Source organism: Triturus cristatus, chromosome 1_2, assembly GCF_964204655.1.
Source record: "Triturus cristatus chromosome 1_2, aTriCri1.1, whole genome shotgun sequence".
Taxonomy (NCBI): Eukaryota; Metazoa; Chordata; class Amphibia; order Caudata; family Salamandridae; genus Triturus; species Triturus cristatus.
The window spans coordinates 510,534,875-510,606,963 of NC_140580.1; positions in this window are offsets into that span (position 1 = coordinate 510,534,875).

A 72,089-nucleotide genomic window follows, 5' to 3' on the forward strand; every position below is an offset into this window, starting at 1 on the left:
TCATCATGACATGCCTGGATCTGCTGTCTGTGACGTGCAAAGATCCAAAGAGCTGAATCTGCTCCCACTTGTACCAAGGACTAATAAGAGGATTTGTCGTAGTAGATATATTTCGTGAACAACTGTTCATCCATTTTATAAGTTGTACTTCATTTTGCAGTTATGTTATCACATTGGTTTTTGCTCTTTATCTGTGGAGAGACTGAGATGTGTACGTGCTGTTGATGAAGTTCAAGAACCAGGTGAAGGATGTTTTTAGCTTGTGTTTTTTTTTGGCATGTGCTTGTGTGCGGTTTCGGTGCACTCTGGGTGCACCTCTTATATTAGCCTCCTGATTATCGTATGACCACAGTGATTTATTGTTTGGCAACTTTCTTCAGTGTAATGTTCTCCTATATGGCTCGAAATGTATAAAAGACTGCTGAATGTAAACTCCAGCAGAACAGTGCAGTTGGTCGCTGGCTGTTCTGTCTTGAGCTAAAGCAAATAAACATTGCTTCCTGACTGCTTACAACTGTGTTTGTCCGTGCTTTATTTAGAATGAGAGGTTTGCTTAAACAAATGTTGCTGAAATCCGGGATTCACCATGTTGGAGCCCAGTTGGAGCAACTGCCATGGTTCGAGGGCCAGGAGATCCTGATGAATCAGAGGCGTATGCCTGCAGAGGTAAGCCCGGTTTCCTACAATCACAGTCCATGGAGTCTCCTGGGACACCCCAGGTCTCCTCACAGGTCTCAAACAGCAGGTGCAGTTTTTCATTTGTTCTTTTAAAAGTCCAGAGAGTGTTCTGGAGATGGTGCATTTGGGGACCACATTTATACTTGGTACGAGCTAATAGGTAGAGGTGACTCCTGACTCCTCTCTAAGCAATGGGGTAAAGGTTCCCAGGGGCAATCCTATCCAATCTTGCAGCTGTTCCTGTTTGCCCAATAGCAAACAATCCCACAATGCTCATAACTCCCAAATCCAAAATAGAGAAACACTTATTTTCTTAAGCAGAGCTCTCCTCTCACTAGGTTTGGTGCCAGCCTGACTAGGGGATAAAGGCTGGTCTTCTCTAGATGTCACCTTGCATTTGCTTGTGACAGGGCAGGCCTCTTTGAAGTTAATTAAAGTACTGAGACACCCCAGTTGGTCTTCTGCTAAGGGAAGAAAAAGCCCTACCACATCCAGGCCATTGCCCATTCTCTGGTAGCAGTTTTCAAGCCTCCATAGGGTTAAGTAACTGCTGGACAGCTGTTGTAGTGCCTCCAGGATCTTCAGTCAGGAACAAGGTAACATTCTAAAAGTTACTTCTAAATATTTATTAAAAATCCCACTTCAACATCTTTAACAGTTTTCATGGGCCAGAGCACATACACTAGACAATGGACAGCAATGCCCAGTGTACAGAGCCACAAAACCAGTTATAAATATCTGCAGAAAATGGGGTTAACAATGCAGAAAGGGGCATTTCCACAGAAGTGCTATCATATACCTGCCATTTAAATCTGTATGCTTCTTCATCTGTATCCAGACCTTGTAACTATGGCTGGATTAGTGTGAAGTCTAGTGAGGGATGGGAGAGAACTGGCTCTACCCTAATGCAGACAGGACCTATGTTCTCCTGGGAGTGAGTCTTGAAGTTTAACCTTTTTGAGTGGTTAACAATTAGACACACCCCTGGCGCCACTAATAGTGGTGAGTAATCTATTTGTCATTTTAGATTAGGGTTAACATTAATTTATCTTTAAAGATGAACTATATATGGGACAAGGACAATGTATAATAGCATTTGTATTTTTTATATGGAACTGCTATGTCACCCATACCATTTTATTGTGTGTATCTCCTAGAATATAAATCAAGTGCAGGATTATGATTTTGGAGCTTTCTGTTTTTTCAGCCAATGCCATTTTGTAAGTAGGAAAGAAGTAAGGATTTTGTAAGTGGACTTCTTTCTTTATTACAGGTACTGGTATGCAGATTCATTACCAGGTCTCCTCACTATAGAATGGTCCCAAAGACATTACCATCTCACTGTATTTAAAAGGAAGACTTACATACTGGAGTAGAGTTCTTCCGACTCCCAGCAGTGGTCCCACAATGCAACGAACCTACAGGAAAAAAAAGGAAAAGAAGAGTATTAAAAGAGAAGAGGTACTGGCTTAAGGAGGCATCTTTGTCTCCGGAAGAACTTAACCCAAATAGTCCCGTCAAGGAGAAAAATTCAATGTAGAAGGAGGAAAAAAGAAACAAATAACAGGTTGCCGTAAAACAACCTACTTTCCCAAGGACCGTGGCATTTTGATATACATTTTGGAGCTACCCAACTAGAAGATCCCCTTTACAGTTTGCCTGGGATCAGACTTGAGGGAATGATGGGACTCTGTCACAGGTAGATCCAAAATTTGCGATAAATAAGGGGATACTTTATGGAGTAGCAAAACCAGTCCAAGTGTCTCAACATTTGGTTTCCCAACCATTTTCGGATCAAGTACTGTTTTATGACCATGATCATTCTCACTTACTTACAAGTTGCTTTGGTTTACAAAAAAGTTCTTATGGTATTCTAGACTATTTTTACTGTCCAGGTGCTTTTGTTCAGATATAAACGTATTGCTGGTAAAAGCTCTGTGTTTCAGACATAAAATAACCATAAAGCTCTCAATGTTCCACTGGAGAAAATACCCATCAAAGTAATCCCTTTTAACTTTTTAGGATTAGATATTGTAGGACCTCTAATTCCTACTTCGTGAGGGTATAAGTACATAGAACAAATGTTAAACTATGCAACCCATTACCCCGAAGCAATACCTTTATGAAAAGTGAATATTAAGGCCATAGCTACTGCTATTATTGAGATTTTCTTGCATTGGCTTCCATAAGGAAGTTGTGACAGACCAAGGAACCCTCTTTTTCTCACAACTTTTGAAACAAGCATGTGCACAGTTGAGAATCAAACAATTTCCCATGTCCGCCTACCATCCCAAAACCAATAGTTTGGTCTAGTGGTATAATGGGACCCTTAAACTCACGAAAATAATGTTAAGTCAAGAAAGAGGGTATGGGATAAATTGTTACCCTTAGCCCTGTTTATTATTCCTAATCAAACCCAAGCTAGCTTATACTGTGCTGTTCTCCTGTTCCAATTAATGTTTGGAAGGAAGCCACAAACCTTATTAGAAATATCTAAAGACTAATGGGGGAGATAATCTTACTAGAATACATCACAGAGTTAAAAAAGGGACTAGGAAAAGTCAGTGATATGGCAGTTTAGATAAGGCAAAGCAACAACAACAGGCTTAATATAATAAAAAACTGAATGGTGACAGTTACTACCACTAGACCAGGTTTTGATCTCCACCAGTGACCACAAATGTTGTCAGAATGTCAAGGTCCATATCATGAGGTAGAAAGAGTGGGAAGAGTCACTTGCAAAGTACAAATGACTGAAAAAAGTCCAAAAAAGTAGTCTCTCCACCGAAGCCTGGAAGCGAAGAGAAAGTGGATTAGCGAAATCAGCCACATACCAGAAAAGAAGGCACTGTCCTATAAAAAAACACAACCAGTAAAAGCATCACGTGTACATCGAACTAGTCACACTTTGTGTAAAAGGAAATGTTTCCGAAGACATGAAAATAATTACTCCTACCCTTTTCCCATTTGTTCTGTGGTCACTAAAACCGAACCCACAACATTCACCGAGGGCGCAGTTTGTTAGTCATAAATTAGAGAAGAGGAAAGCGATCTCGTTTCATATGAATTGTCCAAGAATGTCAATGAATGAATCAAGAGCACCTCGCTTTGTGCAGCAGTGACCTCGTACGGTTTCCCAGCGCTTGAACTTGTAAGCAGCTAAGAGAATTGTTGGCACTGTCTCCGAAGTTGATGTCAGTGCAGAATGAAAAATGTCCTAGCTATCGTAACGGAAAGTTCAATTCTATTAAGGATGTGGGGTGAGGATTATGCTCATCTTTCTTAAATTTTAATGATAGCAGCCATTTTAGAAACACCTTAACAAAATTACAATACCCATGATGCCTTGGTAATTTCAACAAACAAAAAACAATAGAGTTCAACATGGTGAAAGTCTCTTCCTTTAGCCAACCAGATATAGTCCATCAACGCTGTCCACCCATCCTCTTTCGTCATGCGTAGTCAGCCAAATCCATACTTTTAAGCATCCTGTTTATTCGTATCCATTCCTGAAACAAAGAGGGCAAATTAGAACCCTGCCATGGTTAAGGTTTAAAACCTGTAAATGAAAAGCAAAGAGCTACAACCATTGCATAGGAAAACGCATCTTTAATAGTGCAAATAAGCAACCAAGGCCAATCGAAACAAGTTACTTACTGAAGTAGGGAGGGATCCAACCACATGAATTGTGGTAACTCCAAAGGGTGGGATAATCCTCGCCTCTGTGTCCTTAATAGAATTGAAACTTTCCATTATGATAGCTAGGAAATTTTTCATTCTATGTCAGGACCAGAGGCAAGGATTATGCTAGTTCAAAGCTTAATTACCACCAGTTGGGCCATATGCAGCACTGGCTTGAAGTAAAACCTCTTAAAGGTCGAGTCCGAGGGCCAGTCTGCCGCAGTCAAAATATCTTCAAGTCGGGCCCCTAATGCGAAAGCTTTGGAAGCCATCATCCCATGCATGGAGTGGGCTCTGAACAAACGCAGATCAATACCTGCTTCCTGCATCACCCACCGTACCCAGTGGGCAATCTTGGGGGAGGACACTGTCCTGTGAGTTTTCCTCAGGGTAATCAGAAGGTGACACTCCCCAGGAGGATGAAACTCTTCTGACATCTACTCATAAGCCTTAAGGCATGCCACGACACACAGTTTTTGCGATTCTGGGAAAGCTGGGTATGAGATCCCCCTCGTGCCACACTTGGTCCGTCTTCAGACTTGAAAGGTTACTTCTGAAGGGGTAGAGATCCCAATGGTGACATCCAAGGCCCGGGCATCTGAAACTTGTCTACAAGACACCAGACAAAGAAGCATAGCTAGTTTTGCAAAAGCGCTTTCTTGGAAAGAAACCTATTCGGTTGCCATGAAAGAAACAGAATCAAGACCAGGTTCATCTTCCAGAGAGCGGAACATCTGGGTTTCGGAGGAAGGGAGAGATGAAATCCCCACAAAAGAGGACATACCAATGGGTGCTCCCCCACCGGAGAGCCTTCCACCACAGCATGACCTGCCAAAATTGCAGAGCGGAAGGTATTTATCAATCTATATGCCAACCCTTCCACCGCCAACGCGGCTAGGAAATTCATGACATGTATCACATCTGCTGCCATGGGATCGAGGTCCCGTCGCAGACACCAATGGGACCATCTCTGCCAAGTAAATTTCTAGTGCTTTGCAGTGCTGTCTGCCCAGGCTTTGGACATTAAGTTTTCAGCAGCCTTCCGAAAGGCCGGGACCGCCCATTGTCCCCGGTAATCCGCTACGACATGAGAACAAGAGACCCTTGCAGAATAAGGGTATTTGGTCACTGAGCTGGGTTGAGAAGCAGCTCTGGAAACAGGGGGAGAGGATTGGAAAATCCCAATGAAGTTCCAGAAGAACTGGAAACCAGACTTGAGAACTCCGAATTGGCGTGACTAGAACCTCATCCGATTTCTGCAGGTGGACTTGCGCCGAGGCTCTCGTAATCATGGCGAATAGGGGAAAGGCATAACCCTTCTCCTCTCTCCAGTCCTGGAGAAACGCATCTGTGGCTGCTGCCAGAGGATCTGGCCTCCAACTGAAAAATCTGGGAAGCTGATGATCCAGGTGGGAGGCAAAAAATTATCCCCCGTGAAAGGACCCCATTTGGCTTGGATGTCTGAGAATACCAGAAACCGGTCCTAGGAAGCTTGTTTCCGGTCCAGGGAAGACATGGCTTGGCAGTTCGGGCTGGACTGTTCCCATGAGGCACAGGGTCAGACTGATTTGCATATGGCCATGTCAGATCTGGGGTGGCAGAGTGGGCTAAAGAACGGTGATGGATTAAACCCAGATCAGTTGACTGGGGGTGAGTGCTTGCAATGTTCAACACTCCGTCCATCATTCCCTTTGGTTTTTGCTTTGTTCGCCATAAGTTGGCAGGGTATGCTCAGACGTGAGTCCCTTGCTCACTTTGCCACTGGATTCAAGCAAGCCTGGCTGAAGACGGCTGAAATGCCAGAAACCGGTCCTAGGAAGCTTGTTTCCGGTCCAGGGAAGACATGGCTTGGCAGTTCGGGCTGGACTGTTCCCATGAGGCACAGGGTCAGACTGATTTGCATATGGCCATGTCAGATCTGGGGTGGCAGAGTGGGCTAAAGAACGGTGATGGATTAAACCCAGATCAGTTGACTGGGGGTGAGTGCTTGCAATGTTCAACACTCCGTCCATCATTTCCTTTGTTTTTTGCTTTGTTCGCCATAAGTTGGCAGGGTATGCTCAGACGTGAGTCCCTTGCTCACTTTGCCACTGGATTCAAACAAGCCTGGCTGAAGACGGCTGAAATGCCAGAAACCGGTCCTAGGAAGCTTGTTTCCGGTCCAGGGAAGACATGGCTTGGCAGTTCGGGCTGGACTGTTCCCATGAGGCACAGGGTCAGACTGATTTGCATATGGCCATGTCAGATCTGGGGTGGCAGAGTGGGCTAAAGAACGGTGATGGATTAAACCCAGATCAGTTGACTGGGGGTGAGTGCTTGCAATGTTCAACACTCCGTCCATCATTTCCTTTGTTTTTTGCTTTGTTCGCCATAAGTTGGCAGGGTATGCTCAGACGTGAGTCCCTTGCTCACTTTGCCACTGGATTCAAACAAGCCTGGCTGAAGACGGCTGAAATGCCAGAAACCAGTCCTAGGAAGCTTGTTTCCGGTCCAGGGAAGACATTGCTTGGCAGTTCGGGCTGGACTGTTCCCATGAGGCACAGGGTCAGACTGATTTGCATATAGCCATGTCAGATCTGGGGTGGCAGAGTGGGCTAAAGAACGGTGATGGATTAAACCCAGATCAGTTGACTGGGGGTGAGTGCTTGCAATGTTCAACACTCCGTCCATCATTTCCTTTGGTTTTTGCTTTGTTCGCCATAAGTTGGCAGGGTATGCTCAGACGTGAGTCCCTTGCTCACTTTGCCACTGGATTCAAGCAAGCCTGGCTGAAGATGGCTGAAATGCCAGAAACCGGTCCTAGGAAGCTTGTTTCCGGTCCAGGGAAGACATGGCTTGGCAGTTCGGGCTGGACTGTTCCCATGAGGCACAGGGTCAGACTGATTTGCATATGGCCATGTCAGATCTGGGGTGGCAGAGTGGGCTAAAGAACGGTGATGGATTAAACCCAGATCAGTTGACTGGGGGTGAGTGCGTGCAATGTTCAACACTCTGTCCATCATTTCCTTTGGTTTTTGCTTTGGTCGCCATAAGTTGGCAGGGTATGCTCAGACGTGAGTCCCTTGCTCACTTTGCCACTGGATTCAAGCAAGCCTGGCTGAAGACGGCTGAAATGCCAGAAACCGGTCCTAGGAAGCTTGTTTCCGGTCCAGGGAAGACATGGCTTGGCAGTTCGGGCTGGACTGTTCCCATGAGGCACAGGGTCAGACTGATTTGCATATGGCCATGTCAGATCTGGGGTGGCAGAGTGGGCTAAAGAACGGTGATGGATTAAACCCAGATCAGTTGACTGGGGGTGAGTGCTTGCAATGTTCAACACTCCGTCCATCATTTCCTTTGGTTTTTGCGCTGTCTGAGAATACACCACCTTCGAGTTTCAACAAGCTACCATCCCGGAAATTGCAGGACTGAAAGTCCGCTATCTGACTGTTCTGACCCGGGAGGTACTTTGTTGTGAGTGAGATCTGGCACTCCAGACAGTACTGCCAAAGATTGGAGGCAAGGTCAGAAAGGGCATTCGACCGAGTGCCTCCCAGACGATTGATGTAGCGGACACATTCTCTATCTTGAGAAGAACGCAAGACTGTACAGTGTCCTTGGTCCAACACCGAGTTGCAAAAGAGCCCGCCAGAAGCTCCAGACAATTGATATGTAAACGTTGTTCGTGTTGTGACCACAGTCCTCCTTTAGTGAAATCGCCACATCTAGCTCCCCAACCCAACATGCTGGGGTCGTACTCTATAACGATGTCCGGGGCGGAGCCAAAAATCACTCGGCTGTCCACCAATTGATGTCCTCCATGGCGTCTCTGGAGAGGGTCACCTGCCGGGAGTACAAGAGACCCTTGTGCAAATGCTCCCCCTTTCAAGCGTGGGAGGGCGCGGTAATGAAGGTGCCCCAGGAAGATGGCTTGAATGGAGGAGGAAAGGAGACCTACCAGGCGGGCCACCTGTCTCAAGGAGATTTGCGGCCTGGCCAAAGCCTGTCTCAACTTGTGTCGAATCTTCGTGACCTTCCATGACTGGAGGCTGAGAGTAGAAGTGATGGAGTTGATTGAGAAACGCAGAAAAATCACCCACTGAGAGGGAACCAGAGGGACTTGGATTTGTTGATTCCGAAGCCCAGCTGTTGTAAGAGGTCGACCATGCACTGAAGCTGCACCGTCAGGTGGTTGGGAAATTGTGCCATGATGAGGATGTCATCTAGGTAGACGATGAGTCTCATCCCTTGAGACCTTAGGTGCTCCACGACCGGCTTAAGGACCTTCATGAAACACCAGGGGGCAGACAAGAGGCAAAAGGGGATGGTGGAGAATTCGTAAATCTCGCTTCTCCAATGGAACTGCAGAAACCTCCAGTCAGGAGACTAAATTGATATCGATAGGTAAGCGTCTTTGAGATCCAAACGCACCATCCAGTCCCGGGGGTGGAGGATATCCCGCAACAGGTGGATCCCCTCCATCTTGAAGTGACAGTAGACGATCCACTCGTTGAATTCGCGCAGATTGATGACTGGTCGGCGACCCCCATTTGTCTTGTCCACCAAAAAAAGTTGCTGATAAACCCCCTGGAATGTGGGGTGGTAGGGGATATAGCGCCCTTTGATAGAAGGGATTGGACCTTGGGATCCACCAGACCTGCGTCCTCCATGGAAAAATGTATGGGTCAGGGAGGAGTGTCCTGAACCGTGGTGCCAAAGAACTCTATCTGGAATTTTATCTTGGATCGTCTGAAGAACCCAGGCGTCCCCCGTGATGGAAGTCCAAGCCTGGAAAAAATTCACCAGCCGGCCCCCTATTTTTACACGGCAAGTAGTAAGGACACTCACTGGTATTATTGGAAACGCCTGCTCCTCTGGCTCCTCTGCCTTTGCCCCGTCTTCTTCTGGTCAGATAGAAGTTACCAAAATGGGCCTGTTCTTGGTACTGGCCTTGGTGGGAGCCTTGACCTCTGGAGGGATATTCGTTGTTGGACTGGCCAGTTGAGCGGCCCCTGCCTCGACCGGCCCCCCGAAAACCCAGTGAGTGAAAAACCTTTTTGTTGGAGGACTGCACCGTATCAAGGAAGGTGAAGGTGTTCATGAAATGCCCCAGCTCCTTGATAAACGGCTCTCCAAAAAGATGTCTTGCGCGATAGGCCCTGCCTCCGAATTGTCCAGGTCTCCCAGCTTGGGGTTGGCCTTAATAAGGAAAGAGCGACATTGCTCCGTAGATAAAGCGCAATTCGCGTTTCCCAGGAACACGATCACCCGCTGTGCTCAGGTGTAGAGTGTGTCAGGAGAGATCAGGGAACCTGATGCTTTGGCTTCTTCTGCCATGTCTAGAATTTTAGAGGGCCCAGGATGTCCAGGAGCTTGTTGTGGCAAGCCCACCAGGATCTGTCTATCCCCGTTTTGGGATATTTAATCATTTGTTGCAAAAAAGTGGCCATCCGAGTATCTAGCTCTAGTGTCATCCCCACTTTTCCATCAAGGGAGGGCCGGGGGCACTCCGCTCGCAAGCAGTTCCAAGAATCCTTCTCCAGAGGCTTCAGAATGCAGCCTGCCACGTACTGTGTGATTAGGCCAGGGGATGAGAGGAGGGGCGCCAGGGGTGGGACGGACCTGCGTCGTCATCCTTGTCCCTATGCTCATCATCTGCAGGGGGTGGGAACAAGAATGCCTGTTTCAACCTAGCAAAGGCATCGATATCCACCCCTGCTTTGCGAGGATGCTTGGGTGGTTGGGGTGCCGAATCCTGGGATAGGGTGGGCCCCCCAGTCAAGAGAGGAGACAAGGAATACGCCACATTAAGGTCACAGGCCTGGGCTATTTGGCTATACCGCATCATAAAAATCATCATCCCAGGGAAGCCCTGCCAAGGGGTTCTCCTGCTGCTGGAAGTTATCAAAGGGTTCCATGCTCAGGAGTGCCCCTTGGTGTCACTGCAGCGCAAAGGGGAACAAACAATATACAGCACTCGAGCAGAGTGGTAGCTATGGGGGGCTGGGTGTCAGCCTAAACTTGAAAGTGAGAGACTCACCGTGTGGGGTCCAAGCCCCATGGACCGGTCACCCCAGTTGCAAGAAACTGTTTGAGGGGGAGAAGTGTCTGGGAGGGTCCCTGTAGGACAGCGTCCTAAAATAATACAGACTCCCATGGAAGCGTAGGCAAATTAGCTGTAATACACACCCAGACAGGGCGTAATCACGAAGCTGCCTAATGGCAGTACATACCCTTCCAACGAAGGGCGTTACTCTTCAGATAACCAAAGGTTCCCAACCGCAGTGCGCTGCTCAGGAACTGAGGAATGCACAGAATGTGCAGAATCCCAAGAGCTCATGATGGCCGGAGGTGCCAGTCTAAACGCCCTCAAGCAGTGGGAGGCATGCACCGCAGAGCCGCACCACAGAAAAGCAGACTAAACCAATCAGCGTCAGTGCAGGAGTATAACGAGGCAACAAATAAAACAATATCAAAGAAACAAACTGGTTCCCAGAAGCGCGGAAGCAACTAGAAATAAATGAGCAATATACTGCGACTAGAAATAAATTAGCAATACACTTAGTGCTACACTAGAAAGGCAGTGCAGCAATACTGATTTGTACACGGCATGAATAAAATACATCAGAACAACACAATGACTATGAAATAGATTCAGCACTTATCTCTGGCTGCGTAGCAGCGAAGAAAGAGGATGGGTGGACAGCATTGATGGACTATATCTGGTTCTGCAGGCTCCTGATTGGCTCAAGGAAGACACTGTCACCATGCTGAACTCTATTGTTTTTTGTTTGTTGAAATTCCCAAGGCATCATGGGAATTGTGGTTTTGTTAAGGTGTTTCTTAAAATGGCTGCTATCAGTGAAGAAAGATTAGCATAATCCTCATCTCCAGTCCTGACATAGAATTGATGCTCCTGCTGTGTCACCATTATAGCTGCTAAATATTTGGGTTTGGTGCAGCTGGTATGTTTTATTACAAGTGTTTGCCCATCAGATGTTTGATAACTCATTCAGTATTTGAACATTTCAGCAGTGTGCAAAAGAGAAGATGACTCAGTATGAAGGCCATTTTCTCTCCGTGAAAGATACGGGACTGACAAATACATCGGTTTCAATTCAACTTTATTTTAGATTGTACATGAACACCATTAGACCGTGAGTTGCCCAAAAAACACAAACATCTTTGAAAGATGCTGTGTCAGACATGCACAAAAAGACATAAGCCCCTTCTAAATTAACACCCTTAAAGCTTCAGGACAAGGCTACTTTTCAAAATATAGTGATACCGAGTCACAAACAGTCTCTTATAGTACCCCTCCCGTTTTCCACCATAGTGGCAGCACTGGGCAGGATCTACTCAAAATAATTTCTCCAGAACAGCCTTTAGATATCTCCAGTCTACCTTATCAAAGGCTTTTTCTGCTTCTAATGTGATGGCTACTGTGGGTGATATAATAAAATGTGTATTGTCACTAGAGAGCCTGTGTTTCAGGAAGCCCACCTGTGATGGATTTATTAGTTTAGAGATGTATTGTTGCACCCTTTTGGAGAGGATTGCGGCATAGATCTTGCAATCGAGATTTATTAACGATATCGGGCTGTAGTTTTTAGGTAAGAGAGGATCTTTACCTTCTTTGGGCAGAACAGTTATGATTGCTTCAGCTGGAGTGCCCGTTACCCGTCTAGTTTCTGAGAAGTGATCAAAGAGTTTCATTAGTGGTGGAACTAGGAACGAGGAAAAGGTTTTAAAAAAATTGGCATTAAACCCATTGGGTCCTGGGGCTTTTCCAGATTTCAGTTTATTGATCGCCATCATGATTTCGCTATCTGTGATCGGACCATTAATTGAGGTTTTTTCTAGTTCCGTGAGGCTAGAAAGAGTGATAGCACTTACATAATCATGGCACTTCAAGTGATTTACATTAGCATTTTCCTCCTTTAAATTCTTGTAAAAATCTTTGAAGATATCAGCTATCTTATTAGGATTAGTGTTCATGTTCCCATCTTAGGATGCTAGGGATTTGCCTGCCCTGTTTGGTTCGCATAATTTGATGCTGTTTTGTTTATTGACCCCTATCCCCGCCTGGTTACTTATGATTTTGTTATATTCATATTTCTTATTAAGGATTTTGTTGAGAGTGTTATTGTCTTTATTAGTATTATGCACTTTTTCTAAGTCAGCAATTTGGCTTCTTTGTTAGCTTTTGATCTAAAACTGATCCCATCTTGTAAGGTCCGATGTCACACCAGCTTTGTTTTCATCAAGAAAGTTATGAATTGTCTCTCTAATTGCTTGAATCCTACTTTGATCTGATAATATCTCATCATTAACCCCTTCGCTGCCAGGACTTTTCCCCCTCCTGTGCCAGGCCTTTTTTTGGCTATTCGGGATAGTGCGCGCTTAGGCCCCTGTAACTTTTTGACCGCATTAGGTAGCCACGCCAAATTTGCGTCCTTTTCTTCCAACATCATGGGGATTCTAAAGGTACTCGGGGTTTGTGGATTCCCCTGGAGGGGTCACAGAAAAGAGCCAAAATACAGCAAAACTTTGGTTTTTTTTGGAAAAATTAGAAAAACAGGCTGCAAATGAAAGCATCTGGGTTTTTCCCTGCAAATGTTATCAAAAAAGGGTTTGTGGGGTTGAAATCACCATTGTCCCAGCTTTTCGGGGATACTTGACTTTTGTCAGAAACCCAACATTTTTTACACAGTTTTGGCATTTTTCTGGGACATAGCCTATTTTTGCAATTTTTTGTGCTTTTGACCTCCTTCCAGTTAGTGGCAGAAATGGGTACAAAAGCAATAGTGGATCCTGGAAAGCTATACATTTTCGAAAAGAAGACAACATTCTGAATTCAGCAAGGGGTCATTTGTGTAGATCCATCAAGGTTTTTTTATAGAAACAAACCGTTAAATGTAGGATAAATTGAAATTTAGTTGAAAAAAACAGCCTTTTGTGTCAACGTTTTCACCTGTAACTTCTTCTAATTATGACAGCTCTTTGAAAGCAATATACCGTTGCATCCGCTGGACATTACTGGTTGTGGGGATATATAGGACTTGTAGGTTCACCAAGAACCCGATGAACCCAGAGCCAAAAACTGAGTAGTAACTTGCAATGGTTTTTTATTATGTACCGGGTATATAGTAATTATTCTGTAAAAAAGTGTACATGGAAAAATCGGTATGAAAGACACCTATGTATTTCTGAAATGGGAACAAAATATAGAGTTTAGAAACAGTAGATATTTGCGCATTTCTGAAATTGGGAATACTCATACTAGCATGAGAATTATCAGTCATTTTTTAGAATGACTTCTTTTTTACACAATATCTTTCATTTGGAAAGCAGAAATGCATGGAAAGTCAATAGATAATAACAGTTCCTTTACAAATCTGAATTACCCTAAGTCTCCCGATAAAAGGTACCTCACTTGTGTGGGTAGGCATAGTGCCCACGACAGGAAACGGCACAAAACGCAACGTGGTCACACCACATTTTCACAATGCAAAATTACCCTTTTTTTGCAAAGTGCCTAGCTCTAGTTTTTGAACCCTAGCTCTGCGGGCACCTTGGGAAACCTAGCAAACCTATACATTTTTGAAAACTAGACACCCAGGGGAATCCAGGATGGGGTGACTTGACTGCCTCCCACCAGGGTCTGTTACCCAGAATCCCTTGCAAACCTAAAAAATTGTCCAAAAAAACACATTTTCCCCACATTTCTGTTGTGGAAAGTTCCCGAATCTGCGTGGATCCACAAATTTCCACCCACCCCGCGTTCCCCAAAGTCTTACGAGAAAAACGGTACCTCACTTGTGTGGGTCGGCCTAGTGCCCGTGACAGGAAACGGCGCAAAACGCAACCTGGTCACACCTCAATTTCGCAGTGAAAAATGACCCTTTTTTGGAAAAATGACTAGCTGTAGTTTTTGAACCCTAGCTCTGCGGGCACCTTGGGAAACCTAGAAAACCTATACATTTTTGAAAACTAGACACCCAGGGGAATCCAGGATGGGGTGACTTGACTGGCTTCCACCAGGGTCTGTTACCCAGAATCCCTTGCAAACCTAAAAAATTGTCAAAAAAAACAAATTTTCCACACATTTCTGTCGTGGAAAGTTCCGGAATCTGCGTGGATCGACAAATTTCCACCCACCCCGCGTTCCCTAAAGTCTTACGAGAAAAACGGTACCTCACTTGTGTGGGTCGGCCTAGTGCCCGCGACAGGAAACGGCGCAAAACATAGTGAGGTGACATCAAAATTGCCTATCTCAAAACCACCTGGTTTTGCAAGGGGGGTCTCTTGGGTTTTTGGCCCGGTGCACGGCGGCCATCTAGGGAAACCTACCAAACCCATACATTTCTGAAAACAAGACACCCGGGGGCTTCCAGGGAGGTATGGCTTGCGTGGATCCCCCAATGTTTCCTTACCCAGAATCCCCCGCAAACCTCAAATTTACCTGAAAAAAGCACTTTTTTCACACTTTTTTTGTGTGGGAAAGTTGTGGCATCACCGGGCTCACTCAAATTTCCCACCTCCCAGCGTTCCCCTGGGTCTCCCAGTAAAAATGGTGCCTCACTTGTGTGGGAGGCCCAAGTACCCGCGACAGGCAAGGGCCCAAAACGTAGTGATGCGACATCAACATTGCCTATCTCAAAACCACCTGGTTTTGCAAGGGGGGTCTCTTGGGTTTTTGGCCCGGGGGCACGGCGGCCATCTAGGGAAACCTGCCAAACCCATACATTTCTGAAAACTAGACACCCTGGGGCTTCCAGGGAGGTATAGCTTGCGTGGATCCCCCAACGTTTCCTTACCCAGAATCCCCCGCAAACCTCAACTTTAGCTGAAAAAATCACTTTTTTCACACTTTTTTGTGTGGGAAAGTTGTGGCATCACCGGGCTCACTCAAATTTCACACCTCCCAGCGTTCCCCTGGGTCTCCCTGTAAAAATGGTGCTTCACTTGTGTGGGAGGCTCAAGTACCCGCGACAGGCAAGGGCCCAAAACGTAGTGATGCGACATCAACATTGCCTATCTTAAAACCACCTGGTTTTGCAAGGGGGGTCTCTTGGGTTTTTGGCCCGGGGCACGGCGGCCATCTAGGGAAACCTACCAAACCCATACATTTCTGAAAACTAGACACCTGGGGGCTTCCAGGGAGGTATGGCTTGCGCGGATCCCCCAACGTTTCCTTACCCAGAATCCCCTGCAAACCTCAATTTTAGCTGAAAAAATCACTTTTTTCACACTTTTTTGTGTGGGAAAGTTGTGGCATCACCGGGCTCACTCAAATTTCCCACCTCCCAGCGTTCCCCTGGGTCTCCCGGTAAAAATGGTGCCTCACTTGTGTGGGAGGCCCAAGTACCCGCGACAGGCAAGGGCCCAAAACGTAGTGATGCGACATCAACATTGCCTATCTCAAAACCACCTGGTTTTGCAAGGGGGGTCTCTTGGGTTTTTGGCCCGGGGCACGGCGGCCATCTAGGGAAACCTACCAAACCCATACATTTCTGAAAACTAGACACCCGGGGGCTTCCAGGGAGGTATGGCTTGCGCGGATCCCCCAACGTTTCCTTACCCAGAATCCCCTGCAAACCACAATTTTAGCTGAAAAAGTCACCTTTTTCACACTTTTTTGTGTGGGAAAGTTGTGGCATCACCGGGCTCACTCAAATTTCTCACCTCCCAGCGTTCCCATGGGTCTCCTGGTAAAAATGGTGCCTCACTTGTGTGGGAGGCCCAAGTACCCGCGACAGGCAAGGGCCCAAAACGTAGTGATGTGACATCAACATTGCCTATCTCAAAACCACCTGGTTTTGCAAGGGGGGTCTCTTGGGTTTTTGGCCCGGGGCACGGCGGCCATCTAGGGAAACCTACCAAACCCATACATTTCTGAAAACTAGACACCTGGGGGCTTCCAGGGAGGTATGGCTTGCGTGGATCCCCCAACGTTTCCTTACCCAGCATCCCCTGCAAACCTCAATTTTAGCTGAAAAAATCACTTTTTTCACACTGTTTTGTGTGGGAAAGTTGTGGCATCACCGGGCTCACTCAAATTTCACACCTCCCAGCATTCCCCTGGGTCTCCCGGTAAAAATGGTGCCTCACTTGTGTGGGAGGCCCAAGTACCCGCGACAGGCAAGGGCCCAAAACGTAGTGATGCGACATCAACATTGCCTATCTCAAAACCACCTGGTTTTGCAAGGGGGTCTCTTGGGTTTTTGGCCCGGGGCACGGCGGCCATCTAGGGAAACCTACCAAACCCATACATTTCTGAAAACTAGACACCTGGGGGCTTCCAGGGAGGTATGGCTTGTGTGGATCCCCCAACGTTTCCTTACCCAGAATCCCCTGCAAACCTCAATTTTAGCTGAAAAAATCACTTTTTCACACTTTTTTGTGTGGGAAAGTTGTGGCATCACCGGGCTCACTCAAATTTCACACCTCCCAGCATTCCCCTGGGTCTCCCGGTAAAAATGGTGCCTCACTTGTGTGGGAGGCCCAAGTACCCGCGACAGGCAAGGGCCCAAAACGTAGTGATGCGACATTAACATTTCCTATCTCAAAACCACCTGGTTTTGCAAGGGGGGTCTCTTGGGTTTTTGGCCCGGGGCACGGCGGCCATCTAGGGAAACCTACAAAACCCATACATTTCTGAAAACTAGACACCCGGGGGCTTCCAGGGAGGTATGGCTTGCGTGGATCCCCCAATGTTTCCTTACCCAGAATCCCCTGCAAACCTCAATTTTAGCTGAAAAAATCACTTTTTTCACACTTTTTTGTGTGGCAAAGTTGTGGCATCACCGGGCTCACTCAAATTTCACACCTCCCAGCATTCCCCTGGGTCTCTCGGTAAAAATGGTGCCTCACTTGTGTGGGAGGCCCAAGTACCCGCGACAGGCAAGGGCCCAAAACGTAGTGATGCGACATCAACATTGCCTATCTCAAAACCACCTGGTTTTGCAAGGGGGGTCTCTTGGGTTTTTGGCCCGGGGCACGGCGGCCATCTAGGGAAACCTACCAAACCCATACATTTCTGAAAACTAGACACCCGGGGGCTTCCAGGGAAGTATGGCTTGCGTGGATCCCCCAACGTTTCCTTACCCAGAATCCCCTGAAAACCTCAATTTTAGCTAAAACAATCACTTTTTTTGGCTGGTTCACGATGGCTAACCAGAATGGAAGCAGTAGTATGGTAATCAGTGGGATAGTATTTCTAGAGTGTGATTGGCTCAAATTTCATTGCTTTAATGTGATTGGTCAGTAAACAGGTTTAAATAGAGAGTAGCATCCAGAGACGATTACCGCTTGGGATTTATCGGGCCCGCGGCAGGAGAGAGGATCGCTGTGAAATAAGACTGATAGGTGATTAAGATTATGGGAAGGTCGACTGCTAGTAGTTTTTGTTAGGGGATAGCTTGAACTCATAACAGTAAAATATAACATTATCTTTATTAAAAGTGGAGGGACTAATAGTCTTTCTTTGGAACTTTGTGCTTTTTTTGTCGCAGAGTGAAAGATTTTGAACTTAGCGAAAGGAGGAGGACTGAAGGATTTCAGAAAAATAATAATTGATTATTTTTAAGGTATGTTTCGAACTCTTGACTGTCAGTTAACAGATTCAGTATGTTTTTGAGAATAAAATGTTGATGGGATATTTCAACCGTGAACTGACTAGTGGATAAGTCTGATCAGTGGCGTAATTGGTAGGTGTGGAAAACTCTTGTCTTACACCTTGTGAAAATTTGAAAGTTTGGGTGTTCAAGACCGAGTTGGGGATAATTCCATTCCATAGAAATAATAATTGATTATTTTTAAGATATGTTTTGATATCTCGAATGACAGTAGTTGAGGTAATGGATGACTTTAGCTAAAAACAGTCTAGTTGAATAATATTTTTGGGTGGCAGTATTGTGATTAATTATTTGGTTCTTGGATTTTGATTTTTTACACAGTGGTTATCTTTTGAACATAGTGAAAAGAGGAGTATTGAAGAAATTATGAGAAATAAGAATTGATGGAATTCAAGGTAGGTTTGAGCTTTCTCAGTGTTCACCTCCCGATTTTAGTAAATACTGCTAGGTACTAATTCAATGGGGACCTTTTGTTTTCATATTATTGTTTAGAGACTTAATAAGGAATTAGGTGTGAGACGTTTCTATATTAAAGATCAATTTAGGTTGGTGCGATCTTTGTTAATATAAAAGTAAGGAGTTCTTGAGTAGCCTTAATTGGAAACTATCTATGATATTAATGTTTAAGACAGGTATTATTCCTCATCCATCACAGAGATTTGGGGGCACGCTGTTAATTAGGGACCAGTAATATTTCATTTTCAGAACAAGAAGAGGGATCTTTATTATAAGAACATAATAATTATGTATGTATTTATGTAGACATAAGATCATATATCAGGTTACACTGGTTCAATTAGTAACGTTAGGGCATGTGATTTTCTAATATGTAAGAAAGGGAGATGGATGAATTCTTTTTAAACTAAATGGAGAAGAGAATTTTCAATACATGTTTCATTTCCCATTTACTACAGATATCTGGTTGCGCGCCGCAAATTTATGACACAAAGTATTCGATGTTTAGAAAAAGAAGAGAATTCTTCTCTCTAAAATACAAGGTGTGTGAAGTTTAACAAGCATTACTATAGTTTATTGGAAACTGTTAATTTATTAAGTTTATAGAAGTCACTGTTTCCTTTTTCATTTGGTGAGGGGTGCTATATATCATTAGTATAGGAAGTGTCTGTATTAGAATCAGGTCATTTAAACTAAATGTTTGTTGCATCACATGGTTTTGGTATATTGTGAAAATCGGGTGTAAATTGTATGTTTGTTTGTTTATTATTACAGCCCTGATGAAGTCCTAAGGGAAGGACGAAACGCGTAGGCAGAAAGGCTGTTGATCTATAGAAAATGCAACTTTGATCTACAAATCGATTTTGTATTGTCGATTGAAGCAACTCGTTGATGAATTTGAAAAAATAAAAGGTTACTGAAACCTGAAGGAAAGATTTCATGGACTCTATTTTTTGATGTTCCTTCCTAACTGTACTCTAGTACAAGACATCTTTGAAGGTACCTCTCTGCTACCATTCTCGTGTTTGCAAAACCATTTCAATCTCGAAAACTTAGATTTTTATATATTCTAGCAACTTAAAGTAAGGATTACTAAAAAGAATCTCTCTGGGCCACCCCATCTCTCACCACCTTTCTTGGTCGCCTACTCAAGGCAGGACACTTGGTCTCCAGCATATACAAAATCCTCCTACTGAACCGAAATAAAAGTCCAATACGAAAATATCGAAAATGGGAAGCTGAATCGAACACGAAAGATATTCCTTTTGACTGGATCGCCGTCAACAAATCTTCCTTTTCACAAAAAAAATTTCCCTTATTTTATCACAAACTAAATATATGGTAATAAACAGAACATACTGGACCTTGCCAGGCTTTGGTCTCAAACAAGAACCCAACTGCTGGAGCTGTTATAAGCAAGAGGGCTCCCTAGCACACATGCGAATGAATGTCCCCTCCTGCGAAACATCTGTATTAAAATACTAGACTGCGTCAAACATACCCTAAATATTCATCCCACAAAAGAATTTTCATACATTATTCAGAGCCCTCTGGGCCCTCAACTCAAGAATGACAATGACTGTCACTTACTAGATCTAATGATCACTTTGGCTTGCAAGCTGATACTGAATTACTAGAAAAACTTTAAAGCGATCTCCTTCTCTATGTGGCAGGAGTAGATTACTTTCCTTAGAGGAGCCAATAATATTGCACTACAGCTCTCTTCGTGGCGCGCCTCCCGAGGTTCAATATGGAACTCTCTGGACGCCAGAGCCTTCACTCACGATCCTCCGTGGAATTTCCTCTAAGAAGGATACTTCTCCTTCTGTAATTCTACCTTTCACAACCAATAAAACACACTCCCACAAATATTATACTAGCTCACAATGTCATCCAAGTTGCTATCTTCCCTCTAACTCGTGAGACAATCTCTTTTTATTCACACGTGTGCGCATCTTATATATACATTGGAAAACTTCTAGAACTATACTACCATATAACCATACCATATACAACCTATTTTAAGTGGCATAAATGTCTGAACAGGGTCAAGGACCTCAGTATATCACAGACATCAAGGTGAATTATTTAGGTTACATTTTTGATCAGCCGTACCAAGAATGTTTTATATGTATCGTTGATGTAAGACTCATTCGAAAGTGTAAGATTTCTATGAAAATGTATGAATGTACCCTTGTTGTACTGGTATTACTGATTCGATGTCTGTGTAATGCATCATTCACATCGTACCCTTATTGAGTCCATACGTCTGTATACCAAATCAAGAATAATTTCAAAAACACCCTTAGGATGTGATATTTACACCTATATGTATTTGTATTTATTCATCTGTAAAGAAGTGATCTCTATCAATCTCTATATAATGACTCCGCTTATGCACAGCTTTTCCCTTCCCCCTCATTGTAACCCACCTCTCTAATTGTATGTTTATTTATTTTGCCACTGTCTGATTCTGTTTGCAAACTTTAATAAAACAAATTGAATTAAAAAGAAAAAAGTCTCTGACAAATCCAACAGAGTTTAACCTATCTCTCAATTCACACTTATTCCAAAAGATGCCAAATTTGAACCACGAGTGCTGGGTTGGTGACTTAGACTTACTGGCTGTTAGTATTAAAATTTCCCAATAGTTTCTTGCCAGTGATGGAGAACATAATAGTGTTATTGGCTCCTATTTGTTCAAATATTCTCTGTTCAGACATGTCATTCACAGACAGTCCAAAACATATATTTTTTATACATATATAAGTATAATAAATGGCTTGCTACTACTTACTACCCCTGCACTGGCATACAAACAGGCTGCCTAGCACCAAGCACAACCTTTGCACATTTGTGCAGAGGTGTGTGCTTGATTTTTAGCGTAGGATTTATGCAGAAAGCCTATCTTGACAAAAAGCCCGTTTAGCAATCTTAGTAGATCGAGTGTTGTGTCAAAAACTGTGGGTGCTAGGCCTGATCCACCAAAGATACGTCAAAGTTATAACCCTTTGATGCAAATTGGAACAAAGCAGTGCAAAGCGCTATTTACGCTGAAAAAAGGCACCTTTCCAGCATGAAATAACTTTTGAACTGGAAAGTAAACACACATATAAGAGGTTAAAGCAATTTGCTGCATTTCGTGTGACTTTAACCTGATGCAAACTTTTAGTAAATCTGGCCCACAGTATTGACTTTTCAGGGGTCCTTAGGGTGAGTAAATTTGCAGTGGCCCAGAAGTGTGTACATTTTATTCTAGTGATTCAGTGAGGAAGGCCTTATGGGCTTTAGGATATCAAGCTCAAACAAGCCAGAAAGAAAAAAGTAGGGGTGGGTGGAGCTCATTGGGTTTTACATTGCCGAATTCTGGGGAGTTACATAAAAACTCCATGAGTTTCTGTGGAGTTCCACGAGCAGGCAAAATCCGGCACAACCCCCTGCTCGCACTTATTTTGAGCGCCAGGAGCTTGTTCCGAACTGTAAAATCAGCATGAACGGCACCAGGCAATGCACCAGAGGGTGCTGCTTTTTTCTGTTGCTCAAGTAGATTTTGTACTCAAGTGGCAACTTTCTCAACGTGAATGGTCGCAAACTTTTGTGACTGCCCGCATTGAGAAAATCTTGCCGGGAGGTATTCTAGAACTCTGAAGCATTAGGGGATGCAAATTCTCGCTCACTCTCGCCAACTTAACATTGGCAAGCTGTGCGCCAGAGAAAACTCTGACACATGGTGCTTGGCAGAGTTTTGCCGAAACTCCAAGATGCTCGCTTAGCACGGATTGGACAAAACTCCACGAACTACGCCAGTCATGTGGAATTTTCTGGCAACCGCTAAAAAAAGTGAAAAGCTGTCTAAATGAAGACAAAGGGAAAATTACATCCTCTGGAACCTACAAAGAGATTGCTAGCATTGAGACCACATGAGGGAGTGTTGTTTGCATACGAAGGTGCTTCCCACTCCGCAATCTATGATGTCAGCAGTGTGAGGAGGCTGTCTTGTGCAAATAAACTCTTTAACACAGGCAGTATGGCACACATTCAATCCGCAAAGGACTAATCTTTCAGCTGGTGGCATCAGGAAGAGGACATCATAAAGGTGGGACAGTGGAGGTTTAAATGCTTCACAAACAAAATATACCTAACAATATTGAGTTGTGAGAGGACAGGGTGAAATGGCAGGAATTGTGTCCTGTGGCATTCAACATCATAATAACATCCACAGAGATGCTTGAGAAGGAAAATGAGAATGATGGAATGAAGCTATTCAACTGTAAATTCAAGCACACAGCAATCCATCCAAGCAGAGCTACTACAGATAACTTCTGTAAACACTTGCAACCATATGAGATGATGCCAGCTTGGTCTCAAAGAGACAGCCTTGTGGGAATTTTCTGAGCTGGAGATATTTTCACCCATGATGAGGTAGTGTGCCCATTGAATTCAAGGGAAGAATTTGCAGATGCCCTGCACAGGATAAAAGGCCGCAGTCAGATGCAGTGACGGCCCGTGTAGGGCGTTTTACCGGGGCGGTGACGTGGCGCAGAGGAGGGGCAGGGTGGGGGGGTTGCAAAATGTTGCAAACGTCCGATTTGGCGATGCAGCGCGCGCAACGAAATTCGTTTTATTAATTTTTTTCGTAACTTACCTGAACTCGGCCGTATGCCGCATTTTGCAACCCCCCACCCTGTCCCTCCTCTGCGCCACGTCACCGCCCCGGTAAAACGCCCTACACGGGCCGTCACTGGTCAGATGTTTCTGTTACACGTTTTACAGTTCTAATTCATCCCTTAAATCTGGTTTATGTTACTGCACAGTAGCCTAATTCTATAAGCCCTTAATGTGTTATACAACCCATCCAGAAGGTGCGGGGAACAACCTTTACAACGCAACTTTTACAACGCACTACACTTACAACGCATTTTTTACAACGCAAAATCCATTACAACGCATGACATTACAACGCATGACACTACAACACATTTTTAAAAACTACCTTTACAACGCATTCCATTACAACGCATACTACCATTACAACGCATACCATTACAACGCATAATATTACACTACACTATCCAACACTTACCCTACTGTTGCACCCCCTGGAGTTAGAATAGTAATTTTTACCCCTATACTATCCAACACTTACCCTACTGTTGCACCCCCTGGAGTTAGAATAGTAATTTTTACCCCTATACTATCCAACACTTACCCTACTGTTGCACCCCCTGGAGTTAGAATAGTAATTTTTACCCCTATACTATCCAACACTTACCCTACTGTTGCATCCCCTGGAGTTAGAATAGTAATTTTTACCCCTATACTATCCAACACTTACCCTACTGTTGCACCCCCTGGAGTTAGAATAGTAATTTTTACCCCTATACTATCCAACACTTACCCTACTGTTGCACCCCCTGGAGTTAGAATAGTAATTTTTACCCCTATACTATCCAACACTTACCCTACTGTTGCACCCCCTGGAGTTAGAATAGTAATTTTTACCCCTATACTATCCAACACTTACCCTACTGTTGCACCCCCTGGAGTTAGAATAGTAATTTTTACCCCTATACTATCCAACACTTACTCTACTGTTGAACCCCCTGGAGTTAGAATAGTAATTTTTACCCCTATACTATCCAACACTTACTCTACTGTTGCACCCCCTGGAGTTAGAATAGTAATTTTTACCCCTATACTATCCAACACTTACCCTAATGTTGCACCCCCTGGAGTTAGAATAGTAATTTTTACCCCTATACTATCTAAAACTTACCTTAAATGCAATTTAATATTATGCGTTGTAATGGTATGCGTTGTAAAGGTAGTATGCGTTGTAATGGAAATGCGTTGTAAAGGTAGTTTTTAAAAATGCGTTGTAGTGTCATGCGTTGTAATGTCATGCGTTGTAATGGATTTTGCGTTGTAAAAAATGCGTTGTAAGTGCATGCGTTGTAAAAGTGTGCGTTGTAACGACATACATCCAGAAGGTGCAGTAGAAGAAGGGTGGACATTGAGGTAGAGAAACTTTCTGTGCATAGAGATGTTATTAAGTGGTGGGTACAGACAGGACTCCTGGTAAGTTTATTCTTCTACATCATTGCCAGCTCTAATGATACCTGTTGGGGCGCACCCAAGAGAGTTGGGGAAATTTGACCTATAGCTATGTCAGGAAAGGCGGTCCACTGGACAATAGAGAGTAGGAAATATAGCAAATATAAACATTTCAGCCCTACTCATGTGATCTATTTTATCCCCCTACACATCACCAGTAACCATGCATCAATTGGTAACTACACCCAAAAAGAAATCGTGGGCAACTGCTCTTATTCCACAACTCTCATCAGAGGAAATATGTTTTTTTTATTTTTTTTTTTAAATATCTTTTATTTGAACAAGAAAGTAGTAAAACAACAATTATACATTCAAAACACATGACATCATCTAGATTACGCATAATTAATTAGTAATAGCTTTTATCTTATTAATATACGATACTATAACCAGAGCTAAGGCAGGAAAAATAAATATTGAGAGTGCATTTTCCAGACCAAAAAGATATAGACTAGCATGGCGTGAGTTAATTAGATACAAACAAACGCTACTTTAAAGCAACAATTCATAATAAAAATATCATATCAAACTAGCATTAATACCATAAAAGACCTTCAGATAATTAATAGCAGTTCTTAAATAATGTACAAGTACTTGAAGCTTAAATAAAACAGCCAAGAAGTATCATGGCTCTTATATTTGAAAAATAAAGGGGAATACAATAATCCAAAGTGCAAAAATGCTAATAAGAGCAGCTCTTAAACAAGATATCATAAAAAAGCTAATAAATAGAAGCTTTTTAAAGTGCAAGATGGAACATAGCAGCAGTTATCAAATAAAGTGCAAAATATTAAAACTAGATTTTAGTCACCTTGCCCCTCTACTATCACCAGCATAATACTAATATAGTTATTCTGACCTGGCTTATTTGGTTGTGCGAAGGTTAGAGACTCTAAAATACCTTGTTTTCTAAAATCTTTCTCCTTCCCTCTCAACTTGTTCAGAGTATTCATGCCAGATAGCTCTAAATCTTTTGGTTGCTCCAACCCTTCTCGCATAAGCCTCCTCAAACCTGAAAGTTCTATTCATTTTATTAAGCCAATGGTCTATCTTGGGTTGTTTATCTGTTTTCCAATTTTGTAGGACTAATGATCTTGCCACAGCTATGGCAATGAATATAAAATACTGCTGATATTTAGTAAGCTCTTTCACCTCCCCGAAGTGCCAAATAAAACCAGCATAACCAATGGTTGAATATTCCAAGACAGATATGATGAGATCTTATCAAAGATCTCATCCCAAAAAAATCGTAACTTATTACATTCATAAAAAATATGTACCCATCCACCCTTATGCTGAATATTACATCTAAAACATTGGTATGGGTTTGTTGGAAACATCTTATGCAATTTAAGAGGTGTGTAATAGGCACGCCATCTAGATAAAAAATTCATCCTTTTATAATTAGCCCCTCTAAGTGCTTTTGTTGCTAACTCATTAAGTTGTTGCCATTCCCTTATATTGAACTTACAGCCGGTCTCTGAATAGATTTTTTGAAGTTCTGTTATCAGAATCTCTCCTGAATGGGCTTTTTGATGCAGTAGCCGATACCAGCCTCCTATCCCCAACATTTTATTCGCCATTTGCCTAGCAATTTGCTCTGACATTTTATTCAATGCTACATAATTAATTTTAAGAAATTTGACTAACTGATAAAAGCTCAGAGAGAGGGCTGTTGTTAAAGAATTAGTTTGTAACCAAACTGTTTCCCAAGTTATTAATGTCTCATGATTAAAGAAATTTCCAAGCCGATTAAAACCCAATTCTTGCCACTGTTGAAAAAGGCCTCTGGATACTATGAGACCACCTGCTGCACAGTCCTCTATAGAAGTAAAAGCATGAAATGCTGGAATATCTCATAATTTGAAGAAGAGCTGCATGCTTTCTACTAATGATGAAATCACTTTATATCTGGTCCTTTTGGGAAAATTTGCCAGCCGTAAAATATTTGGCAACCTTATAGCACTCTCTTACAACATCTGTACCAATATAAAATTATCAAATACTGAATTTTCCACAGCCAATTGAGAAAATAAATCTAGTAATGATGCCTGATAATATGTGGAGAAATTTGGTAAAGCTAAACCTCCTGAGGCTACATCCAGTTGTAATGTTGCAAATTTCACTTGAGGATGTTTGTTATTCCAAACAAATTTCCGAATCATTTGATCTAATTCCTTAAAATAGGAACTTGTAATTTTCAGCGGAAGATTGCTGAAAAGAAACATAAGCAATGGAAGTATCGACATCTTAATCATCGAAATTCGTCCTATTAAAGATAAATTAAGCAGAGTCCATTTGTCCAATACATTTTTCACATTATAAGCATTCTATTATAGGGGGAATAACTGACTAAAATCCTGTGTAACGTATATCCCCAAATATCTAATTGGATGCGGTGGTCTTATGACAATAGAAGCGGGAATATCCGCTAGAGTGGAGTTAAAAAGAAGGATTTCAGTTTTTGCTTGGTTTACTTTGTAACCCCCCACCTGCGTAAATTTCTGTATTTCATCCAGTGCGTTTTTAACATTAGATCCCCCGGCCTTCAGATATAAAATAATGTCATCTGCATAGAGTTTGACTTTTGCCATCCCCTCAATTGGAGGCAAAATCAACAAACTCTTCCGCAGCCTGACAGCCAAAGGTTCAATAAACAAGGAAAACAAAAGGGGGGATAAAGGACAGCCTTGACGTGTGCCTCGCTTAATTTGTACCCTACCAGCCTCTTCTCCATTTATAACAACCTTGGCTTCCGCACAGCTATAGAGTTCCTTTAACATTCTTAAAAAAAAATAACGAAACCCACATTTATCCGAAATAAAAAATAAAGCACTCCAATCTACCAAATCAAAAGCCTTTTCAGCATCCATCATCATGACCACCGCCTCCATCTTATTGGTAGAAAAATAATCAATGGCTTGTGTTAAGAAATATTTATTAGCTGCCATCAGTCGGCCCGGAATAAAACCATTTTGGTCCTCATGTACCACCTGTTGTACAGATGGAACAATTCTTTTTGCCCAAATATTTTATAATCCGTATTTAATAGGCTTATTGGGTGATAGGAATTGGGATCGCTGGGATCTTTATCTTTTTTAAGAAAAATTACTAGGACAGATTCCTTAAAGCCTTTTGGGATATCCAAACCTTCCTTTATCTGGTTAAACAGTTTTACCAGAAAAGGAAGGATTTCTTCCTGAAATACCTTAAAAACCTCAACAGGAGTTCCATCTGCACCGCTCGCCTTAGCATTGGGCACACTTATTAATACTGCTAGAATTTCCGTAATCCCAATTATGCTATTCAATATCTCAGAGCCATGTGAGAGTATCTGAGGCACATCCAAAAATTCAAAATAACCCGACAAATCTACTACATCTACCCCCTGCGTTTCCGCATAAATTTGGCTAAAATGTGATAGGAACACCTCTGAAATAGCTTGTTTATCATCAATTAGTATCCCAGTTGAGGGATTCTTTACCTGGGGAATTATTTGGGTTGCTTTCTGACTTTTTGTGGACCAAGCCAAGAATCTCCCAATCTGTTGACTTTCTCCATAAAGTTTCTCTTGATAAGCCCTACTCCCAGATATCTCTTCCAATAAAAAAAAATCCTTCAGCTGTTCCTTTACTTTAGCTAATTCATGCTGATGAACTCTAAAAGTAGACTCCGTAGTATTTAAATTGAGATTTTGTCTTGCTTTTTCTACTTCTTTCTGTAATGCTTGAATCTTTCCTTTTCTTTGTTTATTTATTCTAGCTTTATATGATATTGTGTGACCTCTAAAGGTCCCCTTAAATGCTTCCCATACCATGAACATAGATGCAGAATTTTCATTAAACTGAAAAAACTCCTTTATAAAAACTTTAGTTTCTGTTATCCAGGTAGAGTCTTGCAATAAAGATTTATTGAACTGCCACCTGGGCCTGTTTTTCGGAGTAATTCTTACCCTTAATATAAATGAAACTAAAGAGTGGTCTGAGAACGAGTTAGAAAGTATTTCTGTAATCCCATTAGCGACCAATTTATCTACTAAGAAAAAATCCAAATGGGATGCTGATCTAAATCTGGCTGAATAGCAGGTTTACTGCTGAAGTCTGGGATGCCCCAGCCTCCAGGGGTCTGATAAAGAAAAATCTTCTGTTAGTCTATTTATTAACTTTGTGGTTTTGGGCTTTAACTGACGTTTCGCCTTATTGGATGTGTCCAGTCTCAAATTCTGAATAAAATTAAAATCCCCGCCGATGATTAATATACCTTCCATTTGTGCTATCAACAGATAGATTTGCTCTAGGGCCACCGTATCGTCATCTATTGGGCCATAATAATTAATCAAATTCAGGACTATTTCATCCAACTTTACCTTTACCCAAATCCATCTTCCTTTACCATCCCGTCGTACCTCTTTAACCTTTCCAATCCCGTGAATTAGAGAACAAAATCCCTACTCCTCTTACCGCTAAATTGGCAGATGAAAAATAAGTTTGTGTGTATTTCTTAGGAAGGGATATTTTCGGAATGTCAGACCTAAAATGGATTTCCTGAAGAAATACTATTTCCAGGGAAAGAGAATTAATCCAATTTAAACAGGCTGAACTTTTTCATGGATTCAATAATCCATTAACATTACATGTAACAATTTTTATATTCTGCAATTTTGATTCCATTTTTGATTCCCTCCTAGATATCTTCATAACTCACTAGTGTTTTTCTCCAGCACAGAACCCATCCTACCAATTATTACATCCTTTATACGGATATCTCCTAAATAATTCTGGTACGACGACAGCCTTATCCTAATAACTATACTGCTTTCTTGTTCATTTTTACCCTCACCAAGCCGTTGTGACGCCCCACCCTGAACTCCCACCCCAAGACTCACAGCAAAGGGGGAATTGCCGACCATACCCCCTGCCTGCTCCTGATCCAATCTAGGTGCCATGTTGTTGCGAGTTATAGTTATCTGAACTAACTATAACGGGGGAATTTCAATGGTTTTTTACGAGTGAAATGTCCACCTAACTATAACCTGTGTGAAAACTATGGTTTTTTAAGTGAATTTGCAAGGTTTTTTAAATGCTAATTCCTAACTATAACGTGTGTGAAACCTATAGTTTTTTAAGTGAATTTGTACGTCTTTTAAATGCTAAGTTATGTATTTATTAATATATATATTTTTTTTAAGGTTTTTCACCGTGCGCGCACCGTGCGGGTATCCCGCGATTTTTATTTAAAAAAAAAATGTTTATTTCACCCATGGGGGTCCTTCTGTGACCCCCTGACAAAGGCTAGGGGGTCAGGAACTCTCTTCCCTGCCCCCTTTTCACGTTTTCCACCTTTTTTCCCCCTTTCCTTTTCAGTGCGAGAGACAAAATGGCGGCCGACACTTCCTGATTTCGACCGATTCGAATGTTGACTGACATCTAACAACCAATCAGAATTTTGCTCGCGCACGGTGACCGCCAGTAGATAATATACAAACACACGTATATATATATATATATATATATATATATATATATATATATATATATATATATATATATATATATATATATATATCTACTGGCGGTCGCCAGTAGATAGTTATAGTTAAGACCGTGTTTCCATAGGAAATCTCAAAATTCTATTTTGAATAACTTTGGCGCCGGTTGACGAATCCTCGCGAAATTTTCGAAACTAATGGGGCGCTCCGCTCAGCTCCTACCCTGAAAGTCTCGGGGTGATCCGTCAAGCAGGGGCCGAGAAAAAAGGGGGGTCCCAAAACGCGTTTTCCCCATGCATTTTCCCATAGGACCTTTAGTGGAAGGTACAGCCCGAACGGCTGAACAGAATTATTTGAAATTTGGCAGAGAGATAGTCCTCAGGTCAGGCATGTGCCTTTTGCATATATGGAGTCAATCTGTTCAGTATTTCCTGAGAAAATTGCAGTTAAAAGTACATATATATCTATAAGCGCGCACCGTGCGCGCACCGTGCGCGCACCCTAACGTGCGCGAGCGAAATTCTGATTGGTGGTTGCATGTCAGTCAACGTTCGAATCGGTCGAAATCAGGAAGTGTCGGCCGCCATTTTGTTTGTTTTGTGTGCGACAGGGAAAGAGGAAGGTGGCGAACGTGAAAAGGGGGCAGGGTAGAGAGTTTCTGACCCCCTAGCCTTTGTCAGGGGGTCCCTGAAGGACGCCGAAGGCTGAAAAAAAAATTTAATTTTTTTTTAAAAAAATCGCGGGGTGCGCGCACCGTGCGCGCACGGTGGAAAACATATAGAAAAAAAACCTTTTTATATCAGCCATTCCATATTACAGGATACAGTCAATCTATAACTATATAGTAGTTACTATATAGTAGTAGTTTATTGTAAAATAAATATATAAAAAATATAATAATACATATATAACTTAGCATTTAAAAAAACGTACAAATTCACTTAAAAAACCGTACAAATTCACTTAAACAACCATAGGTTTCACACACGTTATAGTTAGGAATTAGCATTTAAAAAACCTTACAAATTCACTTAAAAAACCATAGGTTTCACACATGTTATAGTTAGCTGGACATTTCACTCGTAAAAAAATAATGAAATTCCCCCGTTATAGTTAGTTCAGATAACTATAACTCGCGCGACCGCCACTCTATCACAAGGAAGATGTCATGAGTGATGCCACTGATCATGTCATGAGTGATGTAATATGTGACGTCATCAGCAGTGGATTGCGGGCGCGCGAGTTATAGTTATCTGAACTAACTATAACGGGGGAATTTCATTGGTTTTTTACGAGTGAAATGTCCAGCTAACTATAACATGTGTGAAACCTATGGTTTTTTAAGTGAATATATATATATATATAGGTACAGACACATAGATATGAGAGGAACCTATCCAACAATCTCCTATAATCACAATTTGCTCACTATTTATTGACAGTAATTTTCTGTAGAAGCTCCTGAGCTTCTTCTAAATTTGTGAACGTATGAAACTTGCCTTGCACAAGTACAAATAATTTAGACTGTTGCGCTATAAACGCCTGAGCTCCTTGTGCTTTAAACATATAAAGAAGTTTCCCAAATTTCTTTCACCGGCAGACTGCAGTGTCGGAAATATAAGAAAAAATGCAGCAGCTTGGAACTTCTGAAGTTGAAATCTTTCGCATTTGTATAGCCTGAGACTGTACCCGCTCCTTAATTCTAAAATCTGCAAAATTGACAAGAATAGTTCTGGGTAATGTCAAGTTCTGAAATGGCTGAGCTGGAACTCTGTGTGCTCTTGTAATGGTTAAATTGCCGGAGAAGCCTGAAAGAACACTGTTTTTGATGAATGACTCCACCCACTGAAGCATTTGTGTCCCCTCGCGGCCTCTGGCACCCCCACTGGGCGCAGATTGGAGCGCCGGGAGTGATTCTCCAATTCCTCGATTTTGGTCTCTAGACTAAGTTTTTGTTTTTTTGCCACGTCCGTTTGTTGCTGAATCGTCATCATCTGATCCTCAAGCTGGGATATTCTAGACTCAGCCTCCTGCAACCTGCCCGGAAGACTAGCTACCGCTTCTTCAATTTTTGTCAACCGATGGTGCAAGGCTGCAATCTCATTTGCTTGGGTCGTTTTCATATCGCGAATCTCATCTAAGATAAGATTTAGCATAGATTTTATGTCACATTGGAAACTACCCCCATTGTCCAAATGCAAGGTCTCAGATGGTCCCGTACTGACTGCCTCTGCAGGATCTTGATCTTCTACAGCGATGATTTTTTCCAGCAATAAGGTCGAGGAAGGGGACTGTCCACTCCTTGGATTCTTTTTTTTTACTGATTTCGCTGGTTAGGTGGTGAGACAGATAATGGGCTAATCACTATTTGAGTATCCGATGTGCCTTCAATTTGTAATCCTGCCATTGGCTGGGGCTGTGGTGCTTGCTGATGTATTTGCTCAGATACTGGTTCTTGAAATAATTCATCACGGAGAGTCTGTGCGGGTGCGGGAGGTATGAGAGGCATTTTAGTTTTTGAAAAAAAGGGATATATTATTTTGTTTTCATTGAATTGATATTGGTCATTTCTTCCCTTACGGAATCTTGAATTTGACCTAATTCTACCTCAGCCACCTGATTGTCTGCCTGATTAGTAGCCCCTGTAAGGGAGGATGGGCTGCCCTGTACCAGGTCTACTCCAACAACTGTGGCATTTTCTTTTATTTTGCATATGCTTGTAACTTCATCCGATACCAGAGGTATATCCTTATTGATTCCACTCTCAGGCTCGCCCACCTCATCCTCAGAGCTCGATCTTATGCCTGACCCTGACGTGCTCTCAGTAGACGTTCCGCCCTTAATGTTGTAAGAGTTGTTTTACTTTGGGTGGACCGGGTCTTTGCTTTTTGTCCATCATTTATTTCTGCGTGATTTGACACATTGGGGAACTTCCAATGTTTCCCCATATTGAGGGCCCTTCATCGGAAAAATCAGGAATTCAACAGGCTTGACAACTTCCTCTGTTTGTTAACTTAACGCAATTTCAGAGCTTCTTGTTCTGCTCACTGTTTAATCACTCTTTAGTCACAGTCACAGTCTGTTCAATAGACAGTCTTGCCAAATAGTGGCCATTTCCGAATGCAATACACTAATCCCCGGTTATATTGTATTACACTGCACTGGTCCTGCTATTTTTGTTCCACTGCCAAAGAAAGAGAGAAAAAATCTTCAAATACAGAGTCACCCCCTCCTTATTCAGATTTCACTCTCCGTTCTTATCCCAGAGCTTTTCTGCACCTCTCAGTGCCCTCTCAGTGCCCCCAGTACCTTTATCCAGCCTCACAGCCCAGCCGCCTCGCCTCCTCGCGCTTCACTCCTCCGATTTCAACCATGTATTTCACCATGTATTCCACAGAATTCATGGTTGGAAATGCTCCTGCAAGATCGCGCATAAATCGCGCATTAATCTCTCCCTCTATGGGCTCTAAAAAGAATCACAGAGCTGATAACGCAGCTCCGCATACTGCCGCCATTCCTCCCAGCATGCCAACGCCAGTGCTGAGTTTGCTCCTGAGGGTGGGCCTGGATCACTATGGCTACGGAGGTGTGGGAGTCCCCATAGCCCCCACCTACTCATCTAACACATAAAAAATCCATGAGTTTCTGTGGAGTTCCACAAGCAGGCAAAATTCGGCACAACCCCCTGCTCGCGCTTATTTTGAGCGCCTGGAGCTTGTTCCGAACTGTAAAATCAGCATGAACGGCACCAGGCAATGTGCCAGAGGGTGCTGCTTTTTTCTGTTGCTCAAGTAGATTTTGTACTCAAGTGGCAGCTTTCTCAACGTGAATGGTCGCAACCTTTTGTGACTGCCCGCGTTGAGAAAATCTTGCCGGGAGGCATTCTAGAACTCTGAAGCATTAGGGGATGCAAATTCTCGCTCACTCATGCCAACTTAACATTGGCAAGCTGTGCGCCAGAGAAAACTCTGACACATGGTGCTTGGCGAAGTATTGCCGAAAATCCAAGATGCTCGCTTAGCACGGATTGGACAAAACTCCACGAACTACGCCAGTCATGTGGAATTTTCTGGCAACCGTTAGAAAAAGTGAAAAGCTGACTAAATGAAGACAAAGGGAAAATTACATCCTCTGGAACCTACAAGGAGATGGCTGGCATTGAGACCACATGAGGGAGTGTTGTTTGCATACGAAGGTGCTTCCCACTCCGCAATCTATGATGTCAGCAGTGTGAGGAGGCTGTCTTGTGGGGACAGTGGAGGTTTAAATGCTTCACAAACAAAATATACCTAACAATATGGAGTTGTGAGAGGACAGGGTGAAATGTCAGGAATTGTGTCCTGAGGCATTCAACATCATAATAACATCCACAGAGATGCTTGAGAAGGAAAATGAGACTGTAAATTCAAGCACACAGGAATCCACCCAAGCATAGCTACTACAGATAACTTCTGTAAACACTTGCAACCATATGAGATGATGCCAGCTTGGTCTCAAAGAGACAGCCTTGTGGGAATTTTCTGAGCTGGAGATATTTTCACCCATGATGAGGTAGTGTGCCCATTGAATTCAAGGGAAGAATTTGCAGATGCCCTGCACAGGATAAAAGGCCGCAGTCAGATGTTTCTGTTACACGTTTTACAGTTCTAATTCATCCCTTAAATCTAGTTTATGTTACTGCACAGTAGCCTAATTCTATAAGCCCTTAATGTGTTATACAACCCATCCAGAAGGTGCAGTAGAAAAGGGTTGACATTGAGGTAGAGAAACTTTCTGTGCATAGAGATGTTATTAAGTGGTGGGTACAGACAGTACTCCTGGTAAGTTTATTCTTCTACATCATTGACAGCTCTAATGGTACCTGTTGGGGGCGCACACAAGAGAGTTGGGGAAATTTGACCTATAGCTATGTCAGGAAAGGCGGTCCACTGGACAAAAGAGAGTAGGAAATATAGCAAATATAAACATTTCAGCCCTACTCATGTTATATATTTTATTCCCCTACACATCACCAGTAACCATGCATCAATTGGTACCTACACCCAAAAAAAAATCGTGGGCAACTGCTCTTATTCCACAACTCTCATGAGAGGAAATATGTGATAGATTGCAGAGAATGTACTATATTATAAAACAAATATTATCTAATGTGAGAAGGTGGTTCTGACTATCTAATCCATCTGGATTTTTTGCTTCTTGATCACCTGGTTTTTGACCTTTTACTGTGGGAGAGCCTCATAACCTGGGACTCACCCACGGTAAACTCATGGTAAAATTGACTGTGCATGTTTACCACCAGTTTTCACCTGTTAAGATAAGACAGCTGTGACACAACCAGGATATGGGACACTGGGCTGGTTACATGTGAACATGTGTGAGGGTTGCACATGGGAGACACCTTTCGTGTGCAGCCCAAGAAGTGGTACAGAAGGAACTATGGAGAGTTTAGTGGGGACCTAGAATAGGCATTAAATGGGGGGGGGGGGTACACATGTAGGGAAAGTCAGTGTGCTTTACTGTCTTGACTGTAGTGACACTCCATTATTCTATTCCTATGGCAAAGGATGCCTTAGGGTGCATCTCCAGTTCCCTGGAAGCCACAGACTCCAGGGTTGCAACAATGTACACTGTAATCTGTGTGAAAAGAACAATTATGTGAAGTCCAAGAGCATATCAGTACAGTTTATGGGTTATCCAGGATTGTGATATTTCTCTGACCAATCTCAGGATCAGAGCCCAGGCCTTTTATGATGCTGCAGGGCTGGGTTAATTACTTTGCTCCCCAGCTGCAGGAACAAAGGCCTCACCTATCAAAGAAAGCCATTGACAGTGCTTAGTTCAACTCTCAAGGAGGAAATAAATGGGTAAAATTGCTCTGCATCAATCAGCCAGCTGTCATCCTGTGCCAGTGAAACTGACTCCCGAAACACTTTTGCATCTTTGAGGCGAGGAGGCCTGACAAAAGGGCTCCAAGTGGCATGGGCTCACCACCAGGAGGAAAAGGAGACCAGAATCATTAAAAATGGCTCACCAGGACCCGAGATAAGACCTGGGGACGTTTTAGGATACCTTTGACCTATTTTCAGTGGTGACCTGGAGTTGATTTCTGCCTCTGGGGGTTGCAAGGGCCTGGAGGCTGCCCCTGAGAAGCAAGTTGACAAAGGGGATTTGCTGTCGCACTTTACCCCGTGGAGAATAGACCCTGGACCAGAGGCAAAGAGGACATAGCACAATCCTACCATCTGAATACACAAAGATGCATTATTCCCTGGACTCTAGTGATGAAATCACAGCCTGAAGGGTAGTGAAAACTGAGTAATTTCAGGTACTCGGGTAGGAATGCTGAACTCATAGGAGCTGAGTGTGAGACTACACAACAGTTCCAGGCACAGGATGCAAGCTGTCCTGTAGAATCCTGGGCACCTAGGTCCAGATTTACCTTGCTGCGCTGCCCTGAGTCAAAAGGAAAGGGCTGGAATCTATGCAATACCTCACATTCCTATCCTTTCTGGTTGCACTGGCGCAGTTTTGGCTGTCTAGCCCCAAATCAGGCACCCTTGCACCATGGTGCAAGGTTGTTTGCGTTGTAGGAAGGATTGTTTTTGTGCAGAAAGGGGCAGCTTCTTGCACAAAAAAAATCCTGGGAGGCTTCTTTCTCTTTCGATGTGTGCTGCATATAGAAAGAGGAAGTAACGAGAAGAAATAAACATATATCTCCTCAAGTGCCTCCCCTGGGGAGGCTTAATGTTTTGGTGCATCCCCAGGTTTACAGGCTCTTCTAAATCTGTGGATGAGTCAAAATCCATTGCTGTTGCTTGGGAGCACCCATAGCAATGCCCATGGAACGCCTCATTACTGTAGAGTAAAGCAACACAGTGATTTGTGCTGCCTTGTCTTACTCCATATCTATGAGACAATTCAAAGGCACGCAAAGTGGCTTTGCATGACCTCATAGGTTGAAAGGTTTGAAAGTGATGCAATGGTGGCACAAGCCTCCCAAAAATATGCCCCCAAGTGTAATGAATGCTGCGCCATCCCAGACACTGAGGTAATGAACATTGAACATTGCTGCTGCCGCTTTCTAAGTGATTACTACTTAAGAAATCTCACCTCGCACGCATCGCTCTCTGCTCCCTCGCTCCCTCCTCAGCACACCCCTCGGCCTTAGCCAATCACGCTGGGTGGGGGAGGAGTCAGAGGCGGGGAAGTGCTTTAAATGTCCCACACAGCGTGGAAGCAGGCACTCTAGCTACAGTGCCGCTACCCGGTGAACCACTGTAACTCTGCACCCAGATTCTTTTTTAAATTGTTTTTAAAAGTGTATTGAATGGTAATTGTGCTGCTGCCGCTTTCTAAGTGATTACTACTTAAGAAACCTCACCTCGCACGCAACGCTCGCGGCTCCCTCCTCAGCACACCACGCCGGGTGGGCGAGGAGTCAGAGGCGGGGAAGTGCTTTAAATGTCCCACACAGCGCGGGAGCGCAGCGGGCGCGCCGGCGGTGCACCGGCGGAGCACCAAAGGCACGCCCATCTGTGCGCGTCCGCGCCAGGTCGGGCCCAGGTGCCAGCCCCCCTGCTCAAATCACCACCTACTCCTCGGAGGAACTAAGAAATCTACATCGTAGGGACTTCGCGCTCTGCCCAGCCATCCACGCACATCTCAAACATACAGGAATCCAAAGGCAGAGTAGATTCCAATGGCTCCCACACACTACCCATTGCCAGGGCCAAACATCGACCCCTACGCAGGCGAAGAATACCACACTACGGATACACTACCTTAACACCCGTTCCCTCGTCAAACACCAGATAGATATTTTCCTGCTCCTTTTATCGGATAAGCCTGATATCCTCTTTTTCACCGAGACATGGGTAAACCTTGACTCCACTCACGACATTCTGGCTGCTCTTCCCGACGATTATTATATCTTACATGTCAATCGGACCCCAGGAAAAGTGGGTGGTGGAGTAGCTGCCATCATCCACAAAGACTATACACTCACTTCTATGTCCTCCCTTAATCTCCCTGTTGAGGATGACATGATTATTAAACTTGACTCCAGTGCAGGGCCACTAATCTGCGTCCTGATATACAGACCTCCACAGCACATGCCATCATTCCCCCTCTCACTGAGTGAGCAGATGGCCCACCTGATCAGGGACTATGCAAATATACTTTAATTAGGCGACCTTAACTACCGGTGCAACGATGAATCTGGCGGACCCCACGCCACCGAACTGATGGAACTCCTCTCTAACCTCAATTTCATCCACCATATCACCTCAGCCACACACATTAAAGGTCACACTCTGGACCAGGTGTGGACAACCCATCTCACGGTCTCCACCCCCTCAATATCACCGTGCATTTGGTCCGACCACCATTTAATAAAATTTACAGTCTCTATTCCTATCTGTAACAAGCCCCCTGCCACTGAGGGGGGCATGATTAGGAAATGGAGCTCTCTTAATAAACAGGACGTCTTGGATAGCCTAGCTAGCGCCACCCCCGCAGCCGACCCAGATGTGGATATCGTTGAAGCAAACATTTCTGCCTGGCTACCAGCAGCCAGCAATAAACATGTCCCACTCAAAAAGCTCAAAATCGCTCGTCGCTCTGAAGCCCAGAACTGGTTTTCGCCTGAGCTCAGGGCCCAAAAACTAGACCTCCGCCAAAAAGAGAGGAAATGGAGACTAACTTACACCCCGGAAGGAAAACCTTTTTACTCGATTGCCCGCAAAAACTATAAAAACGCCATTCTTTCAGCCAAAGCCACCTACTTCTCGCCAAAAATCACTGAGTCGAACAATAAATCCATGGACATTTTCGCCATAGTGAACGAGTTATCTAATGCTGAGAGAATCCTCCCCAAGCCCGTGGTCACCCAAGACCTGTGTGACTCCTTGAACAAATACTTTTTGGAAAAAATTGTCAATATCAAAGCCAGTATCTCTATCTCCTGTCCCAAGGAGGACCCCCCGGTCACTATATCTAACTCCCGCACCCTTGACCACTTTCCACTCATAGATGCTCAGTCTTTGCAGGCTCTACTGGCACTGGGTGAAATCTGGCTCACCTAGGGACTGCTGTCCCCCACACATCTTGAAGGATGCATTTTCGACCCTTTCTCCCCCTATCCTGACATTCCTAAACGAATACTTATCTCAGGGTAGGGTTCCAAAGCCTTCAAGGATGCAGTCGTAGTCTCCCTCCTAAAAAAACCAGAAGCGGACCCCCAAAATCTCTTCAACTACAGGCCCATCTCTCTGCTTCCCTATCTGGCGAAGGCCCTTGAAGCTCATGTAGCAACGTGTCTGTCTAACTTTGTCGAGCAGTCTGATTACTTAGACCCCCATCAAGCAGGGTTCCTCCCTGCTCACTCCACTGAGACAGTAATTCTCGCAGTACTGGATTCCCTACGAGAAAATGCTGATAAAAGAATCCCTCAGGCCTTGGTCCTTCTGGACCTCTCGGCCGCATTTGACACGGTCGACCATGCCATAGTAATGGACCGTGTCAAACAGGCCGGCATCCGCGACTCAACCCACAGTTGGATCAGGTCCTTCCCCAGCAACCGCACTCAAGCGGAACGCCTATCCCCTTTCACTGCTCCTAAGCTTCCCACAACATGTGGGGTCCCTCAGGGATTATCGCTGTCCCCTTTGCAGTTCAACTTATATCTGATACCATTGATTCCGTCCTTGAAGGAACGTAATACTATCACCTTTAACTATGCAGATGATCTCCAGTTGATCTTCACAATAGACAACTCCCCTGAATCAATTTGGGATTTCCAGGGTACCATGCTTCACATTCGGCAGTGGATGGATCAAAACCATCTGAAGCTGAACCCTGGTAAGACCGAGCTAGTCTTGAATGGGAACAGCCAAAACCTCTGGGGCCCATACTATTGGCCTACAGAACTTGGCGCCCCTCCCACCCCATCCTCCTCCGTCAAAAGCCTAGGGGTTATCATCAATAATGATCTATCTCTAAAGAACCAGGTAGGCATGGTTGTGTCCTCCTGCATCTTCCAGCTCCGCAGGATCAGGAAGATCAGTCGCATGTTCACCCACTCTGCCTTGATCCATGTTGTAATAGCCCTGGTACTGTCACACCTGGACTATGCCAACTCTATATACCTGGGCCTTCCACTCTTCCTCAGCAATCGCCTCCAACTGGTCCAGAACCAGCCGGCCAGATTGATCCATCAGCAACCGCGATGGCAATCTGCCAGACCCCTGCTAAAAAACCTCCACTGGCTCCCCATTCCCCAACGCACTGCGTTTAAGACGGCCTGCATTATCTTTAAGTCCCTTCATGGCCGCAGCCCTAAATTCATCAACTGCCTTCTTCCTAGGAACATCCCCTCCCGCAACCTCCGCTCCGCCAACCTCCATCTCCTAGCCGTCCCGTCTTTTAAGCTTCACCGCCAGGGCGGACGCAGGTTTGCGACTCTGGCTCCCAGACTATGGAATTCCCTTCCGTTGGAAATCCGTTTCTGCAACAACCTCCCAAGCTTCAGGAAAATGCTTAAAACATGGCTATTCACTCAGGCCCACAAGTAACGCCTGCTTGGTCCCGGCACACGCTAGAACTAGCGCCATGAAACCTCCCGGTGAACGTGCACTCTGTAAGAAATTATTAACATAACATAACATTGATACTGTATTGAGCCAGCCTGCTTCCCTCCTCGCTGCCCACAGAACTGCTTCGAGGTCCATTTGAGGTAGGTTTGCAGAGTGCTTTCTGTTTGTTTTTCTTTCCTTTTTCACTGCTTTCACCATCCTTTCTTCCCATTTTCTGAGTGCGTTCTTTGCTTTTCCCTCCCTTTTCACTGCTTTTCCCTTTTTTCCTTCCTTTCCATTTTCTTAGTGTGTGTCACTATCTTAGTGAAAGGGACACATTTGTCACTGTCAAGAAGGCAGTGAGGACTGCGGTCCCTCCTTCGCTCCCATGCTCCTAGTCCTGATAACCACTGGTAACTAGACAAATGTGATTGGCCTTCCAGAAGTTTATGTTACTCAAAAATGCAATATATGCATAAATACATGCCCAGATAGAGATACCTACCACTTAGAGGCCTGGGTGAATTTTAGCATTTAGCATTTTAGGAGATGGCGAATGTGTGGGTGAGGGCCATGGAGGAATGTGTTTGCAAAACAGCATACATTTAAGTCAGCAACCATTGAGAAAAATCAATTTCTGACCAGTTAAGAGGTAACCTTGCTGTTATGGTATGGACACACGATGATAAGGTACTATAACCTTCTGTGTCCATATAGTAACTGCAATGTATGTTTAACAGGTGTCCTTGCAGGTTTTATATGGACACAAAAGGTTACAGTAACTGTCTTAGTAAACAGGGGTCCGTGCAGTTATTATTTAGACACACAAGGTAACAGTGCCACTTTGATTTGTTTTGAAAAGGTGGTGATTTGTTTCTCTAGACCCCACTGAACCTTCCCCCCACCCCCCACTGAACCTGCCCCCACTGGTGCGGCCCTTGGCCACAAACCACACTGTGAATTTGGCCCCAGAGAGAAGGTTTGTGAGTACCCATGCTCTAGGGGCAGAGACTAGGGCTGCACTGGTTGTGACCCAACATGTTAAAAAGGTGAATTTCATGTTGAGAGACACCCTCTAGGGGTGAAAGTCGATAATTGCACATTTAGGGACTATGGTTAAAGGGTGCAATTTCATACTAAAGGTTTTAGATACCGCAAATAACCTACCATTAATATACATTTTACCGTGTGAATGTTATAATTAAGCAAAGATGCTGACAACCACTCATAGGCAATGTAAACATGTTTAATTGCCAATTTTAAGTGCACTCATTCAAAGTGATATTCCATTACTGCATATTAACACAAGTGAATGTTCTTCTGACTAGTGTTTTGTTGGTCTAGCCCTCCCTTTGGGAAGGGTAAGAAAGATTACGTAATGTCATCAAAAAGTATTTCCATCAGCTTATGTATATTTGTCAAATGTTGCATAATATTGAGTCGTTTGTGTCTATAATAAATGTATGTTTTCCTTTTTCAAAAGAAAATGCACAAACTGGACAATCATTTATAGAGTGTTATTATTGTGTATCTGTAAATGGTGATTACTAGCCCACACAGCTCCTTTGAGTAGGCCTTAGACTGCTCTGCTTCGCCACCCTATGAGAGTCAAGTGCTATAATTTGCAGGCCGCACAACTAAAGACTCATTTTCTAACATCACATGCTATCCTTGTTTTTCTCTAAGTGTAGGTATTTCGTATCTTAAGTTATTGTGTAAGCTTGATGTGCAGAAGAGAAGCAGAAACTGGGGTCTAAGGTTTCATCAGACAACTTTGCCCTAGCACATAAAACTTGATGTAGAACCCCCCCCCCCCCCAAAAAAATGTTTTATTATAAATTTATATATAGAATATATGTCTAAATCTTTTTTTCACATGCTTCATTTCACACGAATGAAATATATCCTCACAGACGTCATGTAAAGAAGAATCACACGTCCCTGTCACTAACAAATGCGTGTCTCAAATCAGTTTGAAATATAAAGAAATCTGCAGCCAGAGGCATTGTGGTCCACCCCAGGATTATTTTTCGAAACAGAAGAAGGCGAGCAAACCTTGGACTTAGGTACAATATTCTACGTATGCCTGTTGAAAGTGTGCCATTCTCTGAGGTAACGTGCTACTCTGCTGTTTGGGGAAGCTGAAGACACGCCATTCATCCACGGGTAACACCAGAGCATGGACAAGGGCAGCCCTATAAAGAGGAAGGGTTTATGTTCCCTCTTCCTTGCAGCATCCCACTCTGATCTCTTGTGAAGCATTCTTTTGCTTCGCAGCTTCCTTCATGAGGTAATCACACACAACACTCCAGTCAAGTGTAAAAGGCCATTTATTAGGACAGGATTGCAATAAGGTTATCATTTTAGCATTTAAACAACTTTGCAACATCTTAAACATAGTCCTTTACATCCCTCCATCATTCTCTCTTCGCCCCACCTTTCACCCCATCCAATCGTGCTTCACTCTTGTTTTGACCTTTTACTCCATGAGCTCCTAATCAGACTCATTTCTACTTCTTTTCCCAGGCATCCTTCAATGAAGCCTCTTTGTCCTGTCCCGGGCATCCCGCACACTGTCATCCTTCGCCTATGCTCCCTTCCACTACCCCTCCCCCCAAGGGGTGGATACACCCGCATCTGACTCTCCCCCCCCCACCCCCCACTTACTGCTGCTCTTGCAACCTTTCCTATTCTGACAAACAAAAAACCTCGCTACAGCCCCAAACCCAATCCCTAACTCTTGCAGGGTGGCGAAAACTTTTTGCGCTGGTAGCACGAGGTTTTGCTCTAGATAGAGGATGACCCCCTCTCATGGCTCTTATAAATAACCTTCACCAGACCCCACCCCTGCCCACCAACCCACCTATCCTGTCCTGCTGTGCCATCCCCCTCACGAAGAATCACCTGGGAAGACTAGGCTGAGCCTTTGCTTCCCAAGGGACCCACCATTGTGCTCTATAAATACCCAAACACAGGAGTCTATGAAGGCAGATTGCACTCCAGATCCTACGTGCCTACATCCTGGCCACAGCCACGTAAAACTACACAATGCATTGCTTAAATTGCCCTCCATTTCATTTCTTAGGAGATAGTCAAACAGAGCATTACAAGCACCCCCCAGTTCAACGCGCATTGCATTGCGACTTCTTAATTCAACATACCAGCTCCAAAAATCAATTTAGAACCGTCATCTGATTCCACAACCCTCAAAAAGATATACTCTCGATCGATTTCACCCAGCAACTTTGATGTCTGTATCTGCATTATATAGAGAACATAAGTAATCAAATATTGAATTTTTACTTCTGAGAAAAACGCAGGCTCCCAAGGGGATGATATGTAATGTCTTTGAAGTAATAGCAAAATTCCATATCTGCCAACCAGCCAGCAGCAAATGGCACTTCTGGATGTATCCAATCATGGACATACATATCATTGAAATGCTCACAGTGAGAATCCTGAATGAAATTCCTGGTAGAATGATGTTTTCACATATGTAGAAAATTCAGATTCTCTGGCGGATCACAAACAAGACTCTTCATACAGATTATTTGATGTAATTCTAAATGTTTACAAGAACTAGACAGCTGGCGAGGGTGAATTACTTTGACCCACACACGAAGAAACTCTTTTTTTTATTTTTTTTATTTCACTGCATATACAGATTGTGATATCTGGGCGTGTTCCTCGTCCTCAAGTTCCAGTCCGGGAGACTCAGCCTTTGCTCTGCCTGCGCCTGGACCCCATTCCAGTGCTCCCTGCTCCTACCCTGACAGTGTGTCCTACCTCAGACCCCTAACTGAGAGCGTTCCAGGAAGATATTCCAAGTCGGGTTAATGCCAACGGGAGGCAAATCTAGTGAAAACCTATTCCCAATGCCAACAAGACAATGATGGCCATCTAGGTCACAGCTGCATGGACGTCACGCCGAAAACCCCGATCAACACTTCGCCTAATGGCCTCAGACATGGTCAGGCACGCAGAGTCACTGCAGCCACACTGTCCTGAATCCTCGAGGGCGCTTCAGCCCGTTTCTTTCCGTCTGCCAAGTCCATTGTCTCTGGCCCCTAAGGCGTACGTCAGCATATGGATTTTCTCAATCATGACCTCTGAAGGAGAACTAAGAGGAGGTTAGTGAAAAGCTGCATCCCCCCTGAACCCCAAATTTCACTCCAACAGTGAAACTTAGACGACAGGCCAATCATATAATTCCCCCCTATTTTGTTTGCGCAAGTCTGAGAGAGCATGGTTGGAGCAACCACACATTTCTTTTTGTGTGGTGCAGCAAAACACACACAAGAGAATAAAAGTATTCTAGAGCGTGCGTGCGCTGACAGACAAACTTGATAGACGGTGTGCAAGGACACAACGACCTGCCAGAGCTATGATCCCTGGCTAGCATAGCACTGTGTGACCTGCCGGGGGCGCCCTAGGCTATAAACAGTGCTTGAGACTGCATTCGTGATGTCATACTTCCTTGCTGTTGCAACCTCTGCATGCAGTCTCAGGTTTCAGGCCACACACGCTGCAGCAGTTGTGAGCTCAGGTGGGTGGGTTTATTAGAGAATAAGTATTCGTCCCGCACAGAGCTGATTGTTATTGGTCACTAGCTAACGAATACCTCGCCCTGTGCTAATCGCATGCCTCTATTGTTCCCAAGGGGCCAAGCTGAGGTAAGGAGTTATCATTTCCGGCAAAAAAAACAGAGAGTGCGCCCCCCCTGCTGGCATCACGAGCAACAAGCCACAGTCAGGAGGAAGACAGAGAATGCCTCCGCCCCATCCGAATCCTGGTGGCTTGTGGTTTCGAGGTCACTGAAGCCAGTGCTGTCAGACAGAGATGGGCGCCATGCCACCCACGAAGCCTCTGTCGCAATACATAGGTCAGTGGTTGTGGTTTCACCCTTGACACCAAATTACTTGTTGTTTTGGGAACAGAAATGAGAGTCACAGCTCGAAGCAAAAACAGGAAAATGAAATGGTCAGGGCAGTTCTTGACTCAGGCTATTCACAGGAGACAATTGTACACCTGGGGTTGATTGCTCTCTGCTGCAGTGGTCGTCTATCTCTAAATTAGCCATTTGCTGTCTGCCGTAGGGAAGCATGTATTTTAAACAAAAAAAATAGATCTGTATGCTCAGCCTTCTTCATAGAAATCAGACGGCATTTTGTCCTTTGTGGCGCTGTCATTCAAGCCTGGAAACGCCAGGTCTGCAGTGTGGAACTTGTAGCTTCATGTTTGCAGTTATCTGTACACGTTTACGGATCATCCTCCTCCTATGGAAAGTGATGTGGCTGAAACGCAAGATCTGGGGCTACTAGGCAGCTATATAACTTAAAGGAGGAGGCCCGACATTAATTTGCATATTTTGATATTGCACAACAAAATAGAACACATTGTAGATTTGTAAGCAGGATGAAATGTTGCATCGTGCACTCCTGATATAAGACTCGCTCTACCGCAGACCTACATAAGTGCTGTCGTTTTCATTCGATAGCACACTTAGCCTCCCCCACTCCATTTATTTGATCTGCTAACTAATAAAGTGTGCCTAGGTTGACTTAAATAGTGCTTTTGACACTACTGACAAGATGTTCATGTTCACTAAATTATGCACTTTGCATGTCACGGAGGAGATATGAGAGGAATATTTTTATGATCTCAAAATAAGTGTGCTTCAGCGTGCAGCAGAAAAGATGAGAAAATTACTAGCAAAATCCCAACAATTAGGGGGGTAAAGCAAGGATTCTTGGTGCCCCTATACTTTTTAACCTATTAATATCTGCTCTGTCCTCTGACCAGACTGAGGCGAAAGTGTCGCTCCTAAGAATGAATGGCCCCACTTTTACACCAGTATTTTATGTATGCCACGGACAAGTAGCTCTTTAGTAACGCCCTGATGTTGCAACGGCTTCCTCCTTGTTGTTTCCAAGTTTATTACAGGGCTAACTCCCACAGGGTAAGTGTCGGTAGGAGTAAAGCAACCATCTTTGGAACGTTTCGAGAAGGTTTCTGCTGGAAAGAGTTAGATAATGTAACTGTGTAAATATAAATATTGATTACAAATGACCCTGGAAGCCCCTGTTAGCTGCCAGAAAGCCATGGCTAAATTAAGTATGAGGGCTTTCTAATTAAATTAAAAACTCCATGGGAAACATTCTGATGAATCAATTATGTTGAAGTCCAACACCAAAGTTGTATCATATATCACCTATTTGTCAGTAGTAATGGCCCAGATCATGCTTGAACGGTTGGGTGCAATTGAAGGGTATGTTTTAAAGAAGGCCATTGGCATTAGAAAGTTAATTCCGAGACAGTCCATCCAATAAAAATCGTTATTGATTTCTGCTAAGGTGAAAATTTTAAATGGTAAAGATCCACCTTTTATAGAACATTAAATGTGACCGGAATGCGTGTCCTGCTTTCAGTTTTTGGTAGGGATCTGCCATAAATTCCCAAGCTGCCTGAGGTCCTTCTGGTAGAATCCAATTTAAGCAAGCACTTAAGCAGGCAGTATCCAATGTTCTGGGGATGGCATCGTTTACTAGCTTGTTTTAAAAACATATATCTTTATTTGCATTTTTCAATTATGGGTAAAAGTGAACACATAACAGACGGGGAACCAGTAACCATAGCTGGTGCAGCGGGCATCATCATGCATGTTTGTACATACATCTTAAATTTGTGACCAGTTCCAGTTCTGTTATCAGACAAGTATAATATGTATATTTTATTCATGCACGTTATCGGAAGTATACTGTGTGTGGGTTGCACACGTATGTCCATTAGGGTGGCAATACATTTGCCTTACCCTGCCCCAATAATGTTGTCTATTTAAACGTCTATCCGGCATTCCTTATGGTTTTTTGCATCGTGCTAACTCTTTCGGGAATACAGTTTAATGCAAATGCGATACATTTATTAACCAAATAACCAATCCAAGAAAAGAAAAAACCATTGTCAACCGGCCGCGCCTGGGTCATGTTATGCAAGGAAAGCAGACTATCTTTTCATCTATGCTTTAATATGTTTATCTACCCCCGGTTCCCCATGGAATAAGTGATCAGGGCTCTATCCCCCCGGCGTCCTGTGCCCCTTGCAATATCATTCTTTTGCATGCCAATGCTGAATTTATCATGGGTCCGGAGAGTGAGGTGTCTGAAGAGCATTGTTCGAACCTTGCTTCTCCGCTATCTGCGAGGAGTTATTCTCAGCCTCTCTATCTGTGTACATCAGTTCCGCAAGTATTATATCCCAATATTGTGCAATGAGGTATTTACGCAGGCCGGCTATTTCTTCCCTGTGTAATGACGTGCTGTCCGCCTAAGCCCATACTATAAGCGAGTTCTTCCAGCTGCCAAGAGCCGGGGGGGAGGGGTGGGGGGGGGGGGAGTCGGTGTGTTTCCATCGTTTCGTAATCAGTTTCTTGGCAACTATGAGGCCTAGGTCAGTAAACCTAGCAGTGACCTTATGCTTCTTTGGTCTGGGTTAAAAGCCAAGTATACATGCCTCCCATGTCTGTAGTGGCGGACTTCCAGTGTATGTCGCTAGTCCTGTTATGATGACCTGCCAATATGTATTAAAAAAACGGCATGACCACAGAATATGGAGGAGGTCTGCATTTGTCTGTCGGCAGCGGGGGCATGACGAGGTGGGCGTATGAAAATACTTGTTCAGTTTGTCCGGCGAGAGGTATGTCCTATGTGTGAGGTATGTTTGTATAAAGTGGATTTTAGAGTTTCTCGGAATGTATGTGGGGTTGGCTAGTATCATGTCCCACTCACGGTCTGTCTATGGATTTCCCCTGCCCTCTTCCCATTTTAAATGCATAGCCACCATAGGTTTTGTCGTATGGGTTATAAGCGCCTCCGCTAACCAACGTACTATGTGTGATCCATTGCCCATCACATGTAGGTACTGTATTAGGAGATGCATCTCTGGTTCTGTGGTTATGTCTCCCCAGACCGATGAAAGCGATCTTCTGATGGAATTATGTAACAGCAATTGGCCTATTGGCAGGTCGTGATCCTCTGCCAGATTCTCGAAAGGTATTAGATTTCCGTCAGTGTATAGGTCTCCTAGTGTGTGCAACTCTGCTGCATGCCGGCGTGTGAGCACCACGCTGGAGGTGCTCGTCCTTCCTCTAGTGGTCCCCAGAGGTGGTAGCAGTGGAGCATGAGGTACCATGTTTCTGGTAAGGTGTAAGCTCCTCCTGTAGCAGAGGTGAGCTAGGGCAAGATAGGCCTGTGGAGGACATGGGGGTTGAGCAGCCGGATGAAACAGATGGTATATCTGGGATTGGGACCATGGCGGTTGCGCATTAGCTGTATCATCAAGGCCGAATCTGGCAAGCCATTTTGTCACCCATTGCAATTGTGCTGCCAGGTGGTACAATTCCATGTTGGGCCCTGCTAGACCCTCTCGGCAGGTAGGTGCGTATAGTTTCCATAGTGCTATTCTGGGGCGACCCGAGATCCAAATGAGGCCTTGGATCATCTGTTCAAGTTCTTGAAATATTCTGGCTGGGATATAGACCGGGAGATTGGAGAAATAGTATAGTAATTTGGGTAACACTACCATCTTAGTCAGTGCAATTCTGTCCATCACATTTAGAGGAAGTGTCTTCCAGAATCTGTGCCCTGATGGTGAACACGGTCCTACTCAGGTTTCCCTCCAAAATGTCAGTGGGATCCCGGTATATCAAGATGCCCAGGTATCTGAAAGTACATGGTTGCCAGTAGAGGGAAAAGTTATTTATACACAAATGTGGATCAGTGGTTTCTTCCCGGAAGTGGTACAGGCATGATTTCGTCCAGCTTACCCTAAGACTAGACACCTTCTCAAAGTTCTTAAGAGTATCTTCTATAGAGGCAGGTATATTATGTATGTCTCTCATGTTTAATAGAAAGTCTTCTGCATAAAGAGATACAGCTTGTAAGACATCTCCCAGCCAAATACCCCAATCTGCACCCTCACTACGAAGCCGCATTGCCAATGATTCCATTGCAAGGGAAAGGAGAAGAGGCGACAGGGGGCAACCTTGTCTAGTACATCTGTTGATCATTATGCTTTCTGACAGCAACCGGCCTGTCCGAACTCTGACGGAGGGTTGCATATTGAGTAGTCTGACCATGAATCGTTCACTAGCTTGTTAATGACTTTTCTACAGAATTACTTACTCTTATACTCTTGTTGTAAAGGACATTGAAGTGAGAAAAGTGCTTGTGCCATTCCCTGGGAATCAATCCTCATTTTAAGAACTGACTGTCAATAGCTGAGTTTACTCCCAGAACAACATTGCCGCCAATTGTGTCCTATGAGCAGTGTTACGACTGAGCATGTAATGCTAAAGTGGGAAAGCATACAAGTCAAACTATCTCCGCATAGTCCACCTGCTGTTTTCACGGATTTTCAATTTGAGAATAAAGTGCATATATTTACTTGTTTGCAGTATACCAAGGAAATAACTGCCTATTGAATTATGGGAAATTGTCTGTACGTCGTTCTTTCACCAATGGTGGATGGGTGTGTGAGTTTATGAGTTTATTTATAGGAGTTTTCGGCGGCTTGGGATCATGCCTCTCACATCCAGACCCGTTGGCTGGTCTTGAGTTCTGCTTTCTCTACTTAGATGATTTTACAGACGTGGTCTCAGTAATATAAGACGTTTTCAGTTGAATGGTGGGCAATGGTGTCAGTTTTCACCAGCGACTTGATGCTGTGGGGAATTTGATGGCCTAGTTTCATCTATTTGTTTTTTTCTCTAGTTTCACTCTCTGAAGTCCCAGCTTTTTATGTGATATCTGTCCAGGTGTTTTGTCAGCGGCTGTTATATGTCACTGAGCAGGATTAAGATACATTCTTCACTGGACTCCAATTTTTCTTGTTCAAGCATGCTCTTGAAGGTAATGTATCTGATTTGATTGTATTTGAGACAAATTACGAAGTGGATTAGGTCCTCAGTATCTCCGCATGTGCAGTTTTCTGAGTCAATGAGAGTCCTCATTTTAAAAAAGTTTCTTAGTGAAAGGGAGTCAATTTTGCCTGCAGCAAAATCTCCCTTCCCTGTAGTTTGATTGTTTTATGAGGTATGGTTAGATCTGCCAGCCTTGGGGTTGTCTTCCACGAAACGTTTTGACTTGTTGGCCCTAAAACTCTGTGCACTTTTCCACTGTTAACCAGTGCTAAAGTGAGTGTTCTCTCCCCTTTAAACCTGGCGCAATTGGCACATTTAGTTTACTTGTAAGTCCCTAGTGTAGCGGTACTACATGTACCAAAGACCTGTAAATTAAATGCTACCAGTGAGCCAGCAACACTGATTGTGCCCCCACTTAAGTAGATCTTCCAACATGTCTCAGACTTGCCATTACAGCCTCTGTATGCAGTTTAAATTGCCAATTCGACCTGGCAAAAAAACCTTTTCCTAAGTCTAAACCTTCCTTTTCAATGCATATATCACCCCTAGGGTAGGCCCTCAACCACCCACCGGGCGGGATGCAGTGTAGTTAATATGCTGAACATGCACTTTTTACTTTTACATGCCCTGGTAGTGAAAAACTCTTAAATTCGTTTATCACTCTTGTAAGACCTGCCTTCATTCAATATTCATTCAATATTCGACATTCAATAGGAAGGCGGTAGAAATGCTGAATTGTCATTTTAAACCCTCCTAAATGGTAAAGCCAGATTTTAAATCACAAATCTGAAATTACCACTTTTAGAAAGTTTGCATATTCTTGTGCCAACCATTTTGTGCCTGCAGCTTGTATCCTGGGTCACATGACTAGGTGTAGCTGGCAATTAGTCTTTGTGTATTGGTCCCAGACAGTGAGACAAAGGAGCATAGGTTTTGACAGGATTGCCCATCTCTGACTTGACTTGGGGTAGGAGCTGTCACCTACTAAGCTTGCACATCACAAAGGTATAGCCTGAGCACACTCACGAAGGGTTGACGCCAGTTTATTGTGACACCAGACAAGCTGGGCTCAGGGCAGGGAGGCAAGGAATTCTAAGCACTTCTGGCAATAGAAACCTAGAGAACCTTCTCTTGCTCCAAAGTGGAAACCCCTTAGAAATAATTGCCCCTAGACCCAAATCTGGAGTACATATCAGTGCCTGTGGAAGACTCAGAAGGATTGCTGTGCTGCTCTGAAGCTCTGTTGCAAGAAGGACTGCTACTCTTCTGCCCTGATATTTTTATTGATGCACTGCTGCCTAATTGAAAGGACTGGACCTGCATCTTGAATCCTGGATCACCAATGTGACCCCAAGGGCTGCTGGCTGGCCTCCTGAACAGCGGCTGAGGGACAGAAAAGGCTCCAACCATCTTGAACCCAGTGCCTGGACCCAGTCTGCTGTGAATCATGCCCCCAATTGGTGCCACCCTAGGCCTGGACCCTATCAAATGGGCCTAAAGGCGCTCTACCAGCCCAGCTGTTGTCCTATAGGCAAAAATTATGCAGTGCAATGCATCTCCTCACAGCTCCACTTTGAAACCACCACTGCACAATGCATCCCCAACACAAGACCTTGCATCTCAGCCCACAGTCTCCTCGGAACCACTGCTGCATGATGCATTCTCGAAGCAGGCCTTCACATTACAAGTCCCTCATCGATGGCATTCTCGACGAGGAAGCAGGACTTCGACGTATCTTCGTCGCAGGACTTTGTAGCACAAGCTCCTCAGTGACTGCATCCTAGACAATGACGCATGACCTTGTATCATAGCTTTGCAGCACCTCAGAACTGCCATTGCCCAATGCTTACTGGACAAGGAATCTACCAACGTTTTGCAACCAGGATTTAAGGTACTTTATTCAGTGGGCCTAACGTCGTCCATAACCATGCGCCTCGCTTCATCGCGGTTGGCCTGAAGTTGTGACTTGGTCCCTGCCTGGCACAACCAGATAACCATGCTTGGTGCTTCTAGGCACTATTTTTAGGTCTCGCCTGAGACAGCGCTTTAGCGCTGCTCTGGCGAGACTTATAGTAAGCACTTTTGGAAGTGCAAACGAGTGCTTTCAGGCCGCCAACTACAGTGCATGTGCTCCGGGCGCGCGCACCATTTGGCAGCCTGAAAGCACTCGTTGTCTTTCACTTTCGCGGCCGCTCGGCCGCTTTGATGTTTGATCACTTTCACTTTCGGGGCCGCACTTTAACAAGCTCCCGTTATGCAATTTGGCAAGATTCTGTCACTTCGCGGTTAACTTCTGGAATGTACAATAATTTCTGTAAAAGAATAAATAGTGATTGCTGATCACTTTTGTTAAGAAAAACTATATGAAGAGACAAGGGCTTCTACTGCACCAACATTATGTACGGGGAATTGAGTGCACGTCTCATTAAGTATTTACCAGCCTCGCTGATCACTAAATGTGATGGCATCAGATGTAGAGGCATGTATGTCTTGATGACAAGACAGAAAACTTTTCACAGTTAGCCAGATGTAAAGAATGCATATGTGATTGTTATGACGTTACACTGCAACTGGCATAATACTGAGTCCGTTTATTAAATAAACTGAAAGTGCATCTCCAGTTTTCCTCTCTCTCTGGCTGCTGAATTTCAAAGCCGACAGCAGCAGAGGACCAAAACACACGAAGAGGCCCAGGCTGGAGGCAGCTGCACACTGGGAGTATGGTGTGGAAGGGGTGTCTTTGAGAGGCCAGCCTTTCTCTACAAGGTGACATGGAGAAGACAGTAACCTTTAATTATTCTAATGAAGAGCGGTGCGAAGACGTGCAGGGGAGAGAGGGGTCACACAGGGGAAGAAAGAAGCCTTTAAAGTACCAAGCCTGCCTGGCAACAGCACTGTTAGCACCATTGGGCCAGTGGTCAGTCTGCGACCAGCATCTGCTGAAACACACTTTGGAATAGGAACATTAATCATGACATCTACAGCAACGGCGGCACAGATCAAAACACGTGATCGATGTATTATATAAACAAAGGGATTATTAACTCGTTACAAAAAACTGAAGGCCAAACACGAGGTTATGTTACATTTTCCTGTTTTGGTGACGTCGCAGCTTCTCGAGGCCATTCCTCTTTTGTTTGTTTACATTGGGCAGATATACTCACACAGAGACACAAGCAGAAATGCGCACAGAAAGCATCCCAAATTTTTTCTAAAAAATATCTCGTCCTCGAAGTGTCTCAATCGTCTCTCTCGCTCACACAGACACACGCATACGATCAGCCAGACAGGCACACAAACGGCTCACGCGGGATTAGATGGAATTTTTAGACCCTATGCTAGTCTATATTTTCAGCTAATAGGCAAATCTTTTTTTCCCGCCATTCTCTCTCTCCACTTTTATTACCTTTCATTCTCTTTGCCTATCTCAGCCTCTTCTTCCATGATAACTTTTCCCCTTCTTTCTTGCAGTCCCACTGCGCTCTCTCTCTCTCTCTGTCTCTCTCTCTCCCTTTGTCTCTGTCTCTCTCTCTCGCTCCCTCTCTCTTTCTTTCCCGCTCCCTCTCTCTTTCTTTCCCTCTCTCTTTCTCTCTCCCCCTCTCTCTCTCTCACTCTCTTTCTCTCTCTCCCTTCATTTCTCTCTCTTTCTTTCCCTCTAGCTCTCCTCTCTCTCTCGCTCTCTCTCTACCCCTCTCTCTCTCCCTCTTCTTTCCCTGTCAGTTTCTCGCCCTCTCTCTCTACCCCTCTCTCTCTCCCTCTTCTTTCCCTGTCACTCTCTCTACCCCTCTCTCTCTCCCTCTTCTTTCCCTGTCACTCTCTCTACCCCTCTCTCTCTCCCTCTTCTTTCCCTGTCAGTGTCTCTCTCCTCTCTCTCTCTCTCTCTCTCTCTCTCTCTCTCTCTCTCTCTCTCTCTCTCTCTCTCTCTCTCTCTCTCCCCCCTCTCTCTCTCTCTCTCCCCCCTCTCTCTCTCTTTCCTTCCCTCTCTCTCACTCTTTCCTTCCCTCTCTCTCGCTCTTTCTCTCTCCCACTCTCTTTCTCTCTCTCTCCCACTCTCTTTCTCTCTCTCCCCCCTCGCTTCTTCCATGATGACTTTTCTCCATCTTTCTTGCTGTCCCACTGTGCTTTGTCTCTCTCCTCCCCTCTCCCTCCCTCTCTCTTTCTTTCTTTCACTCTCTCTCTTTCTCTTTCTCTTTCTCTCCCTCTCTCTCCCTTTCTCCCTCTCCCTCTCTTTTTCTCTTTCTCTGTCCCCCTCTCTCTCTCTCTCCCTCTCTCTCCCTCTCTTTCTCTCCCTCTCTCTCCCCTCCCTTTCATTCCCTCTCTCATTCTGTTTCTCTTTCTCTCTCTCTATTTCTCTCTCCCACTCTAGCTTTCTTTCCCCCCTCTCTCTTTCCCTCTCTCTTTCCCTCTCTCTCTCCCTTTCTCTCTCCCCCTCTATCTCTCTCCCTCTCTCTTTCTCTCTCTTTCGTTCCCTCTCGCTCTACTCTCTCTCTCTCTCCCCCTCTCTCTCTTTCTTTCTTTCTCTATCTCTCTCCCCTCTCTCTCTCTCCCTCTCTCTTTCTCTCCATCTCTTTCTATCCCTCTCACTTTTTCTGTCCCTCTCTCTCTCCCTCTCTCTCTCCCTCCCCCTCTCTCTTTCTTTCGCTCTTTCTCTCTCTCTCGCACACACACACACACACTCTTTTTGCCGAGATCCATATATTTATAACCACATCTTAAACTTATGGTGGTGCGATAGGTGGCACTGCCTCCTTGTGATTGCTCCCTGATGGAAAAAATGCAAAATGTAAAAAATATTCAGTCTCTAATTTGTATTCATGGCTACAAAACCAATGCTTGATTTCCAAAATGTGGTAAACCATACATTGCTAACAACCTTCCTCAAATATGCTTTTTACACAGCATAAAGTGAATATAAACTGCTTTCTTAGCACCACAAAACACATTTTTTTAGGTCTCGCCTAGGCAGCATTAGGGTTAGTAATGCTCATTAAGAAAACATTTATGGTTGTGGTTGAAGCAAAATCAGCTAATAATTTTAAGGATGTTGGATCACCAGCATGTGTCAGATAGCTAAGTTAACAGAAAATACAGATCATGAGTAGATAAACTGGTGGAATAATTTTTGGTTATAAATGGAACGTCGACAGATGAGGCAAGGATGAAAAAGCATGTACCAATGACTGGTAACAACAAGCATTTGCAATGCAATATGTCTCACATTTACGCGAGTTTAAGCTATTAGCATTGTAAATGACAATGCGTTTTATTTATATTTCAAAAAACAAAACATAAATAAAAGGCCTTTTTATTTACAATGCCAATAGCTCATGCTCAGGTAAATGCGAGACCTGTTGCATTGCAAATGCTTGTTACTTAAAGATTTTAAAATTGTGGGGGCACAGCTTGGGCCACCAAGATGACAGCGACGTATTGACCCACGCACATCTGCCACCATCCTCGTCTGACCGCGATTGTACTTAATTCCACTGTGGCCGTGCCTGCGCATGATGCCCGGGGTATCACCTGAGCTGCTGGGGACATCGGAGATGAGGTGAGGCCCCTCCTGGCTGGCACGATCTGCGGCACTCGCACAAGATGGCAGCCAGAGCTCAAGCTCCACTCGAGGCTGCGACGAGAAGACTGAGAGACTGGGCAGCCTGACCCATCGTGTCCAGCCACTGGAGCTGAGAAGGGCCTGGTAGCAGCTTCAGACAATGCCTTGAGGTGGGGGGAGGCCTCTAGGTCTTGCTGCAGTGAAGGTGGCCCCCAGGCCCTGTGAGAGGATGACAGGCGGATAACACCCAGCCCGCAGGCATGCTACTGGGAGCACCAAGGCCCTGACAAGCCGGAGCCTTGTGTATCCCTCCTAGTCTGTGACCTTTTCACCAATGCAAGAAGGCGCACCTGATTAAGGGAGGCCCACCCCCACAACAGAGACAATGGCAGAGCTACTGATCGGTGCTTCCCCTCCCCTTGGATATAGGAGGTGAAAATCTTATACTAACCCAGGCCATTTCTAGGAGATCCTGAACTGGTCCAATGCCGCCATGGGGTCTCAGGTGCCTAGGAATTATCTTGGGTTCCTGCCATTGAACATTTGCTGACAAACTTTGGATCTGGGGTCGACTGGCTGAGTAGGGGGAGACATCTTTGCTGCTGCCTCACTGAGTGGGAACACTTCTGGGTCCTTGACTCTTTCCCTCCACCACCCTCCCCTCCACTGAGTAGTTCCCAGGGTGCTTTCTGGGGCTGTGGGAGCCCCCCACCCTGAACCCCTGGTTGCTGTGTAGTCTATTGGAGGCTGCAGCTAGCCCTCAGGGGGTGTCCCCCTGTTGGTGGTGGCCCCACAAGGGTATGCTCTCATCTGGACCTCCTTTATTTGCAGGGGGTATCAAACCCCCCATCTGATCACCTGGAGCGTGGCCTTCTTGATTTGGGCTTTCTTGGCTGGCCCCTGGCTGTGGGTTGAAGATCATCCTGTTCCCAGGGCAAGGCCATCAGCAGAGGGGATCACTGGAACCGATTACGTTGTGGGACCGATCCTCTTCCAGAAATCCCCAAATTGTTCCTTTACAGCACCCTCCTACAACCTCTGGTGGCTAGGGCTGCCCTTTGGAGTAAGCGGGCCATTGGCACAGTTCTCCAACACCCGTTGAGAGTGCCTTTTGGCCTCCATTGAGAGATGGGCTGTGACAAGCCCCCCACCGGTGGAAGCCCAGATGAAAATTGACCAATTCACTACACCTGCCTCTGGTGCCAGTGGAGCTGCTGGAGGGATCCCACTTCCTGTGGAGCACCCGCCTCCAGGACTCTATCTGGACACCATCCTCAAAGTCTTTCAAGATTCCAGGGACGCAGTCAAAACTAAAGTGGGGGAGGTCAAAGTGGATGTCTCTCTGCTGTGCCAGGACCTGCGCAACATTTGCTGGATGAGGGACAGAAGCTGAGACAAGGGTGTCCTCCCTGAAAGACAAGGTGGCCACACTCAAACTACAAGTACCAAAACTGCTTACCACCACAATGTATCTCGGGGAACGTGCTGATAATGCGAAGACTAGGTCAAGGTGGAACAATCTCTGCTTCATTGGTTTTCCCGAGGACGTGGAGACGAAGGGAGCAAATCACCTACTTGAGGATTGATGGAGGTCCTGGATACCCTCCGACAAACTATCCAGGTGGTTCATGGTGAAACAAGCTCACAAATCTCTAGTGAAGCAACCACCACCTGGAGCCCCTCCCCGCCTACTAATCAACCGCATCCTTAACCACTGTGACTGTAACGCCATCCTTTGTGAGGCTAGGCTGCACAGTGACCTACACTTTCAGAATGAAAAGATTATGATATTTCCAGACTACACCCACATGGTCCAGCAGCGCAGGCATTTATTGAGGAGGTCAACCAGAAACTTCACACCCTCCACTTCCAATATATGCTCCTCTTCCCCGCGAGGCTGAAAGTTGTTTTCAACTCCACTACTTCTTCAACACCCCAGAACAGGATTGGGAATGGGCAAAGGAACAATGTCCACTCTAGCACTCTAGACTTGAGGCGTGCTTGTCAGGGATCCAGGGACATGGCTCCACTTCCCTCACCAGTGCTGCCCCAGAGACAATGCACACACTCTCGGAAAACTTGCCCTGGCCCACATAAGAGACGCTCCTCACCGAGTCCGTATCACCGTGTTTCCGGGAACTGATTCTCTAAATCTAGATGGTCCACTCTTAGACACCAGGGCCCTCTTTTCCTCACCCATGGATACTGTGAATGTTCCCTCGCATACTGTAAATGTTCCCTCATGAGGTGGGTGCTGCTGACCTGCTGCAGTCTGGGATTAATGGTGAGGTGGGTAATAAGATAACCCTACATCCTCACCACTTCTGCCCCCTGCCTCTGTTGGGTCATCGCCATGGTCCAGGTTGGACTCCTTTAGCCAATTTATTGTATATTTTTGTTTTGTCATGCTTTGGTGTTATATGCTGTACTGTAATGCTGTCTGGCACTAAGATCCTTATCTTTGTGGGAGGAGACTTTGGAGCCCCTTGATGATCTTTAATCCTATCTAAGTATTGCTATATTGGGGTTTGAGACGTCAGATGCTTCAGGGTAGGAAGTGTGGGGAGGGGGCAGTTGGGGATCAGTTGTTTTATTTGTTTGTTTTAATTTGTTTACACATGCAACATCTGTGTTCCATTCACATCATACAGACGCAGCGTAACACACTTTGGTGAATAATTCCCTGGTGGGTCCTTCCCTCTGGCAACCCTTTGTGGGACTGATTGCTTCAATGATTTCATCTTCTGTTGTTGATGGTGAAGGTTTTGTCTTGTAACGTTAACAGCCTCCTGGATCTCGTTAAATGATCAGCCGTCCTAAGATACATTAAACGTCTTCAGCCAGATTTACTCCTCTTTCAGAAGACACAACTGCTGGGTACATACTGTTCATTCTTGGGTCGCTTTGGTTATGACAGGGTGTACCATGCAGGCTTCTCCCGGGGTTCCCGTGCGGTGGCGATCATGCTCCATAAAGGGCTTACCCTTCTGGTCTCTGCTCCCATGTAGACCCTCAATGGGGGTTGCTGGCTGGGGCTTGAGGGTCGATTCAAAGGCAGGCACTTTAACTTTCTGTCCACCTACATCCCCCAGCTACAGCTCCACATGACCTTAAGGGCACTTTGCGACCTCTTGTTAAATTTCCTCCACAGTGTCACCTTAATAGGGGGCAAATTTAATGCTGGACTTGATCCACTCGAGGACACCTCGGAGCCCCCGAGGTTGTGTAGTTAAAGTCACGCTATAAAACTCTCCCAGTGGTTGGGCTTTGTGGGCCTTTATGATGCCTAGAGAATTTGGTACCCTCATCTGTGTGCATATACTCATGCATCAGTGGCACACAAAACGCTGTCACAAATGTATTTGTTCTGGCTGCCAGCTTCTGATACCCTAGATCTTACACAAGTCCAGATCCTGTCCCAGGGTATCTCGGACCATGCTCTTCTCCTCCATGAGCCCTCCAACTCCACACATGAGACCCATGTGGTGGGCTAACGCCTGGTACCTTACAGATCCACAATGTGCTGACTTTGTGGGAAGGAAAATTCGAACTTTCCATTACACCAATCAAGGCACTGTGGGATGTGCTGGAACACTATTGGTGTCCAGAAAGCCCACTCTCTGTAGGCTGATTAAGGGCCATGTCTGTAGCAAAGAGGCGCTCAAGCTGTCGCAAATGACAGACTTGGAATACTAGATCCTTACCTTAGAAAGACAGCAGCATCACCACCCCATGACCGACTTAGATCGTGAGCTGACACTGACGAGATCCAGCCTTCGACAGCTTACCCTAGAAGAGGCCCTGCAGTGCTGGAGAGCCTCCACCAATCAGATCTATGAACACAAAGACAAATCCAGCAAGCTCCTGAACTGGCTGGCCTCCAGGGAGGTGGCCTAAAGGATAGTGCCTTTGATTCGAGAAGTGACACACTGTCTCCATGAGCAAGCTCCAGCAGTGGGACATGTTTTCACGGACTATTACTGTACGCTTTATGTAGTAGCCCCCAATCTCCACAAGAGCTTAGCCACCCAATCCTCAACAACATTCCGTGGCCCTCTATCCCTATGTCTCTGGTGCAAGACCTTCACCAACTGCTCATGGTGAAAGAGGTGAGAGAGGCATTGTCTGGCTATCCTCTGGGAAGACACCAGGACCAGATGTCTTCTCAATTGAATACTTTGAATGCTTTCATTCCCTCCTCCTCCTGCATCTCCTGGCATTGTATACCGAGCCCCCTGAGATGGACACGGCCATGATTGTCATGATCCCTAAAGCGGGTCATTCTCCAGACATATGCGGATTTCAAGATCTTTGCAAAACTCTTGGCCAGCCATCTCACCCAGATGCAGCCCTATTTATCTATCCAGAGCAATGTGGGTTCATGCCAAACAGAAGTACCAAGCACTGTATCCACAGAGTCCATGTTGCCCTCTCCCAGGCATGCCACGACCCCCACCCCATGGCTCTGCTCCTTTTTGACTTTGAAAAAGCCTTCAATACCATGGATTGATCCTTCTTGAACGTAATACTGTAGAGGGCTGCCCTTATTTTTGCAGACTTGTAGGGCTCCTTTAAGCCAATCTCTCATCTCCCGGGTCCAGGTCAATGGGACTCTCTCACCACAGTTCCCCATCCACAGGGTTACCTGCCAGGGCTGTCCCCTCTTCTATTTGCTTTGGTGATTAAACCTGTAGCCCGTCTCATTCTCTGCGATGTGCAGGTTTCCGGTCTTCGGGCGCTCACTGTCTAGAGATTCTCCACTTATACGGCGATGTCTCTGGCCTCGGGTCAACCAATCTATAGGCCTGATGTATCAGAAAAGCATTTCGCGATTCTCAAATAGTGATTTTTACCAAATCGTTATTTGAGAATCATAAAATGCTATGTATGTAGGAATCGCCAAAGATTTTGTCATTCCTTAATATTACCTAATAGTGATTTGGTAAATACTGAATCACTATTAGGTAATATTACTCCATTTAATCCTATGGGCCGAAAGGCCCATTGGTGCTAATGGTTTTGCATTAGCTCATTTGCGATTACCTAATTGGTAATTGCAAATTAGCTAAGGCAAAGCCAAGGGTGCCCGGGGGCCCAAGGCCCCCCTGAGCCAAAAAAGAAAGTGTGCCCATGTAAAGCATGCACATGCCCTAGGGGCATGTGTGAGCTACATTGCACTTAGAAAAATGCAGTTTTCTGCATTTTTCAAAGTTTGCACATGGTCACCATCAACTTTAAGTTGATGGTAATTAGCATTTCATAAACGTACAGTTCTTATTTAGGACAGGCTTCTTACATGTGCATTAGGGATTCACAAATTGCGATTCCCAATTTGCATTTGCAATTTAGGTACTCGCAAAAAATTGTGATTAGCTAAATAGTGATTACAAAGCCTTTCATACATAAGGAAAGGACATTTAGCATTGCCGAATTTTGCAATTCGCACCATTTCCGAAAGAAAAATAGTTTCATACATCAGGCCCTAAGTCTCTGTTGGTACTAGTGGAATGCGACCCTGCCACAATCCCACAGAGCCGCCTCTCCTACAAATACCTGGACAACTACATCTCCCGCTTTCTGGAATTGGCATGGAACCTCAATTGAACTCCCTCACCACCAGACTAACCAATGATTTGCACAGCTGGGGCTGCCTGCCCCTGAATCCGCTGGGGCGTACAGCCCTGTTTAAGATGATGGTGTTCCCTCGTTTTTTATACCTTTTCTCAAGCTTCTCCATCTGATCCCTTGACAATGGTTTAGGAACCTGCAGTTAAAAATCACCACCTTTGTCTGGGCAGGGAAGCACCATCGAGTGCCCTTTGTTAACGTGCAGCACTCCCCATATGACGACGGAATGGGAGTATACGACCTTTACAGTGGCAGCACAATTCACAACGGTTAATACCTGGTTCAATAGCAGTTGGGCTGATGCTGCTTATCTTGAGGAATTGAACCAGCTGGGTCTCGATGGGCTCTTTGGGCTGCTCCATGGCTCCTCTAACCCCCAGACGCTCCCAGAGTATACACGAATGACCCTGCTGTGCTGACAAGGGGCACAACAACTTATTGGTTTGGATCATAGGCTCACTGTGATGACCCTGCTGTGGCAGGGAAAGTGGCTCCCCCATGTGGCCACCTTGCAAGGGTTCGGGAGGTGGGATAGGATTGGCATCACTCACCTTGGGGATGTCTGGCAGGGAGATGTCCTAATGTCCTTCCAGGACATGCAGGACGACTATCAGCTCTCCCACACCCAGTTCCACCAATATCTACAACTGCGCCATGCACTCTCGGCCCACATCCCACCAAGTACACACATCCCTGAGTATAATTCACTGGAGACTACGCTTTAAATGGAGATGGGCAAAGGGGCCACATCAATGGTTTACCGCTCTCTCATCATCAACACCACAGATCGCTTACTTGGGTTGCAGGCAAGATGGGAGATGTGGGTGGGAGACTTGGCCAAAGATGACTGGTGCGAGGCCAGAATGACCCAGAGAGAAATGGTCATCTCCTCGTGCCTACACATGATTCAAATCAGCTAACTCAATGTTGCTTACCTGACTCCCCAGCAACTGCACTGAGTAGGTGGGCCTTTCTTGGGCCATTTTTCCCACTGCTCCTTGGTGGAAGCGGACGTCTTCCATACGGTCTGGGCATGTTGCTGTCTGACCCCCTTTTGGGAGGGAGCGGGCAGGGAGCTATCCAGGGTTCTTGAGTATCAGTTTAAGAGTACACCTCAGGTAGCCCTGCTGGGTTTGTTGGAGGAGACAGTTGGACTGAGGGTGGAGCTAGTCTTTATCGGGGTGGCGATAATGAAGGTCAAATGTGACATTGTGTGTAGGTGGGACTCCCCGGAGCCCCCCCAATGCATTGGAGGAACAGTGTGGACTGGTGTACCCAACAGGAAAGGTGAGTCTATGAGGCTCGGGGCTGCCCTCAGAAACATGAAAAGTTATGGGGCAGGTGGTGTGGGTATCATGGACTAGCTGCAGTAATTTCTCAGATATACAATTTCGCTTAATGTGTAAGATGTGGACATGTACAACCAGTCAATGTGTGTTGTTAGTATTGTTTGTACTAAGATCAATAAAAAATTGTTTATCAAAGATTTTACATTGCAAATCTTCGGTTCATTTGATTTCATTTTTGTGGATTTGGTCTCAAATAATTTATTACATGTTAATCTATTTTTGTAAATTGGTGTGGAATTTTCTTGTTTTGTGCTTTAACTTTGAAGTGCTGCATACATACTTTACACATTGCCTCTAAGTTATGCCTGATTGCTTTGTGCCAACCTGCAAGAGGGTTAAGCATAGGTTAATTTTGTGTTTGCGTGTGTTTCACCCTGACAGAGATTGCGGTTGGTGCTTGAGTAGTTTCACCCCTCAACCATTAACCCAATGTTCAGCAGGTATGATTGAACCTGCTGGGGGGCATCAAGCAGCCCTACTTGCCTTATTGTCTGTTAATTAGAGGTATCCTAGAGTGTTGAGTTTTATCTCCATCTGCACTCCAGCAAATCGTTTGGTTATGATCTTGTTTATGCTTTTTATGGGCATCAGTTTCCAGCTGGCATTTGTGGTGAGGTCATGGAGAACTAATCCATGTCGTTGGGAGAGGGTGGATAAACAAACCCTGCTAGATTATTGTATTTCATGATTATTGTTTTTAAATATTCGAAATGTTTCGTGCTTGTTTAGGTTAAAAAAAATATTTATTTATTAACTCGTGGTCAGAAGACGGTTATTAAGGTATGCTTCACGCATTCGTCTGTGTTGATAATGCCCTCCTTTGTACATCCATGGACCTTAATTTCGTTTGAAATGATGTCAGGCTCGGTTTGGACACAGTACGAGCGCCACCCAAATATATTCTGTAAATAAACCAGCCATCCCCCACTATCGGACTATAACTTCATTTTCCCAACTCATTCCGAGTGCAGACACAACATCTGAAGCCTTTAGTTCAGACTTGCTGAATGTCCGTCGTCACTTTCCTCCCCCAATTACGGCGCGTGCAGAAGTTGTTTATTGTTCAAGCAAATGCTCCTCTGCACGTGCTGGGGATACAGCGGCCCCGGAACGTTGAGCTGCTGATTATATGTTCAGCCATAAACTATTAATTATCATAGAGGGGACATCAATAACTTTTCAGCTTAAACATGAAACATCTGTTGCATCTGTTGCGGTGATTTATCATTCCCATAGATCCGGCTACCTTTCTTGATAGAACCATCAATCAGATGTATACCATTGCTTATTTGCATATTATCAAAAGCCGGGACATAACTAATGCGATGCCTAAATGCATTAACGCATTTAACATCCGACTGCACTGCTCCGGATACCAGCAAAAGTGCGGGTGTTGGTAGAAATATGGAAATAAATACAACGTGATTAAACTATGGCTGTAAAAGAACCGTCCTCCTGCTCACGTCCCCGTGGCGCGTCTGGAGCAGGACTCCTTGTACTCAAGATGGTGCCCCTCGCCTCAGCATTGATTCCTCCCTGTTTATTATTTAAAATGCAGTGCTGCATTGCAACACATTTGCCTCAAGCATTATTCATGTTACAGCATACAGGTTTGCATTACTCAGCCTCATTACACTCATATCAAATAAAACGTCCTATATATCACCCTCGCGCCGGTTTTTACAGACTGAGGGAACGGCGAAGTGTTTCCTTAGAGCTTCGGATCACATTATTGCCTAATTCTTGTAGGGGTGTTGGGAGAGAGAGAACTGATTCAGCATCCCCAGAGCATCCCTAAACAAACGAAGATTATATTTTAACGACAGCTGACGAGGAAAGGGAAATACATGGTTGTTTGTTTTAATTACATATATTTTTCGTTTTGGCTGAATTACGTTTCAAGCGAAACAGCAATAAAAGAGTGAATATAAATAAATATGCAACACCGAAATGCTTTATAGTCCTGTATGAGTGCTTTTAAATTCGCCCAGATGAGTTTCTGTTTTCCAAAATCATGCCAGGAAAAGAAAAGTACCTCCAAGGCAATCACTATAGTCCATACGAGTTTACCATCAATATGTTGTCATATATAGCACTAATCACAGTATGGTCAATGATAGGACAATGTAATGAGTTTGCTTCTCTTCCTCGCGGCAGTTGGTGGCTTCTCCAGCCCAGGCAGCAAACTCCCAGGGCCTTGTCCAATTCCCCACTACCAATCTTGGCGCTGCTGTCATGCTGCTCAGGCAGCATGAGAGAAGCACCAGGATTGGCTGGAGTTCATTGGTTTCACGCTCCTTGAGGCACTGGGGGCCTGTGCATTCTCTCCACCCAGCTGTCTGGAGGCACCGCTGCTGCATGCCACAAATGCAGCTCATGCAGACAACACTATGTCATACACAGACATTATTCCTTAACCACTTCCTTTCTCAGCGTGTCACTGTGATTCTCGCTTGTCCATCACAACCTATGATGAGTGGAAAGGATAGGATGACTGCTGTGAAAGTTGAAACTTGGCTTAAGGTAGTCAGGGCTACAGCGCAGAGTTCTTGATGTTGGACTCTATCAGCACCACCATAATCCTGTCGCTCCACAGTAGGAATCAGGGGCTGGTCAGAGATTAGCCCTACCAGAGTTTTTGTGTTGCACATTTGCACACTGGGCCACCTGCTTGTGCCTGAAAGTCACTCAGAGTGATGGCTAGATGTGATGAAGACAATCTTATTCAATCATATTTTAGTATGTGTGATTATTAATCAAAGTGCAAGGAGTGAAAAGTAGAGGGTTATATTAGTGTCCACTAATAAAATGACCCTTTAAAAAGCCAAGTGGGGGGACTGCAGAAAGGGTGGAATTGGATCACGAATAGAAGAACAAAAACATAATTTAGGCAAACTACAAACATGATACATTTCTCTGCTAAATGCTGCAGAATTATTCAATATTATCCAAACACATGCACAATTTCTAAATCATTACATACAGATCTACCAGTGACAGTTAGCATGTCAAGAGGAGTGTTCAGAATTTTCTATTCTGTGATTGTCTGAGTCTGCCCTTTATAAAGTTTTAAAAGTTTTCAATGTTGCCTTCAAGAATATCCAGGGGAAAATTTGTCCACACCTATATTTTATTGGCTTACCACAAATAAAGTGGAAATAACATAAATCAAAGACAGACAGGCCTTAGTAAGACAGAGCGCATTAAGGTGCCGATTCCGATCCGGGTAAAATTTTTTGCGTACGACTCGTATCCGTATATTTTCACGTACGAATCGTACAAGTACCGTACAAACTGCGAAGTACGATTCGTACGTGAAAAATACATACAAATTGCGTTGGGAAAATGGTCCGAGAGGGAGCCGTAAATTTTTACGTCCGAATAGCGTCGTGAAAAGTGTCCGATAGGGAGCCGGACATTTTTACGTGCAAATCGTAAAACAGAAGTCCGACCGCGCAAGTACGATCCATACCGCCCGTCCGAATACACAACCGCATGTAAAAGGCCCCGTACGGAGCGAACGCTGTAGCACACATGTACACGGGTAAACTTGTGCCCGGATACGAGTCGTACAGCCCTCCCTCACCCCGCATATGTCAGCACCGTACCCCCGTATGTCAGCACCGTACCCCCCCTCCACACCGTACCCCAACACCGTAGCACAGCCCCGCACCTGTACGCGCCGTACCCCAGGCCCATCTCCCAGCGCCGCACCTGTACGCACCGTACCCCAGCCCCACACCTGTACGCGCCGCACCCCAGGCCCGTCTCCCAGCCCCGTACCTGTACGTACCGTACCCCAACACCGTAGCCCAGCCCCGTACCTGTACGCACCGTACCCCAACACCGTAGCACAGCCCCGCACCTGTACGCACCGTACCCCAACACCCTAGCACATCCCCGCACCTGTACGCACCGTACCCCAACACCGTAGCACATCCCCGCACCAGTACGCACCGTGCCCCAACACCGTAGCACAGCCCCGCACCTGTACGCATCGTACCCCAACACCGTAGCACAGCCCTGCACCTGTACGCACCATACCCCAACACCGTAGCACAGCCCCGCACCTGTACACACCGTACCCCAACACCCTAGCACAGCCCCCCACCTGTACGCGACGCACCCCAGGCTTGTACCCCAGCCCCGTACCTGTACGCACCGTACCCCAACACCATAGCACAGCCCCGCACCTGTACGCACCGTACCCCAACACCCTAGCCCAGCCCCCCACCTGTACGTGCCGCACCCCAGGCTCATACCCTAGCCCCGTACCTGTACGCACCGTACCCCAACACCGTACCCCAGCACCTTCACCCAGCATCGCGTATGTACGGACCTTACCTACGCGAAAAATACTCGTACAGAAACCAGGACACTGTAAAACAGCACAAGGAGGGTCAATTCGACTCGCACAACACCACAAACCACATCAACATGACAAAAATACATCTCTATGACTGACCTGGCACATCCAAACAGGCAAACAGAGGCTCTAAATCACAACCACCTCTTATAACACACCCACCACAAATTCAAACCCAGCCACACCCACAAATGGACCAATAAAAAGGGCCCACACACACAACCCATGAGCCTTTGCAACAGACCCACTGCTGCCAGACCCCACAGACAAACAACTGCACCTTACTTACACCTTAACTACACCTTAATTTACACACCTTCACACAACCTCATTCACAAACACCCCCTCTTCACATTCACACACACACCGTCACATTCACACCCACACACCCACAACCATCCACACCCACACCCCACACCATGCCCACAGACAAGAATCCAAAGTTCACAAGGGCGGAGCTGGACCTCCTTGTCAACGAAGTCATCAGAGTCGAGCCACAGCTGTTTGGAACATTGGTCAGACAGACCAGCATAGCCCAAAAACAAGCCTGTGGCAGAGGATCGTCGATAAGGTGAATGCTGTTGCGCCCATCCGAAGGACCAGGCATGAATGCCAAGCCAGGTGGTACGATCTGCGCAGGGCAGTCACGAGGAAAATGAACGAGGAATACGCCCAGAGAAATATCACTGGAGGCGGGCTGCCCCGCAGACCCGTAAATTACCATCCCTGGGAGGAGAAGGTGATGGCCATGCTTCCGCCGGTGGGAGTACACGGAGTCGAAGGAGTCGCAGAGCCTGGTGAGTACACAAACAACTCATGTAACATGGGGGAAATGCCATCCACACCACAAATACACAAAATGCACGCAACTTCCCCCAAGCCCTCACCGCACACAACCACACTCAAAAACCACGCTCATGCCACTAACGTCTCCATGCCCCATTCACAAATAAAGGCAATGCCATGTCCCAGGCCACACCAACCACAAACCCAACACTGGATGTCCGGGATGCTGGGAGGGTGGGGCTCACACAACACATTGTGCAACTCAGAAGCAGACACCAATGCCCTCAGCCCATATGGCCTAGGTACATACCCATGCACCATGCCCAATGCACAGGGACTGGCAAAGTACTGACAAGGTAGCTGACACTTGGCCCTGCTGTATGCAGCACAAGGCCCTCCTGTGACCACTGTACACTCAAACACCAACTCCACAAGCTCAGATATATAGCACAGGCACTCAAACTCACTGTTATGCCAGCATGCACCATGAGAGGACAGACACATCACCTGGGAGACCCAATGACAAATCACACTACACCCAACAGCAGGCCCGGTCACACACCCCCCTCACACAAGCACACACCCCCGGGGCAGGCAACAGATTTACTCACTCTCACAATGGACATGTGACACAACAAGACCAATCCATCGCCAAATAAGCATCCGAGCCAAAATTCTACTGGTCAAACACTCAGGAGAACATACCAATCTGTCCCCCGCAACATACCCATCCCCAAGTGTACATTGAGAGGAATTCCAGGCACATCCAACTACCTGGAGGATCTGTGACAACTTGAATATGTATGAAACATGGATGTGGCATGAAATAGCATTAACATTGTCTCTCTCTCACACACAGGGCAACGTCATCGACCTCCCCCCAACAATGGGGGGGAACAATCACAGTCCCAGGCTCAGCGTGAAGATGATCCCACCAGCAGCGATGACTCTCACCACTCCGTGGATGACCCTGATCAACCTGGCCCCTCTGGTGCCCAAGCCCCTGCAGCACCTGCGTCAGGTACATCTGTGCCAACCTCCACCCCCATTCCTGCCACATCCCAGGAGACACCCAGGAGCCCTGCTCGCACTGAACAACACAGCCAGTCTGACCAGGAGGGACAAGGTTCTCCGGGCACCCAGGAGGAGGCAGACAACCCCGATAATGCCATCCCTCAGGGGTCCCGTAGACCCGATGTGCCCACAACGGCAGGCCAGGCTCGTGTGGGCAGGGGTGGTGGGAGTGGAGGCAGGCGGAGGCGAGAACCTGACCAGCCAGCTGAGGGAACCGGTATGTCACACATACGCCACATCCTGGACAACTACTGGCGTGACACCAGGGGCATCAGCCAGGTAGTGTCGAGCCTGACAGAGATGAAGGGGACCCTCGATGAGTTGAAGAACCTGCAGGCCGAGCAACATGCCAGTCAACAACAACACCAAGGACGGATGGAGGCAAGACTGGCTGAGCTCCTGGCGGTGCAAACGGACATGAGCCGTTAACTACGTCGGATCGCCGACAACATGGGCAACCCTCCCAGTGCCACCAGGCGAAGACCAGCACCAGCCACAGGGAGGGAGGAGGAGGAGGATTCATCCGGCGGAGCGTCCCAAGCATCGTCAAGGCCTGCATCTGAGGGTCCTGCAAGGAAGGTGGGTCGTCCACGGAAAAGACCATGAGAGTCAGAGGACCATCCACATCTCCCAGGTCACCTGGCCTGGCACCTGGCCCACTGGCGCAACAGCAGCACCTCACCCAATGACATTCTCTGCCACATGGACTTGCTGGTCACAGTCTGACCAATGATGACCAACACTGTGGTCTGGACTCTGATGACTCCAACTGACAAGGATGCCATCTCCCCCTGTGAACTTTGGATTCTATGCACCCGGTAGAGCACCTTAGTACATCTACCAAAAGACTTACACCACCAAAAATAAAAAATAAATTTGTCATGAGATGTTGCTGTCATTTGGCATTAGTCCACAACATATGTGTGTGTAAATGTCAAACTGTGCCTGAGTGTTGAACTAACTCCACCCATCCATACCCTGGGATCTGAGTCTGGTACAGGACACACATGGGTCACAATTTATCAGTCAATGCAGACATGGAGCACAATACTCACCTGTGATGGCCTCAAGCTGCTGAGGGGGTGCTTGCAATACTGTGCGGACAGATCTATTTGGAAGAGTATCATTAAGGCGTAGAGGTCATGCCTCATTTGGAGGTTCACGGGGAGGGAGTCCCAGGTATGTGTTCCCAGGTGGGAGAACTATGTCTTGCATGCTGGAGTACGGTGGATCTGAAGAATGGTGGCCAGGTCAAGGTTGAATGCACGGGGATGGCACTACGGTTCTCGGATGACAGTGGTACAAGGTTGGTGTTGGGTCGGGGTTGTGGCCTGCCTCCTGAGTGTGGGTGGGGAGTCTGAAGGTCATCCTGCAGCACACAGTGATCCATTGCAGCTATCTCTGCTGGACGGTGATGCGGCTGGGGCGCGGGATGTTGCAGCTGAGGTGTGCAGATGCAGCCTGGATGTGGACAAGTGTCCTGGGAGTTTGGATGTGGCTGCCCCGTAGAGGGCAGGGCAGTATTTGACACGGATGTTGTCGTGGACCTGGGGGATGGTCCGTCTTTCCTTGGAGTGGATCTATCTGGAGATCATGTGCATAATGCAGAGGGTGTTGCAGTCTGAGGCACAGATGCTGGTGATTACCATGGCAAATGTGAGCAAGCAATCCATGATGCACACCATCTTGTGTGCATGGACACTGGGTGCTTGTGCGGGGCTTCTGCGGGTGGGACACAAGCAGTTGACCCAGCTGTAAGGGGACAATCCTCAGATGTTGACCTCAGTCCTGTACAAGTCCAGCCTCAGGTGGCTGCTGTTCTGCCATTCATCAATGGATCTCATGCAATCTTGAATATTGGAACTGGCAATGTCTGCGTCCTTGGTGAGGGTGAGGAGCACCTCGCTGTCAATGGCATACAAGTTGATGATGAAGTTGTGTGCGCATGTGATGGTGGAGAGGGGGGTCCTGGACACATTGTAGATTGACACGCTGAGAGATGATACCTGTGCCATGTGCCTCACAACGACAGCATACTACATGCAGAAGCCTTGAGTCCCACTCCCATGGCCTTGCCGGGGTACAAAGCCGGTGGGGAGTAGGAGGGACATGACCTGGTGGGTGTGACAGGGCCTGGAAGGCGTGGCAGCGCTGTGTAGGCAGTCGGAGTTGCACACTCATCATGCAAAGGTGTTGTGTGTGCACTTAGTGTATGCCTGAGAGCTGGCGGCAGATGTGTGGATGGACATTGCTTGGAGGGTGGCTGCAACATCAGACTGTAGTGTGATGTGGGTCATGCAAGGACATGAGGCTCATGCAATGTGCACGTTGCATGTGCAGACGGTCCAGCCTTTGGCACCGCGTGGCCGCAACTGAGGCACAGACAAGCTGATGGCTGCCAAATGAATGGGTTGAGGGAGGAAGGGAGGAGCATCTTTGATGTGTGTGTAGCCAAATCAGTAAACTTCGTGTGCCCTTGCTGCAGTGGCTGCAACAGCAGGCGGCATGTCCTGGGAACTATGCCACAATTTCCACACAAAGACTAGGATGTCAGAAAGGACTACTGCAACAGGTGTATGTCAAGGAAGGAGTGACCGGTTTTCAATGGCACACCCAGAGACAAAGGATGCACAATCACCAAAGATGACTGACACCGGATCATGAAACTGAAGGCCAAGCTGCGCACAGGAAACACACCCCAGAAGGTGTTGACGGCCCGTTGTGGGGACCAACATACCAAAACACATACACAGCCATGGACTTCATGCACAATAGAGAATCAAATACATGAAGAACAGCATGCAGGTTG